General features: G+C 37.0%; 1 protein-coding gene across 1 annotated transcript; it reads left to right on the top strand.

Moving 5' to 3' along the window:
* The first annotated feature begins 25848 nt into the window (after positions 1–25848).
* LOC135195048 (uncharacterized) lies at positions 25849–45235 on the top strand. The gene is made up of 3 exons (XM_064221381.1): positions 25849–26037; positions 27088–27271; positions 43715–45235. The coding sequence occupies exon 3, from the start codon at positions 43978–43980 to the stop codon at positions 45127–45129; it is 1152 nt and encodes a 383-aa protein (XP_064077451.1). The 5' UTR covers positions 25849–26037; positions 27088–27271; positions 43715–43977; the 3' UTR covers positions 45130–45235.
* Positions 45236–72089: the final 26854 nt, after the last annotated feature.

Here is a 72089-nt window from a genome sequence, read left to right as displayed (position 1 = left end):
AGTGCTGCTAATAAAGCAATACCAAGGTCAAAATCTCATCCAACAAAATACAAATTCCTGTGGTGGTCTGAAAAAAACTAACAGGATTAATAAAAATAAAACACCAAATTGGAAGAGGGTTAGATGATTTGAATAGAAAGTTCAGTAGAATAAATAAAACATTACCAATATTACAAGCACGCGTTAAAAAAAGATGACTATATCATTACTAGAAGTAAAAGGAAGTAATTCAAGAAAGAAAAATTTTATGGAAGAAATAAGTAACAGATCTCTTTAATAATAATCTCTCACACAAGATATAGGAAAAATTCAGGAAAACAAATGGTACCCATGTTAAACCTCCTAGACATGCCATATTGAAAGATGGGAACAGAATACTTGACCCACAAGAAATAAGTAATATAATATGAGAAAAGTTGGCAAATGTAAAGTAGTAATCAAAATTTAGATGAATCCTTCACACAGAAAAATAGTTATCAATAATAACAATACATTTTTAAAAACAATATAAGATATAAATTTTTTGTATAAAATCTAATATGGAAGAGTTGGAATATCTCTGTTGAGCAGCAAAAAATCTGTTCCAGACGATGACAATATTTGTTTTGAGATCACCAGCCACTTAACACCTCTGGCAAAGTCATACCTATTACAATTTAAAAATCATTTATGGCTTCAAAACTTATTTCCTGATAAATGGCGTGAAGCTATAATAATTCCTTTCCCCAATCCTGGCAAGGATCCAACTAATCTAAATAATTACTGACCAATTTCTCTTACAAGTTGCTTATGCACATTACTAAAGAAATTATACATGCTTGACTAACATGACACATTCAAGGAAATAGAACTTTGACTCCAACTCAATTTGTCACTATGTAACAGATCTACTTGTAGATTCTCTCTGTAGCTTAGATGACAATATACGTAGAGGATTTGAACGAAAAACAAATAACTGTATTTGCCTTTTTTGACACTGAAAAGGCATACGATAATCCATGGAGGTATGTTGTTACAAACTTGACAAAATAACATCAGTGGACATTTACCTATGTTCGTCCAAAACGTATTGACAAATTGCAGTTTTCAAGTTAGAATTAAAGATGTTAATTATGTATTGTTCAGGACATTTCTACTTGAAATTGGTGTCCCACAAGGAGGCGTCCTTAGTGGCACCCTGTTTACTTTAGCAGTTAAGATATTAGTAAAAGTCTACCTATTGGAATTAAAAGTAATATTTATATGGATGATTTTACCATATATTATTCAGCATCTTGCAATAAACACGCAGAGAGTATCGTAATATATTATATATTTATCTTTAAGTTAAGACTCAAGCAATCGTGTTTTATAAAAATAAAAAGTGGAAGAAAGGTGAAAAAGTAGATTTATAAATCAGAAATCATAATATACCAACTGGCCAGACTGTAATATTTTTAGGATTAGTACTTCCCGTTGACCGAGTGCATTTCGCGCTCGGCTACCATTACGGTGGTCAGAAGTTCGATTCTCGGCTCGGCCAACGCGGAACCAGAGGAATTTATATCTGGTGATAGAAATTCATTCCTCGATACAATGTGGTTCGGATTCCACAATAAGCTGTAGGTCCCGTTACTAAGTAACCAATTGGTTCCTAGTCAAGTAGAAATATATCTAATCCTTCGGGCCAGCCCTAGGAGAGCTGTTAATCAGCTCAGTGGTCTGGTGGGCTGCTTCCTTCTAAAATAAACTGATGGGTTAAAAGAGTGCCCAATCCTTAATCTCGTTATGATAACTTCTGTTCGTCTGTCAAGCTGGAATGACGAAGGACACTGCAATATATTTTTCCTAACATTTCTATACTTATCATTATTGGCAAGAAGAGGAGAAGTCCACCTTTCTTGCCATTTACTTAATACATAAGACCTAAGAGGACCTTTTAGGTCTGTATAAGGTACTTTTCTTAAAGTCGTTTCTGGTAAAGCACTAGCAGCTTTCGCTTCCCTATCTGCAGTTCTGGCCGCTCTTATTGCAGTAACGATCCTTTTCCAATAAATGAGGTCATCGACGCCCCGAACATAGATAGGTTATTGCAATTGCAGCTTCGAATAGTCAACTTGAGTATTACTAAGAGCTTAGTCCCGTCCTCTGAAAAAGTTGCTATCATTAAACCATCTCTTAAAGGATCCCTTGATCATCAAGAATTGAAAGCTTACAGACCAATTTCTAACTTGTCTTTTTTGTCAAAAATGATCGAGACTTCCGTTTTAGATCAACTCAGTCAGCACTTGAAAGTAATTGGAGCTATTCCTGAAGATCAGTCGGCTTATCGGAAATTCCATTCTACTGAAACAGCTCTTTGTGCCGTAATTAATGATTTGTTAGGTTTCTCTGATGACGGTAAATGTAGCTTGCTTATTCTCCTAGAATCTTAGCGCTGCCTTTCGATACAGTGGTTCATGAAGTGTTAATAGAGGATATGACTGCTATTGGGATCGATGGGGATGCTCTTAAATGGTTTAATAACTATTTATCGAATAGATCTTTCAAGGTGAAGGTTAAAGATAGATATTCTGAAAGTAGAAAGCTCACCACGGGTGTTCCACAAGGAAACGTACTTGGCCCGGTTCTTTTTAGTATTTATACAATCGAGTTGTCTTGGATATTTAAATTACATGGCGTTCAATGTAAATGTTTTGCTGATGACACCCAGTTATATTTAATAGTGGATGACATTATTGAAGATCAGACTGTTATTGATAGACTTATGGCAGATGTTTCGAAATGGATGCAAAAGAAAAAGCCTGAAACTAAAATGAAAATAAAATTGAATGTATTCTAATTGGCACTAAATATAACTTAAGGTTTGATAACGTTAATAGCATCTCCATCAATAAGGAAAATATTTTGTTAACTGATAGAGTCAGAGATCTCGGGGTAGTAGTTGATGGTTCTTTGACATTTGATGAACATATTAACAATGTGGTTAGGACCGCAAATTATCATCTGAGGAATATCGCATCCATTAGAAAATATCTTAACGAAGATGCCACTAAGCTGCTAATTAATAGTTTGGTAGTTAGTAGAGTAGACTATTGTAACTCGTTGTATTACAATTTACCTAATTATCGTCTTAAGAAACTTCAAATGATTTTGAATAGAGCTGCTAGACTAATTGTTGGTATATCCCCGCGAGAACATATTACTCCAACCTTAATTAAATTACACTGGTTACCAGTCAAAGCAAGGATTATTTTTAAACTATGCGTCTTAACATATCAAGCTATTAACACGGGAGAGCCATTGAATCTTAAAGGTTGCCTGAAAAGATACGTAATAGGGCCTGGTGTTCATACACGCCTTTCCCGTGATGATTTCAGACTTGATGAGCCTCGTGCAACGACCACTCTTGGTACGAGAACTTTTAAGCACTGCGCTCCTAGATTGTATAATCAACTTCCGGCATCAGTTAAGTGTTATGAAAATATCTTTCAGTTCAAAAAGCTATTGAAAACCCATTTATTTTCACTCAGCTATAATACTGAGACAAATGCAATTAACCCTCTTTACATTACATAGACTTTTAAATTTTTAACTATAATATAAGTGATTTGGAAATCCCGTCTGAACGCTTAATAGCGAAAGCAAGGATACTTGATAAACCGTCAGACATAGACACAGACATAGACATAGTCTCGTTTCCGTAAATTCCCACGTGAGAAGGCACCCAACAGAAAGAGACTGACTTACGCAGACACTATATACGAAAAAGCGACTCCTGAACTTTTTGTATTAACGGATGAAAGCTATTAAATTTTTTAATACATTTTTTAATAGCTTCTAAAGTGCTTTCAGAATCCGAGTATACGACAAAATTAGTGTCACTACTTTGAAGAACTAAATCTAGGGCAGAGACTACGGCTGTTAATTCGGTAGTAAATATTGATGCAAAGTCAGGTAATTTAGCTGTATATGCTGTATCACCAAGGATAACAGCACACCCAAGGCCATTATCTGACTTTGATCCATCTGTATAAATCTTCACATAATTGGCATGGGTAACGTCGTGCTATAAGAATTTTCCCTTAATCACTTCTTCAAACAGTCCTTTTTCTTAAACGATAACTTGCACACTAATATAAGCCATGGAGGATTCACAGGATGTTTTACTTCAAGGACTTTCTGGGATTTGAGATGGTTATCCCTAACATCAATCGTTCAGTCGAATTAGGAATGGTTTAAAAGCTCATGTACCAGAGAAATTCTGCGAGTCTGTTTCCTTGAGTTCTTGAAAGGAGGGATTTTTGGGAGCACTTTTCATTCTAGCCACGTATCACAACCCTAGCTCTTGCCTTCTTAGATCAAGGAGAGGATAATCTGTGTCGACATATATTGCTTTCAACAGGAGAAGTTCTAAAAGCCCCTGAGCATATTCTCAACCCCGTGTTTTGTATAACATCCAATTCCTTTAGCCTGGTTTTACAAGCTGAGGAATAGATCTGACAGCCATGGTCTAGCTTGGAGAGACACACAGAGTCATGTAGCCTCAACAGGGATTTCTTATCAGCCCCCCAACTATATCCAGAAACAACCTTTAAAATATTCAAAGATTTTTTAACATTAATCTTTAGGGCATTTATGTGGCTGGCCCATGTTAATTTGTGGTCAATATTCATCCCCAGAAATTCTACTTCATTTTCATAAGAAATGATATATCCTTTTAAACTATGTGTGGACACTTCTTCCACTCTCGGCATCTGGTAAATCTTACTGCAACTGTTTTGGAAGAGGAGAATTTAAAACCAATCTCATCAGCCCATTAGTAATTGCATTAATAGACCCTTCCAGATATTTACATACTGACAATGAATCATATCCTGTGCATTATATTGTAAGGTCATCGACAAAAAGTGAGCATTTGACAGGAGGCAAAATTTTTTCAACCATACTATTTATTGCCACTGAAAAGAGTGTTACACTTAAAACGCTTCCTTGAGGAACTCCTTCCTCCTGCACAAAAGGTTGGGAGAACGAGTTTCACACTTTTACGTTCAAAAATCTATCCGCTAAAAAGGAATATATAAATCTGATTATTCTTCCACATATTGCCATTGTGCAACTGTTTCATGATACCAATTATCCAGGCTGTGTCATACACTTTTTCGAGGTCAAAAAATACTCCGATGGTCTGACATAGTTTGGCGAATCCTTGCTGGATTTGGTTGGTCAGCCTCAGCAAGGGATCAAGGGTGGAGCGGTTTTTCCTGAAACCAAATTGAAATGATGATATTAATCCTTTAGTTTCTAAGTGCCAAACTAGTCTAGTATTTATCATTTCCTCCATCAGCTTACACACACAGCTGGTAGGAGCTATTGGTCTATAGCTGGTGGCTAGGGAAGCATTTTTATTAGGATTTTTAATTGGAACAACTATCCTATTGGATATTTTCCAGTCATTGAGTAAAATTCCAGTTCCCATATTTTGTTAATAATCTTGAGTAAATATTTTTTGGCATCGTCTGAGAGGTGTTTAAGCATTTCATATATGATTGTAGCATCACCTGGAGTTGTGGATTCACTAGAGGAGAGCGCCTCCCGTAATTCTCTCAAGGAAAACTTGTAGTTGTATGGTTCAGATTTTCCTGAATCAAATTTCAGAATCATTTCAGAATTCCTAATTTTTTGAAATTCTCGAGAATAATAGTTGGCGCTGGAAACTTTAGAAAAGTGTTTTCCCAGCTCATTGGTAAATTCTGTGGGCTCTGTGATCTGAGTCATTTATTTTTAATGAGGGTAATGGTGACGAACAAATTTCCCACCCAGTTTCCTTATTTTGCATCACACTACTTTCAGTGGAGTCTTATAAAAGCGCCGTTGATTGGCTAAAGAACGTTTGTAGATTAATTTAGACTGAGGATATATTTATTATTAAAGTAGTTTAGCCAGACCACTGAGCTGACTTTCATCTCTCATTGGGCTGGCCCGAAGGATTAAATTAAATTTTTAAAAAATCATGTCTAGGCCAGAGGCAAAGCTCTGGAACTGAATTGTTTATTCGGTGTGATGACAAATGAGTGAAAATTAAACTAAAAACCGCACAAAGGCACACACACACACTGGAACACATGCACTCTATAAATACATTAACTCACTTATCTATACTTTCATAAAAAAATAAAATCAGAATAAGTTAAGTAACATTTAAAACTTTTGTTTTTAAAATTCATTACATAGTCTAATAATTTTTGTATTTTTAAATTTTACTTAGGTTTACATTTTATCAACTAAATTACACTTGTTGAAGAACATAAAAATAGGCATGACCAAAAATGCAGAGGATTCTGACAGGATTTCTTTCATAGATCTGTTTCCAAGTGTCGACAGTCGTTGCTGGTTGTACTTTGGGCATTCGCATAACACGTCTGACAGTTATAACCACCTTGCGCTCTACGCACTCAGGAGCTGAGCCACGTGGGCTGCTGATTAAGTGTCCATGTGTCAGATGGGTATGGCCTATACAGAGACGTGTCAGAATTACTTGTGCATGTCTCTCTCTCTAATGTAATGAACTCCACTTTCCAACATCAGGTTTTATTTGTTTTAATTTATTATTTTCTGATTCTTCATTCCAAATATGTTGCCATTTCTTTATAATACCCATCTTTATGTATATTACATAATCACTCATAGGGAAATTCACACTTGATCTTGTCATTTGATTTGCTTCGTTGGCTGCTTTGTCAGCCTCTTCATTTCCTTTGATCCCTACATGGGCAGGGATCCAACACATTTCTACATTTTTCCCATACTATCTAATTTATGAAGTAATAATTTGAATTTGTGTACAATATTATTTTTTGGTTTTATAACTCTGGATGGCTTCTATGGCACTTCTCGACACTAAAAATCACAAAATGCTGTGAATACTGAAGCTGTATTAGGTCGAGAGAATTGATATGATTTGTCCTGGGACACTGCATCATATCCCACTCCATGTTCTGATTTAGATCCATCTGTGTAAATTGCATAATATGGACCTTTTTCGGCTCATATGCTCTATTGTATGCTGTCTATGGTGTGATAGCGTGTATATATATATATATATATATATATATATATATATATATATATATATATATATCTATATATAATATATATTTTAATCGTGTGGAAGTTTTCATTTTATTCATTGTCCAAGGCGGAGGTAATTTTACTATTGGAGGAATTCGTATATTCATATTTATTGTCTCAAAGAATCTTTTAGCTCTAATTGGAAAAGGGGGTGGATGATTGATTAACTGGGCAACAATTTTTTACTTTTTTAATGTTGTCTAGATTTCTACAAATGATTTAGGGTATTTTTGCACGGCTGAATCAGGAAATGGCATCCGTTTCTCTCCATCAGGTCAGGTTTTTGTGCTAAGTTGATTTGAAAAAAATCAGATCTTGTGACAAAATCGATTACAATTTTGTGGCATTATCAGCTGATTTTTGTCAACACATATCATCCTAAATATGTTTTTAAGAGAAAAAATGTTTTTCCAACAACATATATTGATTACCTGATAGAAACATCGATTACTGCAAACTGAATGGTGGGCATTGATAAAGGTAAGTACACGTAAATTGCATGTTGCTTCACCATTTTTCAAACTTCAGGGCTTGAACTTCCGTTTCTTCGAACTCCTAGAATGCTCAGTGGCAGGGAGGTCTCTCTTCAGAGTCCAACAGTAGTCAGCCATCATGACTGCGTCCCAGCGACCCTGATACCTGGTCTCCATCTCTTTCATGTCCTGATGGAATCTCTTCCCCTGTCTGTTCGTCACTCATTGAACCCAGGTTCTCAGGAAACCGGTCCATATGTGAAAATAGGTAGTGCATCTTGACGCTCATGTTGCAGCCCAGGTTTCCGAAAGCAGTCAGCATGTTGTTGACAAGTTCTGTGTAGTTTCTGGCCTTATTGTTGCCAAGAAAGTTCTTCACTACCAAAACAAATGCCTTCCACGCTTCCAGTTCCACTTCGTTCATGAGTTTTCGAACTCTGGATCTCTGATGAGCTGACGGATCTGAGGACCGTCAAAGATGCCAGCTTTCAACTTCTCCATGGTCAATCCTGGAAAAGCCTGGCACAAGTAAGTGAAGCAGTCACCATCCTTGTCCAGAGCCTTGGTGAACTGCTTGATTAAGCCGAGCTTGATGTGCAGCGGTGGGAAGAGTATTCTGTCTCTGTCCACCAAAGGGTCGTTGATGACGTTCCTTTCTTTGCAAGGCACCAATTCCTCCCGCACAGGCCAGACCTTCTTTGTGTAATGCTGAGCACGGTCCCTACTATCCCACATGCACAGAAAACATGGTACTTAGTGAACCAGACTGTTGTCCCAACAAAAAGTTCACCATCTTCAGGTCAACACAAATAAACCACTTATGCTGACCATAACCAATTTTCTCCAGCACATACTTCACCGCTTCATACTGCTCCTTAAGTGTAGTCGAGTGAGAGGCAAACTGGTTGCCGTTGTGTAGCAGAACACATTTCAGTGATCGCTTGCTGCTGTCAATGAACAGTCTCCAATCTTTGGGTTCGCACTGTGGCACTCCAAGCTTGAGCAGAAGCTGCGCAATATCTGCACAGTACACTAAGTCCTTCTCTTCAGAGAAAAAACGGAGGTACTCTTGATGCCTGTTGCGGAAGAAGCTGATGTAAGCACTGTCAGAGAGGAGTTTTTTTTCCTTCAGTCTGGATGCCAAAAGTTCGGCAGAGTCCTTTGACAAGCTGAGGTCGCGCTTCTTCTTCTTCTTCATGTCCTTCAATACTGGAGGCATTTTCGTCACTAATGTCAAGAAGTTTTCCGAAGATAGGCACTGGAATTTCGTCACAATGAGCTACAGGACGACATGCTGATTGAAGATCAGGATACTTGAGGCTGCCCCGGTTCTTTCTGTTGATCCCAGTCACATCAACAGCGCAGAAGTAGCATTCAGTGACATGGTTTGTCGGCTCCCTCCAAACCATGGGAATTCCAAAGTTCAGACTCCTCTTGCCATTGGTCCACCCACGTAGAGTCTCGGTGCATGCCTTGCACACCATGTGTGGCGCCCAAGCTTTATCCTGGTCACCAAGTTTAATACCAAAATAAGCATGGTAAGCACGCCTTATGAAACTTGTGACTGGCTTCCTAATAGGAGCAATGGTGTATTCTCCACATATGTAGCAGAACCACGTCGGGCTTATATCTGCACGATCTTCTGGCCGAAGCCATCTCATTCACCTGCAAAACAAAAAATATGTACAAATTAGTCATAAGTTGGCGCATGTAGGTATTGTACATTCTTCAGAGTTCGTTATTTCAAGAAATACAACTTTTTTGTATCATTATCACAAAATTACAACCAGCGGCTTCACGTTTAGTTGCCACTTCCACTGTACACAACCACCGCAGCCCACCGCGTTCCGTGTTTGGCGCCACCAGCACGACAACCCCAACATTCCACAACACACATGAAGCGAAAACACCCGAACATGCGCTGGTGGAACTACCTATACACTCCAAACGTGTGGGGCGGCTGCCCCATTAAGTTAGTTTTGATCCACCAACTTTATGCTTTGCCGCACCAATTTTTTGAAGATTTCGAGGTTTTTATGACTTTTCGACATAATCACCCAGAACTATCGGACCTGAATACTTCTTGTCATTAAAATAATAATTTCCAATAAAAAAAATATTCGACATGGCATTTTACCCCAACCAACTTCTTCTAAAATGCTCCAAACAAGCGTACCTACATGCGAACAAAAACGTAAAAATACGACATGTGGCCACAGCTCAAAAACTTGACCTGATTGAGCAAAACCAATGTGAGTTTTGGATTCAGTGCATCGGATTCGTCCTAAATCAGCTGAAAAAACGCAGACAACAAATGTGTTGTTGACCAGTATTATAAATATATCTCTGAGTTCAAATAATTTTTTTGTTGGAGAATCGCTTGTCCTAATTCTCAGAGCATTCTTCATTATTACAAGCTCTCTATGGAGAGAGGGAGGTAGGTCACCACACTCAACCTGTAAAGAAGAGGTCGGTAATGATTTAAGGGCTTCTGAACATATTCTAAGGCCCTCATTATGAAATGGGTCCAACGTTTTCAGTGCTGCGTCCGATGCCGAGCCATACATTTTGCTACCGTAATCAATGATAAATAGGACTGTTGCTCTATACAGTAATGTAAGGGTTTGTCTATCAGCTCCCCAAGTAGTGTTTGATAATTTTCTAATTAGATCTAATGCTCCTTTACATTTGATTTCCAGTATGTTATGTGGGGTTTCCAGTTTAAGTGAGTATCAAACACTAAACCTAAAAAGTTTGTAGTTTGTGTAATTGTTATATGTACTATGATTTCTGATTTTTAAATCTATTACTTCACCTTTCATCCACCTTTTATATTTTATAAAACACGACAGCTTGAGTCTTAAGTATGGATAACTTAAATCCTACAGATGATATCCATTCATTTATTATTATTATACTTTTATTAATGATCCGTTCTACATGTTTAATACGAGAGGCTGAATATGGCAAAATCATTATTAATTCCAGTAGATATATTTTTATTAATATCATTAATTGTTAGGGTAAACAGTGTGCCACTAAGGACACTTCCCTGTGGAACACCATTTTCAAGTGGAAATGTTCTGGACAATGCATCATCAATTCTCACTTGAAAACTACGATTTGTTAAAAAGTTTTGGATGAACCTAGGTAAATGTCCACGGATGTTGTTATTTTGTAAAGTTTTTAATATAGGGTACCTACATGTAGTGTCATAAGCCTTTTCAGTGTCAACAAAGACTGCTACAGTTCTTTGTTTTAACTCAAATCCTCTACGTATATGGTCTTCGAGGTTAGAGAGAGAATCTAACATAGATCTGCTGCACGGTGACCCGAATTGAGTGGGTGTCAAGATTTTATTTTCTCGAATGTGTCATGTTAATCGAGCATTTACCATTTTTTCTAGTAATTTGCATAAGCAACTTGTTGCAGAAATTGATCTGTAGTTATTTGCATTACTTGGATCTTTTCCAGGTTTGGGGATAGGAATTATTATTGCTTTACGCCATCCATCAGGAAATAAATTTCTAAGCCATAAATGATTATAAAATTGCATCAAGTATGTCTTCGCCAGAGGTGCTAAGTGGCAGATCATCTCAAAAAAAATATTATTACCTCCAGGAGCAGATTTATTGCTGTTCGTGAGACCATATTCCAACTCTTCCATACTAAATTTTCTATTATAATATATGTCTTCTATTGTTTCAAAATTTATTATTATTAGTTCTATATTATTTTTCTTTGCGCGGAAGTGGTCATCTAAATTTCTATCACTACTTACAATAGCTAAGTTTTCTCCTATTATATTACTTATTCCTTTTGGATAGAGTTTCTTTTTCCGTCTTTTAACCCTTAAACGCCTATTGGACATATTAAACGTCGACTAAAATTGTCTGTTGGGTGCCGAATTGACGTTGTCACCCATCTGCCAGATTGGCATCTTAATTTTGTATAGTTATGATTTTCATTTTTGTGGAAATGTACAGTTCATTCCGGTACCTGTTTTTAAGATCCCTAGTTATATTTTTAGTTATCCCGTTTTCAGAGTGCTTTTGGTTTTCCCCGCCTTCTTTTAGTTTTCTTCGGACCACCTATTTCCTGCATAGTTAGTCTCACCTGGTCCTCTACTGTGATAAGTGTCCTATTGGAGTAGCTGTCTTCTTCTTCAGTTTTTTTAATGTATTAATGTTCTTGTATATAAATCTTGTGTGAACCTTAGTGAAACTGATAACGTAACTTATATTCAAAATTTAGTATATTAAGATTTATTGATTTTGGTATTTGCGCGGTGCAGGATTGTTTTTGTGTTTTTTGTTTTATGCGTTATGAAAGGGATTAACGTAATTATGTAAACTGTTTCAATATTAAATATTAAAGTGTTAATTTTTGTTCTGTTTTGAAATAAAACCTTTCCTTACTTATTTTATGTGACCTATGGAAGAACTTTTTTATTCTCTGAACCTTGGCCATAAAGCCGTCACAACGTATGAAACGTCGACGCAAAAAAGTTTTTTTTTTTTAAATTCGCGGAAAAATAGTTATATATGCCTACTTGGCGAAAACTTTTGAATCACGCACCTTGAGGGATGCTGGGAGTCCAAGGATCAAACTGTTGTTTTGTTTACAATAGTTACCCAGGCGCGCAAGCGCAAATTTCTTTCTTCTCGCACTAAAAAGCATTAGCGACACATCTCGGAAATTATTTCGTCACTTTGACATAATTTTCGCACCAATTTATATTAGCCGTTACATAGAGTTTTATACATGAAAATGTGTGCAATTTCATGTAGAATACAACAAAAAACAACCCACAAAAAACAACCCATGGTTGTAGCTTTTATCAGTTTTGAAATATTTTCATATAAATAACAATAAGTGCCAAAATTTTCAATCTTTGGTCAACTTTGACTACTAAAATGGTAAAAAAAACGCAAATGTAAGCTAAAACTATTACATTCTAGTAATATTAAATCATTTAAATTCATTTACAACAAATTGGAAGTCTCTAACACAATATTTCGATTAATGGTGAATTTATGAAAAAAACGTTTTCCTTACGTCTGCGCGGTAACTCTTCCGAAAAAATCAGAAATTTTTTCATCCGATTGTCGTAATGTTTGCATCGTTTTATATTAGCCGTTACATAAAGTTTTATATATGTAAATGCGCGCAATTTCATGTAGAATACAACTGAAAAAAACCATGGTTATAGCTTTTATCAGTTTTGAAATATTTTCATATAAATAACGATAAGTGCCAAAATATCAACCTTTGGTCAACTTTGACTCGACCGAAATGGTAAAAAAAACGCAATTGTAAGCTAAAACTCTTATATTTTAGTAATATTCAATCATTTACCTTTATTTTGCAACAAATTGGAAGTCTCTAGCACAATATTTCGATTTATGGTGAAATTAAAAAAAAAAACTTTTTCATTATGTCTGTGTGGTAACTCCTCCAAAAAAATCAGAAATTTTTTGCCCGATTGTCATAATGTTTGCACAGTTTTATATTAGCCGTTACATAAGGATTTATATATGAAACTGTGCGCAATTTCATGTAGAATACAACAAAAAACAACCCGTGTTTGAAGCTGTTATCAGTTTTGAAATATTTTCATATAAATAACGATAAGTGCCAAAATTTCAACCTTTGGTCGACTTTGACTCGACCAAAATGGTACAAAAACGCAAATGTAAGCTAAAGCTATTACATTTTAGTAATATTCAATCATTTAAATTTATTTGGCAACAAATTGGAAGTCTCTAGCACAATATTTCGATTTATGGTGAATTTATGAAAAAAACTTTTTCCTTACTTCCGCGCAGTAACTCTTCAGATAAAATCAGAAATCTATTCGTCCGATTGTCGTAATGTTTGCACCGTTTTATATTAGCCGTTACATAAAGTGTTAAATATGAAAATGTGTGCAATTTCATGTAAAATACAACAAAAGACAGCCCATGGTTGTATCTTTAATCAGTTTTGAGATACTTTCATATAAATAATGATAGAAAAAATTCGACCTTTGGTCAAATTTAACTCGACCGAAATGGTCGAAAACTACAATTGTAAGCTACAACATTTACATTTTAGTAATATTCAATCAATTACCTTCATTTTGCAACAAACGGGAAGTCTCTAGTACAATATTTCGATTTATGGTGAATTTTTGAAAACAACTTTTTTTTACGTCGGCGCGTTACGAATTCATGCATCATATTGTGATAATATTTTCTGTGTTGCTTTGATTGTTTTACAATTTGTTATATACCAAAATCATCACAATTTAGTGTAAAATAAAAAAAAAATAATTAACTCATTAGCTTTAACCGTTTTGCTCACAGCGTGATTTGTATACAATTATATATGAAAAATTTTTTTCGCAGCCATATATTCCAATATTTACATATGGTAATATTTTTTTTATTTCTGATAGTTGCATACTAGACTTCAGGCAATGACAAAAAAGGAGCCAAAAATGAACTCTTAATCTTGAAAATTAAGCGTGCTGGGATTTTTTGAAAAAACCTTTTTTCCGCATCGGCGCTCACTCGCGAACGCCGCCGGCATACGGGAGACACTTTTGGAAATACCGGCTCGGCATTCAAGGGTTAATATGGCATGTCTGGGTGATTTCACATGGGTACCATTAACTTTCCTGAATTTTGTATGTAATACATGCATTCCTTGGATCTTGCATGATGATTCTGCTTACAGTTTACACACTTAGGTTCACTGCACTTCCATTTGGTGGTGTGTTCTGTAGATCCACAGTAAGCGCACACCGGTTCATTCCTACAATTTCTTTTGTGTCCATACTCACTGCAATTTTGACACTGCTGTGGCTTTGGAATATAGGGTCTTAACTCTCTATTTTGGCCTAAAAGTTTATTTTTTGAGGTACATCTGAACCCTCAAATTCTATTTTTGCTATTTTTAGTATTTGTTTATTGACTCTTTTACATATCACAACATATACCTCGCAATCCTCAACCTTGGGGTATCTCTTTTTGAGAGAGTCTAAAAGCATATTCTTATTTATTGGCTCGTCGTTATTGTCAGGAAGTACAATGGTACCCTGGATGCTGCTCATGTTATCATGTTTTCTACTTTGACAATAATGTTATCTATTGTTTTTAAAGACAAATAGTCTTTATACTGACTTTTTATTGTGGCTTCTATAAGCCAAGTATTCGCTTTTATTTTTCTGAACAACATTTCTGCCGTTGGATGACTATTTAATAAACAATTTTCCAATTTCAAAGCTGAAATATTTTATTCAGCTTCGATAGTTAGAAACCTTAACCAACTTCCACTCCCAAAGAGGGAGTCAAAGTGAGTCAAAGTTGGGTCATGACAGTACTTAGGTTTCCTTGGTTTGGTATATAGTATTAAAGTTTAATACCAACCTGGTCTTTGTGACTTGAGCTTTCTTTAGAATGGGCCAAATCCGTGCCAGAAGTCACGAGGATATTTGTTAAATTTTCCATGTAATAAAAGTGTAAATTTCGTCCAGGATGAAGTCTCTCTCACCAGGGAGGCCCTACTGGGGGAGGAGCAATACTGTTACACAGTGGTAACTGCCCTGGGATCTTCACCTGGATATAAACCACACCCACAGCGCCTTAAAGGTAGTCCGTCGAGATCGAACCCAACACTGTGGGCATGGCTTGACATAAATATTTCCCCTTGCTCAACCACGTCAGGTACTCTAGTTTTACGGGTGGAGTGGCATGCCGTCCAACTCCACCCTCCATGAAGTTAAAAGAGCAGTAAGTTCAATAGTCCAAAACCATGCAAAGGTCGTCAAAGAAAGAAGAATAAGGAAGGGGGAAAATTTATAAAAGGAGGAGTAAAGGAGTTAAAAATCCCAATGTTCAGTTGGATCCACAGCAGAGAGCATAGGCATAAAGGGGCATACTCTCTCGCAGTGGATCCTTAAGCCCCCCACCTCGTCAAGGAGTTGGGATCAGGGGGTTAGACTGAGGATAGCCACTAGTTTTGTGACATCTGTAGCACTTCCTAGTCACTTTCCTCAGAATACCACAAGTCTTATTCCACCAGGAAACGTCTCAAATTCCCTATCTAGATTGACACCCTTATTAAATTTATCCCAGTCTACATCCTCTACCTTCCACTATGGTAGAACTTCAGATGGACCATTCACAGCATATTTCAAATGGATCAGGTAATGATCACTACCATTTACATTTTCGTTAACAGACCAACTAAAATCAAGATGGATACTTGTTGAAGAGATACTAAGGTCCAGTGCAGAGAAATGATGACCATGAATGGTGTGGAAAGTCACTGACCCATTGTTATATAGGTAACATCATTCTTATCAATAAGGTCTTCAATTAATTTCCCTTTTCTGTCTAGTCACCAACTTCTGGATAATGAAGAAATCTCTTCAATCTTGGGATATATTGCTTAATCTTAAAACGTAGCTAGGCTGCTTTTATTATATTAGGCAATCGAGTAGAATTGTGGGATTGATACTCCATTTTTATCTTCTTCATTCTTTCAATTCTTATCACATCTTGATCTTTTAATTCTTCTATGCGCTTTTCTCCAAGTATGTCATCAGTTGGGTGCATATATCATTCTCTTGTAGTAATTCTAAAAATCTTGTACTGCACACTGCACATTCTACTTTAACTCCCCTGAGATGTGATAATGCTTTCAATTTTTCACTTTCTTTTGCTAAGGCCGATTCCACCATCAGCTTTCCTTGACCTTCTGATGATATATTAGGCTCTCGGCCACAACAATTCACAATATCTCTATATACATAAAAAATATTGTAACTCAATTCTTCGAGATAAAAGTTCAAATATTTAACACAAGAGGTTTCAAATATTCCTGATCCTATTTCATATATCATATTCTGCTCAATTTCCTTTTACTCTGTACTGGAGCACAGGGTCTCAGTGTAATTACACTGGAAGGTTTATTTGATTTTTCAAGACAAAGGTTGTCTGTGGAGGTTCCAGCAGTCATCAACACTGCTGAGTCTGGCCAGGATACTTGAATCTCTATTTGTACTTGTCATAAAGATTGAAGTAATAGAAAAAATAAACCTGAAGACCTTAAACAGACATAATCAGCCTTTAATGAAGTTTATCCTTCCACTAATGGCACAAGTTAGAACCGACTCCCATAGGGGATGGCGCAACATGATTAGAGAGGCCCAAGGGTAAGCCAAACCTGCTTGATATGACTGAGAGTATTATAAGAATACAATCATCCCCACCCTAATCACATAAAGGGCAAACCCTAATTACATTATGGGCAAACCGGATAGAATGCCAAGAGTCATATCCCAGAAACAGACTCTCCTGGAATCTGTGGCCCAGCCCTGCAAAAAAGTTCTGTCCTTGAGCGATCAATCTTATATCTCTAAGGTCCGAATATTATCAGGTAGTTGATGGTCCTAAGACAAATCCCACTATTTAGCTTCAGATATAAACCCAGTCCCAGTTATGATGTCGTTTCTTTTCCTATTTATCAGGTACAATAAATTTTAGCAAAGGTGGAAAATTCCACAAAAATTAATCCAAATAATAAATATACAGGGTGTCCATAAAGCCTGGGTACATAGTAAAAATAAATACTTCTTAAAACAAAATAATTTTATTAAATTTTTATGTTGATAAATAATATTTTCAACATGATTTCCATAATTTTCAATGCATAATTTAATGCATTTTACAAAATTCATGTGAACTCGATGGAATAGATCCGCATTGCCGTTGATTTCAGCACACTGACTGGTAATGCGTTCCCTTTAATGGTTTAAATCTGTAATCTTCATCGAGTACACTTTCTCTTTTAGCATGCCCCAGAAAAAGAAGTCAAGGGGAGAAAGGTCTGGTGAACGAGGGGACCACTCCATTTTCATTCTGAGGAGGAAAAATAAAAATAAATGGTAAATTCCCATATGTACCCAGACTATATGGACACCCTGTTTAATGATGTATGGGACTCTAGGACTCAAACCCAGGACAAATCTTGGAGTTCAAAAGTCCCTTTACCACATCAAGGTGGTCCAAAGTTGAGGGGGTGATGACCAGAAAGTGCCAGAAGACTTTTGAACTTGACTGTACATACTAAACTCTCCCAAATGTAATCTGGTCTGCAGACCATTTACGTTCCATTGTATAACATAATTATTGCAAAGTTACATTAGTGTGTGTGTGTTAGTTCCCTTTAGTGGATTATTAATTTGCATTTTTCCTAAAAATTTCATTTACTCCATTTATTGGTTTTTCTTTATAAGACATTAGATGACCAATGCACATACAGCCCTCTTCACGAGTGTCTAAAGTAGTAGTTTCTATATTTCTGTAGTTCATAAGATTCCGTACAGTGCTTGTTAAACTGTCTTTTGTTATTCTTCTGTCTTTGTTGCACAATTCAATAAAACATTCATTACATCCACATGTTTTTTGTGTCGTTCTTTTTTCATGGAGTGATCTCTTCTCCCTTCACATAATCATTTTTGTCAATGGTTTGTTCCACTACCATTTCTTTGATGTTCTGGGTATTTGCTTCTTCCAGTTTTATTATTATTTTTGGAGACAAATTATATTTTTATTATTGTTAGGTTTGTGTTCTTTCTAATGATACTTGGCTTTTTGTTTTTGGGTGGAGTTCTCTCTAAAGGCCTATTTTTATCTTTAGCTTCCAATTCACTACAATTCCCTTCTAATATTTCTGTTACATGTAGTACGATCTTCTTGAGGTTCCATTTGCTCCAATATCTCAAATGGATTTGAACAAATATCCATATTACAATTTATATACTTTTTTGTTTCTTTGCTAATTTAGATTTTCCTTGTTTTGTTACTCATATATATTCATTTTTGTTTCATTGTTTATTACAGTGGAAAAGGTATGTTTTCTAGCGGGATCGTGGATTCCTCTACTTTCAATTCTAATTTGGCCTCTTTTATGGGCATTCTTGTTCTCTCCTGCCGTCATACATTCCTTAGACCTTGAATGGTGATTCTGCCCACAGTTCACGCACTTAAGCTCACCGCACATCCACTGTGCCACTGGTAAATTCTATGGAGTTGGATTTATGTACCATAGGAGTTTTAGCTAAAGAACCTTATTATTGGTGCAAGTTAGGTTTACGATTGTGATTGTTATAAATAGAATTAAGGGTTATTTTTCTCATCTTTCCCTTCTACTGTAGCATGTTTGTGTTGTTTTTCGCCACTATGAGTTAGTGTTTGTTTTTTCTCCCTCTGTGACTTTTCCTCCTCCGGTTGGTATAAGTACAGGGTGTTTCGAAATTAGAGCCCCCACCTCTACAGCATAAACTAAAAGTGATATGGACAAAAACAAAAGTAATTCAGAACAGGTCTTTATTTAAGTTTCTCTCTGAGTATTTAATATTTTGTGTGACTCCATCTGCCCGTACCACAGCCTGCATTCTTCAGGAGTATGATTTCAGCAAATCGCAAAAAAGCTGAGACTCAAACTCCATTTCCCTGGGCACTTCGGTAACCTCTTTTCGCAGGTCGTCGAGGTTTGGTATACCATCATAGTTCACTGTGCGCACTTCAACACAATCTTTTAAGATACTACCAATGTTTTCACACACATTAAGGTCAGGGGAGCTACCTGTAAATTTACTTGATGAGAAGAAATCAATACCACTATTTCTGAAGAGCCTTGAAACATGCAAAAATGTGACTTCTTTAACAGATAACACATTTTCAGGATCTTTGAGGAAAGGAAATACTCCACCAGTAAGCACAGTTTCTCTGAAGCATTCGCCATTCCATGACTATTCTTTTTCTTTGATGATCCACATTAACCGTTTGGCTGTGAAACAGAGAAAAATTCCCAAACCTTCAGGAAATTTTACAACTTGGCGATAGTGCACGTCATCGCTGATATCATCCAACTTTGCAGCCCAAATGATGTCATTTTTATGATTTGGCTTCCTGACTGTGTAAATGAAGAAATAATCGGATGTGGCAACATGGAGAAAGTCAGCTTCATCCCATGAACTATAAAACCATGTACGGACTTCTCTTTGTTGCTGAGTCATGTTGGGCTTGCTGATAACATGAAATGGCTTGATACTAGATTTTTTCAACTCACAATATACAACACTATAACTTCTCTTCTTTCCCGTTTTTGTTTCTGGTTCAAGTGCCAATTTATGTAAAGACTTTCTTGGTCTACCCACTGCCTCAGCTATGATGTCTTTTTGACTCCTGAAAAAGGACTTCAGCCTTCCAAAATTCTCACTCTTTTCACAATGACAGTCATATGGATTTCTGTTCCAGTTTCTTTTTAACAAAGGATTCATCTCTTTTAATGTATTTAGCTATCCAGGAACATGGAATGAAGGATGCACCAGCATCCCTGGCCTCTCTGAAAGTTATATCCCGGATTTGGTCAATCCATCTAATTTCCTCCGAGTTGTTAGCCATAGCTAACGACTCAGTCTCAAAATACAGGAAATGTAAAATGAAAAATAGCTTAATAGAAACTTAAGATAATGTACTTGGAGATATTCTATAACAGAAAACTTCGTAACTTTCCATTTGTTTCTGTGGAGGGGGGGGGGGGGGGGGGGGGGTGGGGGGGGGGGGGGGGGGGCGCTCTAATTTTGAAAAACCCAGTACATGTTAGTGTAGACAAATGGGGAATGCTTGTGTTTTGTTGTTGCAACTGAATGTTGTTTCTAGCCCCACCTATTATTTACAGGTACCTTTAACTCACTAATAAATATTCTTATTTTTGTGAGTTTTAGTCTTTTCTTATTCCTCTTTGAGTGTACTGTGTTTGGCTGAGGAAACTGTTTCTTTGTAATAGGCCTTAGAAGAGTTTGTTTAAGACAAGAGTAAATCTTTGTTGGTGTTTTTTTTACAAGAATTCTGGATATTCATACAACCTGGATCTGGCATATAAACATTAATTTTGTTTTCACACGGGATACCCTATGCCTGGTCTAAGACTCTGACGAAAATCATTTATAGAAAGCTTAATAAGCATAATATTTCTGGTAATACATAGCTAGCATGAGGCCACCATAACACATTTTAAGTCTGAATAGTTGTATCCTACTGACCTAAAATGAGCAGACACAAAAACAAAACATTGAGTAAGAGTTCAAAGTAAAAACAAATTCATGATATTTTTACTAGCAAGCTCATCTCATCTAAAAAGAGATATCTTAAATTATTTTACTCAGTACCCAACTAAGATAAATTTCATTTTCATTTAAATACAATTTATTACTACCTGTTGTCAATAAATGCACTAAAAGTCATAAAAAAAATAAAAAAAAATCCATAGCACGAGTAGAGATTTCCGGTATACATGAATATTTACATTTTTTTAAAAATCACACACACAAAAAAAAAAATTACAGGCATATTTTTTAACCGATCAAAAGAATTATAAACATCATTGGAACGATATAAAATTCATGCCTATCCATGTCATATATTTAGCAAAAGTATGCAATAAAAGTCAAAGCAAAAATTTCAATAGGTGTGAGTAGACGACTGCCATAATGAAACATTTAATACGTTCGTTTTATTAAAACTTCATGAAAACTTAAAACTTAGATATCAATCACTTATTTTTTGCATTCTATGAACCTAACACAAATTGCCTTTCCAAGTAAATATAAAACACTGTAAATATAAAACACTAAGTAAAATTTGTGCTAGCCATTCCTTAACAAAGTGCCAGTCAAAGAATTGTGAAAATTAAACTCTAATTCGAGCACAAACCTCGGTATTTAAGAACAACAGCATACGTATATTCAAATAAAAAAATATATTAAAAAGAAACTAGCATATAACTATTACAGTATATATGTGTTACAGAATGTAAAAAAAAGACAAAAAATATCTTCTCGTGACCCCAGCTACAGTCTCAAAGCTCTCTGAGGTTGAGAAGAATTTTATGCTAAAAGCCGTCAAAAGCCAACAGAGGGTTAACAGCACCATACTAGAGGAGGCAGGTTAACCTCCCTGACAGACAAATTCTGGTCATCACATTATACGTCTCAAGGTAAGGACCATACTGCTTACATTGGCAGGTATGCTTTCTTCTCAGCTGAATAAGGGACCCAGTTTTATCCACTCTAAGTAAGAGAGGAGGGGTTTTCTGAGACTTGCAATTTATATTTTTATATTTTGTGTTGTGCCAGTAGGATGGAGTGTTCTTGTAAAAACCTCTCTTTGTAGGCAGTGGTCATATGGTACCACAATATCTCCGTCATCACCATCATTATTATTATTTGCCTAATTGTTGTACTATACTTAAATCCAGCCACCTGGGGGGAGCAAGCCAGCCTCAATGGGTGCCGGTCCCAAGCCCAGATAAATAGGGAGGGTTGGTGTCAGGAAGGGCATCCGACTGTAAAAACCCACGCCAGAACCAATGAAATGAGTCGTGATATTGGTGAGAATAGTGCTAGGGCGTACTCCGTAAACGACACACTGACACATCGTCCTAACTCTGTGACAAGGCGAGGGCTACTGCATCATGAGCGGTTGCAGCTAAAGAAGCAAGCTCTAAATGCGATCAGAATAGGCCAGCTCAATATTGGGTCTATGACAGGAAGAGGAAGAGAGTTGGCAGAGTTGATGAGGATAAAGAGAGCGGATATTTTGTGTGTGCAGGAAACTCGATGGAAGGGTAATTAAGCCAAAGAACTGGGGGATGGCTACAAGCTAATCTATAGTGCAGCAAATGAGCAGGGTAGGATTGGCGTTGGTGTAGGGCTGTCGGGGAAGATGAAGAATGCAGCGACAGGAGTGAGTAGAAAGAGACCGCATTATGAGAGTGAAGATATGTTATGGAGGGGAAACAATGAACATCATTAGTGCTTATGCTCCACAAGTGGGCTGTACAGAGGAAGAAAAGAGCAGTTTTTGGAATGAAATGAATGAGGTAACCCAAGAACTGCAAGAGCAGGAGAGGATTGTAGTGGAGGCAAACTTTAATGGACATATTAGAAATGAAAATGATGTAATTGAATGTGTGCATGGAGGACATGGGATCGGGGAGAGAAACCAAGAAGGAGAGAGTATAGTAGACTTTGCCATGTTTTTTAATATGGCAATGGTGAACACGTTCTTCAAAAAGAAGAGGGAGCACTTGATAACATACAGGAGTGGCAGTAGATGCACACAAATAGATTACCTCCTTTATAATAGATCAAGACTGGTGGAAGTTAGGAATTGTAAAGTTATCCCAGGTGACCACGTGGTCCCCCAACATAGGCCCCTTTGTATGGATTTGATGATGAAATGAGAAAAGAAAACGAAAACGAATGGGGTAAAGAAAATCAAGTGGTATAAATTGTTAGGGAGAGAGTTTAGGAGAAGAGTGCTGTGAGAGGTTGATCTGGGAATTGAAGATGTGGGAGAATCGTGGAGACATAATGTATTAGAAGACATGGAAAGGAGATACTAGGGGAAACATCTGGAATAGTATGGGAGGAAAAGGAGAGCTGGTGGTGGGGGGAGGAGGTGGGGGAAGTGGTGAAGGGTAAAAGGGAGGCAAAGAAGAGATTTGAAGAGTCACAGCTGGAGGAGGACAGAGAAAGATTAAGAGAAAGAAACAAAGAAGTAAAAAGGGTGGTAGCTCAAGCTAAGGCAAGGGCATATGAAGAGGTTCATAATGAACTGGAAACCAAGTAAGGGTTGAGTAAGATGCTCAAACTGTCAAAAGTAAGAACTAAAAGAACGAAGGACATCACCCATATTAAGCAAATGAAAGATAGTAATGGTACTGTCATAAAAAAGGAAGAAGACATCCTGAAAAGATGGAAAGAGTAATTCGAGCAACTGCTAAATGAAGAAAATGAATGACTTGTAAGAGAGGAGGGACAAATAAACATGGGAATGGTAATGGGGATCTCTAGGGATGAAGTGATAGGAGTCTTAAAAAGAATGAGGAATGGGAAGGCAATAGGATCTGACTAAATACCAGTCGAAGTTTGGAAAGCCTTAGGAGAGGAAGGGGTAGACATCTTGTATGATCTGATGGTAAAAATATTTTGAACAAGAAAAGATACCAGAAGAATGGCAGGAAAGCATACTGATACCTATATTTAAAGGTAAAGGGGATGTCCAGGTATGCAGTAATTATAGAGGTATCAAACTAATAATAGATGTCAGGCTGAGAGAGGAAGTGAGAATAGGGAAGGAACAGTTAGGATTTATGGAGGAAAGCGGCACAACGGATGGAATATTTTACATAAGGCAGCTGATGAAGAAATTAAGAGAAAAACATCGTAACCTGCATCTGGTATTCAAAGACCTTGAAAAGGCCTATGACAGAGTGCAAAGGCAAGAAATATGGAGATGTTTGAGGGAGAAGATGGTGCCAGAAAAGTACATCAATTATTCAAGAGATGTACAGGAATGTGTATACTAGAGTGAGAAGCAGTGTTGGAGAGACAGGAGTTGGATTACATCAGGGGTCAGCACTTAGCCCATTCACCTTCAACATCGTGATGGATGTAATGACCAAGGATGTTAGAGAAGCAGTTCCATGGTGCATATTATATGTGTTGTGTTCAGAGGAGAGGGAGGAGTTGGAGGGGAGGTTGGAGAGGTGGAGAGTAGCACTTGAGGAGAGAGGAATGAGAATATGCAGATCAAAAGCCGAGAGTATGTGTGTTCCAGTATTACTGAGGATGGTGGAAATAGCATATGATTGGGTGGAAGCATGGACCAAGAGGTGAGACATCGAATTCAGGCAGGATGGAATAACTGGAGGTCTGCATCAGGGGTCCTCTGTGACAAGAAGGTTCCTCTGAAATTGAAGGGAAAGTTTCATAGGACAGTGGTCAGACGAGCAATGTTATATGGAACAGAAACGGCAAGTATGAGGAAAACAGAGAGGAAGACGGACGTAGCAGAAATGAGAATGTTGAGATATGTCGGGAGTAACAAGGGAAGATAGGATTAGAAATGAGTATATAAAAGGATCGACAAAGGCAGTTGAAATATCAAAGAAAATACAGGAGGGAAGGCTTCAATGGTATGGACACCTGTTATGAAGAGAGGAACATCATGTTGGAAGACATACGATGGAAATGGAAGTGCGGGGTAGAAGGAAGAAGGGAAGACCAAGAAAGAGATGGCTTGATTGTGTAGGGGAAAGATAAGGAAAGGCTTTAACGAGAACAATGCACGGGACAGACGACTCATTCACAACAGCGACCCCATATAAAAATGGGCTAAAGCTGGGAAGAGCAAATTGTTCATCGTCCAGCTGAGATCCCAAGGACAAACTTGAGTAACAAACAAACTTACCAAAGTGAAGATAAACCAGGTCTCACCAGTCTTTAGGGTGGTGCCATGAAGTTGTAATACCAAGATAATCATGGCCTCTGTCTCAACATAAAACTGCTCGCGACTCTGGCACTAAAGTAATCGATTATAATGTAATCCTCGTAGGACTTTGTATCCTTGAAGCAACCTACATGAAAGAAAAATAACACACCAACACTTAAAACTTCCAATAATAATTTTTCATATTACTTATGCTGAAACATCTCCAAGAACAAACTCACACCAACTGACATCACGACAAAGCTGCCTTTACCTTGCCCTCTGATTGTTCATTGCTAATGCAATTCCCAAAACTATTCCAACCCAACCATCAATGTCACAACTTGACTCAATATTTCTACTAATTGCAATGTGTGGAACCAGTATGGTCTCGCATAACCAAATCTATCTCCATCTTTCTCCTGAACAATAAAAATGTGTCGGACTTAGAACCTTCTCTCGCTATCTCTCTATCTATAAACTTCATACGACAAAAAATCCCGTATGTGTTGCATGATTCAACTTTCCCTTCTCTCTCTCTCTCTCTCTCTCTCTCTCTCTCTCTCTCTCTCTCCTATCAAGCGATATCTGTCATCGAATGTTACTTCAGTTGTGACAACATGACAAGCAGTTCAAATCTATATCGAGATAAGAGACCGAATGTTCACCACAATGCCCATAAGAAAATACTAACTCAACTCGTCGTTACTCATCGTTACTCAACAATATTTCATGCAATTTACAAACCTTTCACACTGACCGCATCTTTAGCAAGTATGCACGAAGGAGACATCATGCAAAATAAGTGGTCACCCTGGTGCATAATAATAATACCCTTATGCTTCTAAAGGACAGAACAGAGATGTAACCAAAAGTGACTACTTGGCAACCTTATCCCACCCCCCCTTCCCCAGGGTGACATCAAGCCACGACTACTTGGCAACTCTTAGGCCGCCGGGTGACAGAGTGCCATTCTGTCAGTGGCTCCATTAAGGCTTTCGGCTTCAGCCTCAATAGCAAAGCTGTTACTCTCACTAGTGAATCGCTCAACTGTAAAGAGTATATAGACTTTATTACCAATCTAGTGTATTTTGTGTTTGCGCCAGACGATTCGACCTTCTCAGGTAAATCCATCAAGAAAATGTGATTGAATATACTTTAATCCGTTTTCCATTCTTTTGTAGGTCTTAGATTAAGCTGGCCTTAAACCAGCTTGGGAAAATCTGAATTGCATCTAATTGCATTCGGATAAAATGGGATTACTTCACGAAATGTTAATGAAAAAGATCTAAATACAACATGAAATGATATAACCAAGAAATTCTCGTGTCAACATTTCTTATCTAGTAATCTGGATAAAATTTGATAAATCTATATGCACCAGATTCTTATCTTACTAGCTTTGAGCCAAATGTGACAACCAAAAATCATTAGACATAAAATTCTTTTCAATCTGTTTTATTAATTAATAAAATGTGTCCATCCCAAATAAAGCCCACTTATATCAGAAACTCGATCAATTAAGTTAGGCTTTGGTGTTTACATAATTATATCAGCAGAGAATGTTAGAAGAAAATTGAAGGAAAAAAGTCTATGAGTTTGAGGTATTAGGAGTTTCCGGCAGCCAATTAATCTAAAACGACCAAACCTAATTCGGAGGCTGCATTACTCGTACCAAGAAATGTTCTCACGGTGTACAGAGCTGCAGTGAAATTCGCCGAAGATTAACTCATCAAAGTGACTATTATTTAACTTGGGTTTGTGTTAATGTTAACTATAACAACTGATCCTACGACGAGAGGTACGGCTTACTCGAGTGCATGTAAAGATCGTCTGACAAATTAACCGCACAGTAACCGCCAATTCTCTTCGGTAATGTCTTTGCATTAGAAAATTGCACGCAACCGCGAAAGAGAAGAATAATTATAATCATTTCGGAATTTAGCATTATTTATTAGTGAATACGCAGATAAAATGAAACAGGCAATTTCAATAAACAATGCTGATTTTAATTTCGCAGCAGTCACGACCTGCTTATATAAACTGAAAACAATCACTGCATAGTAAGAAACAACCCCCTTTCCATATTCACCAATGCATCAGTCATTTCTGCAGTCAAAATTTCATCTACCAGCTAACTGGAGGTTATTATTATTCTTTTTCTCACTTTGCAGGAGGCGCTTGCAGCTAAGGAAGACACCAAGGGAACGATAGCACTAAAACAAAACAAAATCACTGACGTAAAATAAGGACAAAAACAAAAGTAGCAATATTACTCATTTAGAAGAAGATATCATCACCAAGCCATTAAGACCGATTGTATCCAAGAGATCGTCGCTGCTCTTCTTTGTCTAAAAGGTAAGTTTTGTTGCTATTGGTATTGTACTCATAAGGATCGAAGACCACGCACCTGCACAGCAAACGAAGGAAGGTTCCATAGAACAGAATGCCCATGTATGAAAATTAAAAGTGGAAAGAAGAAAGTTGTGGAAATAACAATAAATAACAATGCCGCGTTTGAACTTGCATTCAAGGTACAATATGGCTGTTAGTCTTTCTTAAGAGGCTACCCATCAGAAAACTAGCCACTGCCTACCGTATTGATCTAATAAATTAAAGCGCAATACATTAACAATAAGATGCTATCAGTTCTAAATTATTTCTTAAAGGAAAAACGAAAACTTTCTTGTTTCCGTTCCTCTCCTAGAGTTGTAAAGATTTACGTACTTACTACACTACACTCCCGTCAGGGCTGTGCTGTTCACAGACAGACAACTCCCGTGCAATAATTGCTCGTTTCTTCCTACTTCTAAAAACAAACCCACGATTCCTTCCCTCTTTCCGTATTCCGAAAGACACCTTCATTTTAATCCAATTTGTCTATTCCAATTTCTTAGGACATTTCGGAAGAGAAAAAGAATATTAATGCTTCCTAAGACACGGCCTCCCAGTTCAAAGCAAACAGCAAAGTATTAGGTTACCTCTTTGCATGTTTATTCTGCATAAATTTGTAATCCTTCGAGGATTACACTGTTAACGGACTGTTTCTCTAAATTTACTAAAAAAAACTTTATAAGTGAAATTCCTTTCATGCTACGGCTTCGGACAGTTTATTTATAAACCTTTCCTCCTCTAGGATGCAGGTCTATCGCTTTCTTAGTGATTGATTCCCTACTCACAAAAGTCCTTTTCCTCATATTGTTTCCCTGTCTGGCAAATACATAGATCTTTTGGCAATTTCTATATGGAATATTATATGGGGCTTTATATATATATATATATATATATATATATATATATATTATATATATATATATATATATGTATATATATTTATTTTATACTAGCTGAACAACCCTGTGCTGCCTGAGAAAACTCGGAATAGTTACTGATAAACTCTCTCTCCTCAAAAACCCCATCTCTCTGTCTGTCTGTCTGTCTGTCTGTCTCTCTCTCGCTCTCTCTCTCTCTCTCTCCTGTTAAGATAAGTGCTTCAGTTACATTGGCCAAGCATTTTTAACATTTCATATTTCACCACTTCTCACCCATATTCCTATTGGGGCTGAACTTGGACTTGAAGGGCACCATGAGTGTCTCTTCCATCCCAGCAATCTCAAAAACTATGGATTAGATGCTAATAAACATCATTACGCAAGCCTGGGACCCCATACCTGATGCTGTTAAAGAAGTCCTTTCCTTTGTCTACGCTCCTATGAAACAATATCTCAGGGTGAAAAGGTGTTCTGCAATCCCTGTTGTGAGGTTAGCGTCCTTGCTGGCTCCTTGAAGTAGTAGGGTAACGTTAAGGTGTATATACATCCCCTGTATGTTTAACCCTTGGAGTTTCCTTACAATTTTTTCCCTTAACTCTTATTTGGTCGTAGTCAAAAGTAAAACTCCGTTGCTGGAGCCTTTAGAGCCTAATTTAGATCATTGGCGACATTTTACCAGAATTTTCTCAACAAATATTAATGTTAAAGTGTTTTCATGAGAGAAAAACGAACCTAAAATGCTAGCACCATAATCCCATTAGAGCAAAAGGATGGAAGAGAAACTCCATAGCAAGGTAAGGGCATCTTTTTCAAGTTTAGGTATTTATTGTTAGGGAAAACCAATTGTGATTGCAACCTTTGTTTAGCTAGAAATAGGAAACTTAGAATTGCGTGCATGCCAAATTTAGCTACAAGAGAGAGAAGTTTTGATCACTAACCAATAGTATTCTGTGCTATGCATGAAGCAAGGTAGCTAAGAAAAAAGCTATAATTAACAAGGATCAGTGCCAGGTTCCTTCTGCAAAAGAAAGAAATCGCTAACGAAACTTGTGCCACAAGGAATTGCATTAGTTAGGTGTGACCACTCTGAGTTGTCTTACTGTAGCAAGCAAATAAGAAATCTTGCGCCGTCAATGTCCAGAGCAAGTCAAAGGCAGGCAACGACATGGAAGATAATCTGAGAAGGTAAATAGGCAGGAAATCCCCGATCACTTTCATCCATTCATTCATTCATTCATTCATGTATATTTTTTTCATAAGAAGAGTTGTTTAACACAACTGGGTAACTTCGAAAAGAAAAAATAATCTTGTGTAAGCCACTAAATAAGGGGAAATATTTTTTGTGTAAGCCACTAAATAAGGGGAAATATTTTTATTTTTATGGTAAAGTGCGTGAATTCATTTAAAGCAAACTAGCATTTTACCAAGTGAGGTTGAGGGAAAACGTACGCACGTACACACTCACAGAACAGCTGTGTTTTGGTCCGCCACCTCGCTGCTCGCTCACATGACTGATCGTCTGGCCACCCCACAACAAAGAAGCTAAAAACAGAAATGGAAGTGCGTCGGCCATCAATTGTATATTGTTACGGGACCCGCTAGGTAATTCATATAATGTTTATACTGGGAAACGAGTGAGAAAATAATCTCTGTAACGCCATATTTTCATATAACTCGCCTTTACAAAGTCCATTACAGTCTGTTGACTGGTTTAGTAAAATTTTTTAGTCTGACCGACTGCTTGATAATTTTTCCAGCTACACCCTATATTACAGTCTGCTGGACTGATTGATGTTTTAAATCCACCGCATCTAACATGCACTTCACATTACTAGGTGACAAGTTTATTTCTTTTATAGTCCATGAGGCTGGCATTATTTTTCCTCACCCTTGTGATGAATAAGTTTGCTGTATTTGTATATGTGCATCTCACTGCTGTCTGTTAATTGCCTATTACCCATTCAGTCTGTTTGACTGCTCTTACATTTGATCATCTGCAAGGCCATACTTTACACCCAAGTGACTCATAAATATGCCGCATTGTTATAAGAGCATTCCATTACAACCTGCTGGCTGCTGTTATATTTGGTTGCCTGCGAGGCCCAAGTTTTACACCTGCGTGGCAAGTAATTTTGATGTATTTGTATATGCGTGCCCATTACAGTCCATTGGCTGATTGTTCACGTGACCACTATTTTACGCCTTTGCAGAGAATATTTACAGTCCGTGACTGCTGTTCTGTGGAACCATTCATGCAGTATTCCTGCCCATATTATGTCCTTTGTGACAATCTAATTCTATTTGGGTAATCCATTCCAGATCATGTAAATCTGTGACTTTCAGCACGGGTCGGCTCAAATAATTCCGCCTCTTCACTTGCAGAGAATTATTGTTATTCTGTCCTAGGAATGCTATTTCCAGGGCTTAGTGCCTGTGTTACCCCTCAAGAGTTTCCTGTTCTTGCCCTCACGTCACCCATTCCTCCAAAATGGCGAACAATCCTGCATTAGAGGAAATTAAGGATTTTACTGAAGCAGGGAAGGCAGCGGGTCTAAAGGGCCAAGAATTAGCTACTTGGGTAGCCAAAGAGAGGGAAAAGGTCAGGCTAGAAAGAGAAAGAACTGAAAGGGGAGAAGGAAAGAGAAGAAAAGGAATGAGAAAGACTAAAAAGGAGAAAGAATAGAAAGGGAGAATGAACGAGAAGAAAAGGAGAAGGAAAGAATAGGGAGAAAGAAAGAGAATTCCAAGAGAGAAGGGAAGCAGCAGAAAAGGCTCACCAACTGGCTATGACCAACTCTTTTGTCCATGCCATAACACTCCACCCTCAGTAGCAAAGGCAACCTAATCCGACCGTGGAATGAATCCAAGCTGGAGACCTGGCTAAACCACGTTAGAAAGGGTCATAGAGAATTCCCAACCTCCTCCAGCCAAAATAGCCCTCATCTTGGGGAAATACTTGAAGACAAGGGAACTATCGCTTTTCAAGCCCTTCCCGCTCACGAGCAAGGAGATCTCGCTTGCATAAGGGAGGCCATTGCCAAAGCCTTCGAAATCACCCCCGACAGGTGGCAACAAAAATGGAGGAGCATGCTGAAGGAATCCGGGCAGACATGGTCGGAATGGGTGGCAAAGCAAACGCCCACCCTCCAGAGGTGGACAAGGGCATTCAACGCTGTTTCTGCAGACGAGATCCTCAAACTTTTCTAGTTGGAGGATTTCTTATCATATGCCCCACCTGAACTTGCCACTTACTTGGTAGACAAAAATCCAAGGATGATCACAGAGTGCTGTAAGTGGGCGGATGTTTGGGACACCCACCACCCACTACAAAGTTCCTTGAACAAGAAAATCCACCCTTTCGCTCACCCTCTGGTCAACTTCCAAATAACACAGCATCAAAATAATCAGCCACGTAAGCACGTGCATGGGCATTGTAATAAACCTGGACATTCTTCTGAGCAATGCATCACTAAACCATATCCTCCTCAGTCGACTCCCACTCCCCCACAGAATGGACATCACCAAAATAACAAGAGTAACGGCCATTGGCAGCAGAACAACCGACCAAAGTCTGACTATAGCAGGAGCTTTTGTGACTCATGCAAAGTACATGGGCGCACCTCTTCATGGGGTCATTGCCCCAAAAGGGTAGCTGCTCCTGCCATTGCCATAGTGGTGACAGACCCGTCAACTCTAAGCCCCCCAGCTCAGGGCCCCATATTTGTTGTACCTCCCAGAGGTCGCTATTCTGGACACCAGGTCCGAGCATTCAATGACTCTGGTGCACAGCTATCAATAATTATGGAAGATAACGTTCCTCCCAGAGTGAGGATTGAGAGGCATAATCTAATGGCTATTAAAATGTTACTTCCCACCATCTGGTTGAGGATCACACAGCCTCACCATTCAAAAATATGCAGAGGCTACATACATTTGCAGCTATTATGATGCCTTGTTAGGCCAAGAAATTATGCCACTTAATTTTGCACCATCCCAGGGTTCCTGCCCTTACCTCGCTTCAGACAACTTCCATAGTCCACCTGGAATGCCCTTGCACAGCTAGCACCACTTAAAGGCATCAGGCTGTGCCCTGCTCCGCCCCTTATGTGCATTGAGCCGAATTTGAATCCTCCTACTCTGCCAAGAACGGCCTTGGTGCCAGTACCACGGTAAGGCTTGAGTCTTCCTCTCTAAGCTCCCTGTAAAGTCTACTTCTCCGCCACAGCCGCCTCGACTCCGCTACTGACGCTGGAAGCTGTGGAAGGGCCAATTCAACCTGGAACTCACCAAGACATACCTGACCATAGCATAAGCTCCACCAGTGGAGCAGCCTTGCAAACCACTTCAGACCTGGTCACTCTAAATTGGGAGCCTGTAACCACCTCCTCCTCTTCCCCTTCGTTGGCAGTTAACCAGTCTGAGCACAAGGACTCTATCAACCCCTGGTTGGCCAAAGAACGTCAGGGACTGAGTCAAGCAGAGCTAGGCACGGGGCGACTGCCGTTGTTCCGACTGTCACAGCAGTCGAGGCTGATGCTGTTACGGCACCTTCTACGGACTTACCTCTTTTGAGTCTCCCCCAAGGAGTCGTCCAACCAACCTCAGAGAAGTTGAAGGAAGAGAAGTAGAGGACGCTGAGGATTCCAGCAGCCTTGGAGAAGCCCATAGGCTCTCTCCACACCAGTGCCCTGGCACAGTGCCATATTCCTTTTAGCAAATTCTAGCCCTTTTCCCTTCAGAGGAGAGTGCCCAATTCTGCTACTTCCGCTTCCTTCTTCTTCCTCTTTTGTGGCTGTTCTTATTTTGTACTTTACATACCCTCTTCTTTATAATTCATTCCTTCCTTCATTGTCCTCCTTAGGCACCTCCTTCTATTGTATGCTCTGCTTAGGCAGCATCCACTCACCAGTGGATCTGGCATTGAAAACTTAATACTTCATGTGAGAATTAATATGATGGTATCTATGAGCTTCTAGTGATACCCTTTAAGAAGTCTCCAACCCTCCAACACTAAGTGCAACCTCTGGCACCATATCCATTAAAAGGGGCACTAATACACACATATGACGAACCAGAAGGTTATAGTTAGCTCAGCCTAATAAGACGATATTATTAGAGCATTGCTTCATTTATTTCGTCTATGCTCCTACCAAGAAATATCTCAGGATGAAAAGGTGTTCTGCAGTCCCTGTTGTGAGGTGGACCTCCCCCTAACCTTAGGCTCTGGGCCCGTAGATGTGTACTGCAAATCAACAAACGTGTCCCTGAAAGTGTGTTCGTTGCTCTAAGCAACTGTTCCAGTATTTTACACCCATTCCTCCCCCTCAGGTGGATGGAACTTTGCTGAATGAGTCTGAAGCTTGAACTATTCTAGGTGTAACTTTTCACTCATATCTTACTTTTGAGAAACATCTGATGAAAGTTTCAGCAAGTAGCCACATGAAAGTTGGGTATTGTTCATGAGGTCTTACATATCTATGACAGTGATAAAATCAATGCGACATGTTGCAGGTCATTTGTGCTTCCTGTACTAGAATACTTTCTCCAGTGTGGATGTCTGCATAAGTTGTATTCTATTAGGGATCTTTCCTATTCACATTGATCCCTGATCCCCTTGTCCTACTGAGAACGACCAGATTCGCTGAACAGCAGCACCAATATGGAATAAATGTTTCTCGTAGTCGAACTTCTCAGCTCTAGACGTCCTTCTTCCTCACACCGTTGGACTGAGGAAGTTGTTCACTTGGAACTTCAAAAGTTCAAGCGAAGATGTAATGCATCACTCCCCTAATGCTATTCTTGCATTTTAATAAATGTTTGTCTATTCATTAATTTTTTCTTTTTAATAAGTGAGATTTCTTCTCCTGTATTTCATTTACCTTCTCTTACTTCCTGATGAGCACCATGTACTTTGAAAGCTTGAATTTGAAGTCAACGGGCCCTGTGGGCTTGTTCCATATTTACAGGGTTCATCTTGATAATAATAATAATAATAATAATAATAATAATAATAATAATAATAATAATAATAATAATAATAATAATAATAATAATAATAATAATAGTAATAATAATAATATGCGCATGACCAATTCTTCTAAATCAGAAGCTAACAGGTTTGGTAATTTCTTTGTACCATTCACTTCCGGATTGTAGAAATCACTACCTCGCTTACTACTTTCCAGATCTATAACTGAAGGGTGAAGGATCTCGATCCAGTCTTCAAAATATGAGGAAACATAATGCAATATTTCTAACATACATAGACCCTACAATTTGACATTTACCATATTGTTGTCTAAATTAGGTGTTCCATTATCTCAAAATTTCAATTTCAAACTACTAAGTAGGTCCCAGGGCCAGATATCAGAGAGATGCTGAGTGTACGTAGAGGGCTTCATGCAGCAAACTTCAGTATAAGTAGTAATGGGTTATCAGTACCTAGCAGACTGAGTAATGGTAACACAATTATCATACTCAATGGACTGAGTATGCCAGCAGCACTATACCATTTCTAACCATTGTCTGTGACCCAAAAGTTTTGCATACTTCTGAAATTCTTAAAGTTCGTTTGTTACACATACAGCATTTTCTTTTCATTCTTTTTATACTACTATATGATTTCATGTGAGAGTATGGTTTAAAAACTTATAGGTCACTTATAAGTGGCAGAACCAAGGGACAGGTCATTGTATTGTATTGTCATACAATGCCTCTCTCCACCTAAGCTGATGACTACATAGGTAGATCTATACCCCTCCTAATACACGGTTCTAACTTACATGAATGGTAAGTCGTTTTACCAATGAAACCTATCAATACATTCACTGGACATTGAGCTTATTGAGCTTGCAACCCAAAGAGTTTAAGTCAGCGACAGTCCTACTGAGTATCCACAAATATATATATATATATATATATATAATATTATATACTATATATATATATAGATATATATATATATAATATATATCTATATATATATCTATATCTTATATATATATATATATATATATATATATATAATATCCTATATATGATATATATATATATATATATATATATATATATATATATATATATATATATATATATATATATATATACTATATATAGATATATATATGATATATATATATATATGATATTATATATAGATATATATATATCTGATATAAGATATATATATATATCTATATATATATAGATATATATATATAATATATATATATATAATATAAATATATATATATATATATATATATGTATATATACATATATATATATATAGATATATATGATATAATATATATATATATATATATATATATTTATATATATATATATATATATATATATATAGATATATATCTATATATTATATATATATATATATATATATATATATATATATATATATATATATATCTATATATATATATATATATTATATATCTATATATATATATATATATATATATATATTATATATATATATATATATATATATAAAGGTTTTTGCCACGACCTTTTTTTGTACATAGCATCACGTTTTATATACTTCGTGATCAAGTTATTCATATATATATATATATATATATATATATATATATATATGTATGTATATATATATATATATATATATATATATATATATATATATATATAATATATATATACACACACACACATATATATATAAATATATATATATATATATATATATATATATATATATATATATATATATATATATATATATATGTATGTGTGTGTGTGTGTGTGCGTGTGTAAGTATGTATGTACATACGTACATATAAAAATTGTGAAATTTCATAAAGATTAGAATAAATAATTAATTGTCATACATACATGAAATACAACATACCTATTAAAGTATTAATCACAAATTGTGGGAAAATCATTCTTCTCAGTCCAAGGATGGGTAACCACTCATAAAAGGTAAATGTAGCTGGCATATACTCTCTCAAAGCAATCTATGAGGGCCTTGACAACTCATCCCAAATTCCATGTGTAAAAACTTGCAGCAGAGTTAGAAGTGGCTGGAAATGGATCAAAATGAGCCCAACAGATTGGTTGAAAATTAGGTTGGAAAAAGAAGCACTTTGACGGAATAACTTCCTTGCTGAATGTGCTATAATATATCAACTCTTTTCATCTTAGTAAGAGCCAACCACAACTTTAGTTTGTCTGTTACTCGCAAGCTGATACATCTGTCCCCTCTAGACAGGTAAAAGTTCAACGACGATAACATTATAGAATTATTAAAAACATCCTATGCCCATAACATTATACAATTATTAAAAATATGTAAGTTTTTAAATACGGTCAAAGAAAAGGACATAAGAAATAAACATAAAGCTAATGGATGAAAATTCTGAAACCAGAACACTCTAAAACACAAAATGTCCAACATTTTAGCTATTAACATTGCTCTGAGTGTACAGTTGTTGCAAGCATAACATCTTTCTTCAACATCCAGATTCCCTGACGTACCATCTGCTATAAAAGCACTCACTCCATTGGCTCTCAAGCCCCACTGTGACTCTTTTCCATTTACTCCTGATACCTCATTCAACATCAAGTGCACATAAACTCTTCATTAGGTTTTCTTTCCAACATTGACAGCTGTTTCACCTGTAACAGACAATTTTCCCAATATTAACTACAATGCTTATATAACGGCATTGGAACTGTGCAACAAAATCTAAATAAAGAACATAACTAAAAATGAATGAGAAAATACGACTGGAAACAGATCTGAGTGATATGCCACGATGCTTTATAATACCATCTCCTTTGGCTTCACTGAAAGTCCTGTAGGGCTGTGGTAGATCTCCCTTCAGCTGAGACAACAGTCTAAGGACAACTGATTATCAAACACAGGTTGGTACAGCGTGATGCCCACTGCTTCAATGAGCAATAGCCATACATAGTTATCCTCTTGGGGGGTAACATCGCTGTCTCTGATAAGGTCCTCTAAAGGAGACTTTCAGTATAATGATATTAATAATAACAATAATAAATTTCATTTCAGCTCAAGGCCATGTACATGGAATATGAATATACAATGTACAACATACACATTCTAGATACATGAAATAACAAAATTAATCGGCAATATCCACACACTTGCTGTAGTAGTATAAAAGATAGTACATACATCGTGTGCCTCTTGTTTCTAAAACTGAGCGGTTTGCAACTCTGCCAGAAATTTAATCTTGTAAGCCCTACTGTTCCTAGATTCATTGGGATCAAAGAGATGATGATATTATTCACCTATCAAGTATGAGCGACTGAAGATTTTCAGCAATACTCTCTCATTTGAGCGCTTTTGGTGTTATTCTATATGTAGTGATTTCCCAGACAGCAATATTTCCTGCCTGTTGTCTGTCTAATAGCCTTCTTTGGCGTAGAAAGTTAAATTCTTGGTATTTCTAGTGAGGTGATGTGTCTTCATCATGCACTCCATGATGCATAAACAGCTTTCTTAGTCGTACAGTGGGAGATGGCCTTCCACAACTTAGGTGCCGACAACTAACCTCTTGTATGAACTTGGCAACCCTCCCCTTGTGTTAAGGCACAGTAACAACCATAAGGGCAAGACCCTTGCTACAAACAAGGATATGTAACACCATTTTCTTGAAGATCTTGACCTATCAGGAATACTGAAGTTATTCATCAGAACAACTATTGGTAGCAGGTGATTGCTGAAGCAAAGATAAATATTCAGGTGCCTTTCAGGTGAAGGAGTCTGCTGCAGGATTTCAGAACCCTAATTGGGGTCAAAGGAACTGGTCTTGTAACTTCGTTATTATTCACATTTCTTTGGAAACTTATCCATGACCAAAACAGCTGCCAATATAAGGATGAATAAATGGAGCTTCACTGCAATAATCTTTGTCATTTACTGCAAAAATCTTTCTCCCTAAACCTAAGACAAAGGTAATTACAAAATGGTTGTCAAAAATAGATACGACTTAATTACTCTTTACTGAGCATTGCCCATGAGAAAGAGTAAGTCCCATTTGCATATATGTACATGGAACAAAGCATCCAGGTATACAGTAAATCTCTCTCTCTCTCTCTCTCTCTCTCTTCTCTCTCTCTCTCTCTCTATATATATATATATATATATATATATATATATATATATATATATATATATATATATATATAATATATATATATATATAATATATATATATATATATTATATATATATATAACATACATATATATGTGTGTGGGTGTTGTAGGAAGCCCACTAAAATTTGGAAATGATTAGTTTTTATTTAAGCTTTCCAATTATTTGGTTTCACTATGTAGACGATATTTTTGATTTGATTTCAGAATTTATTAATACTGAAGATTTATTTACTCAGCTGAATAATTTACACCAGTGCATCAAATTTAAAGTAGAAAATGGGAATAATAACAGTTTACCTTTCTTAGACGCTTTATTTTGTCGTTCAGAAGAAAATATGATTAAATATGCAGTTTATAGAACACTGACCCATGCAGCCATTCTTTTTCTTTCCATTCAAATGATGTGAAAATAGGTGTTATTTCTAATATATTCTTGAGAGCGTACAATTTTTTGTGATATTGAATTTTTAGACTGAAATGAATCATATAAAAAAATGTTTTCACTGCACTTGGTTACAATACAAATACTATTCAAAGGACACATTTTAAGGTACGTAGTATATATTATATGGCAAGGGAGAAAAGGAGCTTCCTAGGTAATAATAACGCGTTTTAGTCTTACCACAAACCAAAGAAAACTGAACTTTTAAAGGAATATTTTAAATTTTGCAGCATTGTTCCTGTGTATAAGAATACAAACACTATTCAAAAGTGCCTAACAAATAATATTAAGAATGTAGACAAAAAACAAGGATGAATTTACGAAATTCCCTGCCAAGTGTGTAATAACATATATAGGTAAAACGATTGCTTTTGACAGAAGGCAAAGACAACATCGGGACCCATTAAGGAAAGGCGATGAAAACAATGACCTCTTTCGACACAGACAAAGTACAAATCATATTGTTAACCTGCACAAAATGAAAAACATAAAATATGTTAATAACACTGACAAAGAAAACATTTAGAATCTATTTTAATCCATAATGTTGAAACTGTGAATATATATGAGAGTAATTTCACACTGGACCTTTTCTGTAATGCAATTATGACGAAGCATGCAGTTAGTGTAACTATAAGTTTTAAACAAGATTGGCAAACCACCGTAGGGCAGTTATATTGATATAACTGTATACTTATATGTTATTACTTTTACCTCGACCATTAGTTTCAGTTTTTTTTTACTTTTATTTCTCTTTCTGAAAGAGGGAGAGAATGTACTCTCCAAAAGCTTAAATAAAAACTAATCTTTTCCAAATTTCAGTGGGCTACATACAACACAATATATATATATATATATATATATATATATATATATATATATACATATATATATATATATATATATATATATATATATATATATACATATATATATATATATATATATATATATATACATATATATATATATATATATATAGACATTATATATATATATATATATATATATATATATATATATATATATATATCTATATATACATATATATATAATATTTTACTTCAGGTGAAAAAACAGTGAATGAGCAAATATTTAGCACTTGCGTCCCCTCCAAGAGGAAATCACAGAGCCCCAGCCAGCCTTTACCGCCGTCCTTGAACCCAAATCGTACTTCCCATGGGATACGAAGACTGCTGCGTCATGGCATTCATGGAATGTAATTATCATTCTAACGTCCAACGTCGGTTTACCACAGTCACGTTTCTCCACACTCATGAGTCGGGCTATTCTGAATAAGTTGAAGAGTGAGGTGTGGGGATGGATTCAATGAAGCTGGGGCCAAAGGGTCACTGTAAAGCTTTAACTTTTCAAGTGCAAGCGGGTTGCTGTGTAAGCATCGCTACAGAAGTCACCCAATCAATCGGACATGAAAATGTCAAGAATTAACACAATGAGGCGGACATCAAGAGTAAGGGTGTGTCTACACGGTCGAACAATGTCCGACGGACAAACACTGTCACCATATAGTCGAAGCAGGATGACGTCATAAGCGCTGAAACGATAGAAGTAGATCTGGCAACAAACAGTGATACCAGATGAGGTTGTATACCACTGTTTTTACTCTGCTCACAAGGCAAAGACCGGCAGGCAATTGTTAACTGGTAACAATGTTTGTCCGTCGGACATTGTTCGACCGTGTGGACGCACCTTAACAGCGCCTCAGATCCAAGGCACATGACGATAAGGAACCACCTGGATGGAATAAATGAAAAAGACACCGAGAAATGCGTGGCCACACTCGGTTTAACCAGAAACTTTCAATCTTAATCTGTATTTCACAAATCTCTTAACTCAACTTTTTCTATTACTATTTTTATATTAGGCAGTTGGTTTTTTTAGAAGGCAAAGAAGAACTTTTTTTTTTTTAATGGTGGTGAGTAACTTTATAAACGTCTAGATGGATTTCGAAAGTAATGAATAGCAACCATATAAAACCAAGTTGATTCAAGCACTTAAGAAACAGACGAACAAATACAATTTTATGTTCTAGAAACGAAGTTCCATCCACGACTGTGCAATAAAAAAGATGACCATGACAACAAGTGTTGTCCCATGTTCCTCTCTTGTTACAAGATAGTTTTTAGGAGTAGAGAATACACATGAACACACACACACACACTCACTCATATAGTATATATATATTGAGCTACAAATGTCGTTTGATACCCAATTCACTCTACCTTGACAATATCACCAAACCGTTTATCATTAAAATTCCCCTTCTGTGGTAATGCGGAGGTAGAGCGATTTGGATATTAAACGACATTTGTAGCTCAATGTTTGTGAATGTATTATGTATTATATATATATATATATATATATATATATATATATATATATATATATATATATCTATATATATATATATATATATATATATATATATATATATATATATATATATATATATATGTGTGTGTGTGTGTGTGTGGTGTGTGTGTATTTATATACACATATACATATATACAAATGTCTATATAATGTGTGAGTTTACGTGAGGCTATAAATACGTAAAAATACCTATTCTAAAATCTTTAAAACTATAGATGCAATAAAAAGATCATAGACTAGGGTTCATTCATTAGAAATTCCTTGTTACCAAGTGACAGTATCACATAACCCAAGTACCGGTACACTTTTTTTCTGTTCTCCCTCCCTTCCGTTACGGCTGATAACGCTGTTGTGATACTGTGTTGTATGTAACGACGCACTACAGTAAAGGTCCAGAATCAAGGCTATAATCAGCAAGTCATGGCTCTCAGTGACAATGGTCTGATCACTATTGGAAGAAATCTAACACGACGCAGTCTCGGTTAGATTACAAATCCTGTCCTTTAGCGCAGCAACAACGATAAACAGTTGACTCTGACCACTCGCTTTTCAAGAAAGAACCAAATGTCTGTGTACGTTCGGGTCCTTGCGAGGGCTGACTCATTTCTTAATGTAATACCCTTTGAGTGGAAGTTGTTCCCGTGTCGTACTGAATTGGATACTAAGAAATATTGATGTTAATATCTGTGGTTATAAAAATCACGTGCATATATATATATATATATATATATATATATATATATATATATATATATATATATATGATGTATATATATATATATATATATATATATATATATAGTATATAATCTAAATATCTATATATATGCATACACATATATATATGCTATAGTCTAGATTATGTAAAATTATATAGGTTATATTATGGTATAGTATATTAACTATATATATATATATATATGTTATAGATATATCTATATATCTATATATTAATACATATATATATATATTCTATCTATCTATATATAGTTATAGATATATATGTATACATTATATTATTTAATATTATTACCTGTATGCATATATATGTATATATATATATAATTTATTAATAAATAAATATATTATAGTATTAATTAATTAATAAATGTAAATTGAAATTTATGATCTATTAGTCTTATTAAATACTCTTAGATATAATGTATCTATATTTAATCTATATAATAATTAGATATAACTATATATTTATCTATCTAATATCTATAATATAGTTATATATGTCACAAACCAGGATAAAACTGCTTCCTCATGAACATTTACTCCGTGACCCATTCCTGATTCTACTTATAACATCTGTTACAAGTTTCGCATTACTACTTTTTTAACAAGACAAAATCTTCAATTTAATCATACAAAATACATGGAGAGAGAGAGAGAGAGAGAGAGAGAGAGAGAGAGAGAGAGCGAGAGAGAGAAGAGAGAGAGAGAGAGAGAGACGAGAGAACGAGACCGAGAGAGAGAGAGAGAGAGAGAGTACCGTTTTCTAAATACAACATCCATAGAAATTAGCATATAAAACGGCCAAAGTTGGAATTGTCCCAGAAATATTATGAAGACAAATACTTGCTAAAAACTTACTATACTCCGTAAGCGCAAAACAGTAAAAAAATGAAGTTGACGACTTATTACAGCTTAGGCAATCAACAACTTACCCCCGTCATCAAACAAGTGAAGTGTTCTGTTTATATTTTACTGCAAACATACACATGAAAACATACACTCAAAGGACATACTTGGAAAATACGAGAGAATGAAAAGGAGCCACTAGTGATAACAACTAAACTGATATAATATTTATTGAAGAAAACAGAAGCTAAAATGAGTTCCAAAACTTGACAGCAACAATCTACCTTACTGATCCAAAATGGTTGCTTTCAAAACCATAGCCCTAGCTAACAAGTTTGAAACACTAATTGCCATGTCTTGACAACCTACTGGCCGACAGCTCATCCAATTTTAAATATAATATGAAAAGAACAGGAAACAGATGTCATTGTTATTTAAAGGACCATCGTTTTCATTCTTTAAAACTAAAAGCGTCTCTGACTGACGGCATTTGTCTATACTACCTGTATAGTTGTCAATACTACCTGTATCGTTGGACAGCTGTATCATTAAGCGAGTAATTTAACACACACGATATCAATTGGATTAGTATAGTAAACAGATGACACAAACAATAAAACAGCAAGAACATCTATAATGATGATTAAACGTATTATGTTCAATTAGAGTATTTCACACTGTCTATGGCAATACAACATGTCGGGCATCTCATGTTATATAGGTAAATACCACTTAGTTATATATTTATATTATATAACCGTTCCTTTTTTAAATGTACAATTATATCAGCCATTCAAACGACTAAAAAGTTTCTGACAGACTATTTTAACTAAACAACATAGTGAAACGTTTTGGTCTTTAGTGATATATCACAATATAGTTTACAAAATCAACTACTTAACTGAGTAAATATTTCATGTATTCTTCTTTCGACAGATAATGGTACAGCAAGATGAGCCAATGATTGAGAGACCTCAACAGTATAACCTGTACTGGGAAAATTTCGGCTGCAGATGATCATCAACACATCATAGTACAGCCTTCAGGAAAAGTATAAAACTCATGTGTCATAAATTATTACTGAACTGGAATCCATGTCATAAGCATTGTCCATAGATGTAACATTCTCAGCCATAGCTACGTTAAAAACAAAAAATATCATAAAACCCAGCAATCAATGAAAGAGTAACGAAGAATAAATGGCGCTCCACCAATTCAAAATCAAGCATTATGCCACAAGTGGCAGACACGAAAATCCAGTAAATGATTCTCTAGAAAACGATAATACCCATACTAGTAGTACCAAACAGGGAGATAACAATACACCAATACTCAGAATTCAAAGAAGGTCAAGCGACCCGATTTTGCTCTACAAACCATCCGAAGTTATGGTTTGTCCTGTCCAACCTTATAAGGACGAAGAAGAAGAAGAAGGAGAAGAAGATCTATTCAGGGCATGCCATAACGATCTCATCCGAGATATGAAGTCCAATTATGATGCAAGTCAAAGCCATTCCAGTAATGCAATTGTTGCTGAACAATACTATGAGGTGAAGCAAAAGTATCCAAAGAAAAGAACTGAATTGCCATTGCAAGAGGTCCATGCTGACTCCATAGTCAGACCAACTCACCATTCCCACAGAGCAGAGAGAGGACCTTTGAGGGAAAATGAGCACAAAGAAATGCTTCCTTGTCACAGTCCACATAATGTTCATTCTTATCAAAATTCAGACATCCATTTCTATCCAAATCATGAGAGCCCAAGTCCTTCATGGAATGAAACGAGCCCTTTCGCATGCTACAGCAGCCAAGAACCCCTGGAAGTAGAGAAACTACAGTACTTCTATCACCAAATGGCAACTCACATGCAGCCACCCATCATCTGCCCGGTCACTGGTCACCACTTCCCAGTCCACCTCCTCAAGACTCTAAAAGGAGTTCACCATTCTAGTAACTCAATTGGAGAGTTCCTTCCACAGGCGAGTGCATTCGTCCACTCGCCCAATTACGAGTTCGAAAACGCAAAGAGGATGCTGGTGGAAGGAGTGAAGCTGGTCTGCGACGGCGCCCGCGAAACGATGGATAAGATGGAATTCAAGAATAAGACGAGAATGAGTTACAACGGTGGAATACCTGGTGTGGAGTGCATCCCTTCACTTGACGGCTCTTATCAAGATATCTGTGGAAAACTGAATTACATACAGTCTGCGTTTCTGCAGTTAGCGGAATGCAACGACCCAGAGATGCTAAACGAGGCGCGGCGAATCATTCCAATCGATCTACTTCATCGCCTTCTGCAGCAGTTGCAGGAACATTCTCTGGAGGGTCAGGAACCACAAGGAATTACGTAATTTATAACGCAATGTACTTAATAAGGAACTGACTAAGCGAGAGTTGCGATCAATCTTGAATCAACTTAATATAAAGAGCTAATAAATCTAATCTTGAAGAAGATTATGTACTTTGTTTCACTGCATCCTTCAACAAGTCAATTAAAGTAAAGTATGTTCTACAGCATTTTTCGTACCCTGCTGACTTCTCACCTCTCGTTATGATCATCTGCCATTTGTTGCAAATGCCTGTAACCTTTTATCCTTGTCAATCACAAACTTGCAAAACTGTTCAGGTAAACACTAAGAATTGTTTCACTTGACGCTTAATTTACAAAGCTGAATATACCAGAGAGAGAGAGAGAGAGAGAGAGAGAGAGAGAGAGAGAGCTAATAAAAGTAGCGTGACAAAGCAAAATTGCATGAGAAAAATGCACTACAGTATAGTTATTGTCACAATGAAACCACTGTGCAACATTGAGTTCGGCTGAAAACAGTAACAATATATAAAAGTTTGAGATCATTATCAGGTCCAGTTCTGCACAGAATAATCATATTAACTACACCGTCATTATTAATTCCACAAAAAGATTCTCTTAGAGCTCAATCAAAGGGCTGGTCCTTAAATGACAGATTTAAATTAGAGAAGCTGGACAGCTAAGGAGAAAGGCGCCAAAAAGAATGGATAAAATGGAGGGATCTGGAGGAGGAGATGGGGCTGTGGCAGTCATACTTCAGCGTCCATGGAAAGAGGAGGATGAAATCAGAGAGCAGAATGCTGCATCACTGTAACCCACTGCCACTCACACTAGACTCCTAATGTCTTTTTCAATTTTTCAAAGAATGAGTTTTAGTACGAGATCACTAGACCAAGCCAGTTCCCCAGCGAACAGTCTAAAGAGACTATAAGCCAACAGCGTCAAGCATTCATAGGTAGTTACCCATCCAAACACTGATCAAACTCTTACACTGGAAGCGTTTACTGGTAGAAAGAACAGCGGCAAAGCATAAGTTCTGTTATTATATATAAAAAAAAAGGCCACGACGAGTAAATCCCCCTGATCTGAAACTTGACCTGAGGAATAGCAGGAGAAATAAGCATGGTTAGTTAGCTGACTGTTCTTCTCTGCTTTTCTTCCTTGCTTCTCTAGGAGGTTAGTTCTGTCTTCCATCAGGGTTAATTCACCCTGATGGAAGACAGAACTAACCTCCTAGAGAAGCAAGGAAGAAAAGCAGAGGAAACCAGTCAGCTAACTGACCAACTCATAAATTTACTGATCTGCGCTGACAAAATGAAAGTTGCTGTACCCTGACGAGCGTTATGCGTATACCTATGACTTAGGTTACAAAAGAAGGAATACATATTCTAAAAGTTAATTTGCAATGTATTTAAAATCGCTACATAGAGATTTGAGAGCTGCAATTTACCGTGTCGACAGTCCGTTTGATATGGCTTTGTAGCCAACCTCTAACATAAGACTGCTAATATTTGTTGCAAGTTTCAGCACACCACCATTCCTCATTTTACGAGACTGGAATGTTAGTAATAAGGCGCACAGGTCCTTGCCTCGGGCTTCAGAAATTTCTTAAACAAAATCTAAAGAAATAAAAATATAGAGAGATAGCATATTAACCGTGGCTTCAGAAATTTCCAAAACAAAATAAAAAAGAAATAAAGATAGGAAGATAGCATACTAACCGTGGCTTCAGAAATTTCTAAAAAAAATAAAAAAGAAATAAAGATAGAAAGACAGCATATTAATCGTGGCTTCAGAAATGTCTAAAACAAAATCTAAAAAAATTAAAAGATAAAAAGATAGCACATGAAAAAGTTAAACAGAGTAAATTTGATATTTAACAATGTACGAAGCTTTCATGTTTTCGAAAACATTATTTTTGGGTGAAATATGGTGATTATGAGCAAGTGAATGTTAAAACAGAGAGAGAGAGAGAGAGAGAGAGAGAGAGAGAGAGAGAGAGAGGAGAGCAGAGAGAGATTCTTATCATGTCTACGATAAATGTTGAAATACTCAGCGAGTGAGATAAAGAATGAGCGAGCCTCGCATAAGTACTTAATTGACCTTCAAGTAATCGTGACACACGCACAGGCAATGTAAAGATTACACTTAGCTTCGTGATACTTCAAATTTGGGGGGAGGACCATGACTTGCATACCGGGCACAGTAACGAAAGGGCGGATTCACTGATCAATGAACTCGCCAGTATGCCGTTTATCATTAAATCATTATATTATATATATATATATATATATATATGTATATATATATATTTATATATATATATATATATATATATATATATATATATATATGTGTGTGTGTGTGTGTGTGTGTGTGTGTGTGTGAAATTAAAATATACACACGCACAAAATGATATTCTGGTTGACACTACTTAAACCCTGATTACTGGTACATGTGAAAATAGATAGGCAACTATGAATTACTGCTAATAAGCAAGTGTGGAATAATGCCTACGACAAGATTTTAAAATGGTGATTAACTTTCTTGTCCTATGATGGTAGTAGGGTTTACGACGTCTTTCTGCTTTGGTTTTAATTACTTCGCACCTCGCTTGAGCCTCCTTTCAAGTATCAGGAACGTCAGTCTCGAGCTTCGAAATCTGCTTCAGGATCCACCAAGGACTTGAATACTATTGCAGCATTTTCAGAAAGAACTTGTGGGCATGAATGTCTTATGATAATTCTAGATTTAAGAGATTCTGACACTGTAGCTGCATCTCTGTTTCTTACGGGTATTTTTTCAACATATCGTTTTAGATAGCCTAAGAAGACTAATATTTACCTATTTACTCTGATAGTACTGGGAAATGGACCTGAAAAGTCCATAGTTACTACTTGGAATGGATTTAATTCTGATGGATATTTTTCGAGTGGAGCTTTAAAATTTACGATACCCTCATGTTAATTACAAACTTTAAAGTTTTGTACAAAGTTCTTGGCCTCTTCACTACAGTATGCCCAAAAATAATTTCTGGTTATGATTCTTGTTGTCTTTTTAATTCCTGGATGTCCTGCTAACTTATATGAGTGTGATAGTTCTAAAACTTCTCTGGTTTGTGTTTTTGGGATATATAGTTGAGAACAACCATTTTTCTCTGTCGGCCTTTTATACAACAATCCATTTATTAATTAAAAATCAGGTTTTAAGGATTCATCTAGTAATAGCTGTCCTAATATTTGTCTGATTTCTGCGTGTCTCTTTCTTACTGTATTGTTTACTCTTTCTAAATCTAAATCTACTACTTGACAACTAAAACAAAAGGTATTAGTTGTAATGCATTATTCTGTTTCTCCTTGAGATCTGGATAGTGCATCTGCGAAGGTGTTAAATTTTACTGGAATATATCTGAATTCTGGGGCAAATTCTAATACACTAATGACCATCTATTGTATTTCATGCTATTGACGAAGGCTCTCTTTTTGAATAAGTCACAAATGGGTTTGTGATCAGTAAGCACATTAACTATATGACCCAGCAGTAAATGTCTAAACTTTTTTAAACCCAAACATAAAGCTAGACACACTCTTTCAGTGGTAATATAATGTCTTTCTGCTTTGTTTAAAACTACTGCCCTCATCCTAGTTTTGGCCTTTTGTAACAATACAGCTCCTAGCTCTGTACTTGAGGCATCACAAGCCAAATAAAACTCTTTGATAAAATCTGGGTAGACTAAAACAGGGTTACTGGCCATTTTGCTCTTTAGTGTTTGAAAGGCTGTTTCTTGTTCAACCTTCCATTCATATTTAACATCCTTTTTGGTTAATTCTGTCAAAGGTTTGACTATAGTAGCAAAATCCTTTTCTAAAAGGCCCGTAATAACCTACCATACCTAGGAACCTTCTTAATGCTTTCAAGTTAGTGGTAGCTGGATAATCAACTATTGTCTTTCTTTTACTGGCATGCATGCACAGTCCGTCTTCACTAATTACAGGACCCAAGTATTCTAATGATTTCATCAGGAATTGACATTTCTTCAATTTTATTTTTAGTCCTGCAATTCTTAATCTCTCTAGGACCATTCCTAATGTTCTGAGGTGGCCTTCTAAGTCTTTGCTAAAAAATATATAGTCGTCCACAAATGTTAATGAGGCTGATGTGAATCTAAATGGCATTACTTTAAACTGTAAATGTTCTTTGTGTGTGCTGAAGACTGTGAATGGTTTTGATTCTTCATTGAGAAGTACTTGCCAATATCTACTAAGCAAATCTAAGGATAAAAATATTTTGGCCCCTCCCAATTGAGCTAACATATCTTGAATTACCGGCATCGGCATTCGATCTGGAACTGTGTTCGAGTTTAACTTTCTGTAGTCTATTTCAAGTCTCCAACTGCCATCCTTCTTTGGAACAAGTAACAATGGAGAATTATATGGAGATTTAGAAGGAATTACTACTCCATCTCTTTTCATTTCCTCTATCAAATTGTAACTATCGGTCTCTGGCTTATTGGTAATTTGTAATTAGGAATAAAAAATGGCTTGGCTCCATCACCTAACAAAACTCTACGTTGTAGAACATTTGGTCTTCCTAATTTATCTCCTACAGCTATGACATATCTGTATTTCTCTAGCACCTGAATTAACTTGTTTCTATTTTCCGGAAAATCTGAATTATTCACTTCCTGATTTATTTTAGTTTTGGTCATTTATAGAGGAAAAAACTTTTTCTTCTTATACTGTAACATTTCCTAGCAATTTTTTACAAATTACTACAGGCTTTTATCCCACCATGGAACCGCAGGTCTGCATGGCTTCCCTTTGGACTTACCTTCTTGAAATTCAACCCAATCTGCTTCCTTTTCCTTCTGTTTAACAGTTCATCTACAGACCAGTTAAAATCCAGGCAGAGAGAAGATACTTAATTCTAGAGAAGATGAACGATCTATATAGATATTATGATATGTCACAGTACCATCATTAAAAAGTGTAAGATCATTATTATTGACAAGGTCCTCTATGATCCTACCTTTTGTGTCTAAATAATTACCACCCCAAAGTGGATTGGGAGAATTAAAATCACCAAGTGGTAAAAAAGGAGGAAGTTAATTAATTAAACCCTGATTGTTCCCAAGAGCGAACCAACATCTCGGGGGAAGGTAGAGAGAGCAGCATATTGTTTCACGGTCAAATGTAGCCTGGATAGCAATTGCTTGAAGCTGCGTGCTCAGGGGAACAATAAAATGAAGCAATATTTTAGCAATAATTATTGCAAAACTTCCATGGGCAAGGTTCCCATCAGTGGGGCTCATCTTCTAGATCTCACATTTTAGACCTGGATTGTATACTGCATCCCCTAATTCAGTTTCTTGGAAACATACAACACCTGGATTATGCTCATGCAGTAATCCTTTTAGAATTTCTGAACGAATTGAACTTTTAGTGCTAAGATCTACCAAGGACAATCCCACTTTAATTTACCATATTTCTGTGATTTATTTTCCTTATGGGTCTTTACAGGAGTTTGTTTGATGTATGGGGCTCATGAATAGCTCCATTATATTTTTTTTTTTGCTTTCTGATATGGAGCAGAGTGGAGTTTTACTACAATGTTCTTAATGTCCAAGGATCTTGATTCCTTGGTTGTTTCTGAGGCAGAAGCCCCCTTATTATTGGCCTCATTGTTGTTACACTTTTATTGGGTTTTGAAATCTCCGTACTTTGAGCAGGTGGAGGAAAGGATGAAGGAGTTCTTACTCTCTTTGGACCTTTAGTTTGTTCTTGTTCCATTTATTTGGGAGGGGTTTCTTGTTGCAGAGATGGGAGAGACAGAGGGAAGGTCTCATCAACTGGAAATTACTCTACGGTGTAAGTAGGCACATCTTCCTTAGAGAGGGGTGCTTCAACTCTAGCAGGCTGAGCACCTAGACCAAATGAATGGGTCTTAGTCTCAGGAGTTCTTACTTTTACAGCAGGTAAAGGTGCTATATTGTTGGCTTGAGTTTTTATAAGGGATAGAGAATTCAAAGCCATAGCATACTATGTCTTTGTCTAACCAATTAATTCTTCAACATAAAATATGCTTATATGTTCAGCATTATCTTTACATACTACATCTGTCGCTTCACACTTATGTTGGCTGCAATCTTTTTTGGACGGGGCATGATCCCCTTCACAATTTATACATTTTGGTTGTTTCAAACATGGACCATGTTCAGGGGCTGGCCAATTATTACAAATTTTACTGCTTTTACAGAATCTGGATGGATGACCGACCTGAAAATAGTTATAGCACTGCAGGGGTTTTGATAAAAATGGTTGACCTTTGACCCTTTCATTACCAAAATTGACATAAGATGGCAATCAGTCCTCAAAAGTTACAATGACCATACGTAATTGCATCTGGAAGTTTTCTTATTGTCCATACAGAGGTTGGACTAATTTCTAATATTTCACTTTCTGTCAATAAACAAAGGTCCCTGCCAAATGTAGTCTAATTTCTTTTATCATGTCATCTTTCTCGAACTTCTTCAATGTCAGTATATATGACTGGGTCTTTGATTTGATTGACTGATTGACTAGTTCTTGCTGGCATCGCAACGACGAGGTTATTGACACCGTATTTTACAGAATAGTAAAATCTTAAGGAAAAAGGTAATAAGAAGAAGAATTATTACTATGAATTGAGAGAGAGAGAGAGAGAGAGAGAGAGAGAGAGAGAGTATGTATATACACACTCACTTGTATATATATATATATATATATATATATATATATATATATATATATATATATATATATATATATATATATATACACGCATATACATACAAACTCAAACATCATGACCAAGTTAACCTAAATTATGTCAAGAACACCTGCTTCTTGAAGTAAATTAAAAGGCTATCTTCACTAAAATCTCTTCCTAAAATTGCACCCAGTTTAAAATCCGTTCTTCCAACTGCTTTAAAATGACGGTTCCTTACTGACATTGAGCTGTGACATTCTACTATCAAACGTTTTACTGTTAGGGGAACAAGACAATCCTCACAAAATGGTTGAGGGTCATTGTTCATTAAAAAAAACATGTGTATTCTGTGTGTGGCTGATCCGAAACCTACATAGGGCAGTCTCTTTCCGATGGTCTTCAAACATATACAGCCAGTAGTTGTTACATCAGTAAGTTCTTTCATTTTATTATAGCTCTCTATTGTCCAATAAAATTGCCAAACTAATTCTACTGTCTTTCTAATTTCAGGAATGTAGTCTGAGCAATGAATTGCTATACTTCTTGGATTTTTCTATGTACCTGACTTAGCTAGTTCAACAGCTCGCTCATTTCCAAAAATGTCAACGTGTGAAGGAACCCAGCAGAATTTGACTACCTTCTGTTTCTGTTTTAATAAAGTTAAGTATATCTTAGTTTTACTAGACCACTGAGCTGATTAACAGCTCTCCTAGATTCAATTTCTTTTGTCTTCCTCCATTTCCTTTTACTGCATCAGCAAATAACTGTTGGGTGTTGAATTTCTGCGAGGTCTTTTGTCTTGACTCTTTAAAGGTAATATATGCTCTTGAATCTTTTTCAATGACATACTTGATAATATCATTATTTATGTGTAGCATTATGGTCTCGCCCACAATTAGGGTAGCATGGAGTAAGTTCACAGTTTCCATGCTCTTTTCTCCCACAGTTGAAGCATATAGCTGGTTCATTTTTTTATTTTTTCCTACATGTTATAATCAGAAGACCAAAATTCTACAGTGGAAACACCTTCTGGGAGTGGGAATATACTGTCTAACTGTCAGGTGAAGCCATACAGCTTTCATAAATTTAGGGAGTCTCAAACAATCAAAGGTGATTATTAAAGAAGGTGTTGGACGTAATATTTCCAATACTTTTTTCTTGATTCATCTCACATCAACCACCTTCTGATTAGCAAATTCTTTTCGGAGAGTGCCCTTAAGTTCTATACACTACTCCTTTAGATTGGTTCATTGTTTTGTGAGGAGTGCATTTTGCTGTGCTTCCTTCTACAGCATTAACAGATATTAATTTTCTACTTTCATCTGGTGATGAAACTTATAAGCAAGCTTCCTTCACCTTGAGAGACTGTCTTTGGTTCTCCGCCAATGCATTTCACAATATCTCTATGGACATCAAATATACTCAGTTCATTTTGTTGTTGTAGAGGCCAAAAGAAAGATATTTATTATTAGTGTCAGGTTCCTGAGATTCAAGTAAAATTCCAATATCAGAATTAACATTCCTATTTCTATTATTAAATCTCTTATTCTTTCCTCTGTTCTGAAGTACATAAGGGCTCGTAGTAAAAATCAAAGAATGTTTGTTGTTTTTATTGAAGGAGGTTGGGGATGGCAAAGGGAGGTTTTTATCCAAGCCTAAGGTTGTCAACGCTGCCAAAGAGCCAGGGGGGTCCAGGGGACAGTATACTAGAAAGCTAGTCATGGGAATTTGAAAAAAAAACGAAAAAAAAGGGGAAAACATACACACACACACACACAACTATTGCTTGGGAAGACTAAGAAGGTATCGTGGACTAGACAGGTTTTGACAGTCTCCACCAATGGCACACATAGAAGTTGCTTCCCCACAGTCTGCCCCATACCCTACCCTTCCGGAATAGCACCAATATGCTTGCAGTGGCCCAGGTATAAGCCAATCTGCCTGCTGGGAGTTCTGCCCCCACTAATGGGGACTGACTCCCCACTCCAAACATATTGACAAGTTTCCGGGTCCCATTCCAAAAGCCAGCCAGCCCTGGATTCCGATGGGCTGATCCCTGGAGATGCTTCTGCCCTCAAGATAGCAATGGGAAAATCCCATCACCATCTCTTAGGTCAAAGCCTAACTGGGTGGTGACTCACCACCACAACTCCCACAATTAGCTTTGAATACAAACCCCCTCCAAACCAAAACTCCTTCCCAGACACACCCAAGCAATAAATTTGGCGGAAGTAGAAATGTCCGCGCCAGTTAATGCCAAAAGTTTTGTAGGCGTTCCATCAGGATCTGGCCTTCACAAGCATGAAGGCAGGATCCCTTACCACCTCGCCACGTGAAGAAACCTACTCGAAAGGGGGTATTTGATTCGGCGTGAAGAAGGACACTTCTTTTGCCAAAGCTTTGAGATGTTACCCATATCAATATCCTCAACCTTTTTTTGGATGTATCTGCTAAATTTGTAGTAACTGTAATTTTCCTCCCTATCAGATACTACCAACCACATCGGAGGTTTGGGAGTTCTTTCAAGAGTGGCATTGTCCTCCAAATTTGTCTGAGCCACTTGTACCCATTGAGAAAGTTTATAAACATCCAGTCGATTTACAAATTTTGATAATATTAATATTGTTTCTGGCTTTAAGTGCAGCTTCATGTTTCTAAAAGTTACCCATTCTTCACATTTTCCTTCACTTTCATCAAAGTTCATTCTTAACTCTATTATTTTACCGTAACTAGCAAACAGAAAAGAGAAAGTTTCATAGTCACATTCCAAGGGAATGTTCTCTGCATGTAATACTTTCAAATTGTCCACTGTGTTCCCACACTGGTAAGTTTTCAATTTGTGATGACTACCCTGAGAAGTAATGCCACCACTGGAGCATTCCACATCCATAGTCAGGGTCATGTCAAGAGTTGTCATTTGTCTTGAGGCCTTGTCAGAGGTTGTCATCTGTGCCAAATTATCATCAATGGGCCCAAGGGTGCTAGAATTGTTATAGTCACTAGTCATGAAGGATCGGATAAAAAAAAAAACTGAAAACCTTAATAACATCAGCCTTTCGTGGAGTTTATTCTTCCGCCAATGGCACAAGTAGGAACCAACTGCCAAATGTCTGCATCCCTACCCTATCCCACAGTGGAGGGCACAACTTGATTAAAGTTGTCCAAGTGTAAGCCAAACCCACTTGTTAGGACTGAGAGTATTACAAAAATACAATCATCCCCACCCTAATCATGTTATGGTCAAACTTGAAAGAATGCTGAGAGTCCTATTCCCAGAACCCGACTCCCTGGAATCCGTGGTGCAGCCTTGAAGAAGAGTTTCGCCCTTGAGCTATCAATCTGATATCTCTTAGGTCCGAACATTGTTGGGTAATTGCTGCCTGACACCAGAGGACCCACCCAACTGAATCCCCTTCATACCTAGTTTCCTGAATTCCCAGCCTGAATCATCCTCTTTTGCCTGCACACACTCGCTACATGACCTCCCATTCCACATTCAACACAATTGGCATGCGGTTCCTTACACATACTAGCATAATGCCCATTCTCTCCACAATTGCCACAAACCTCGTTCACACGGGTACCCCGGCATCCACTCACAATATGCCCTACCTGCCCAAACACTTAATATCCCTATCTTTCTTACATTCACTCACTATATGACCCACCTGCCCACACCCGAAACAAACTTCCAACGCCCACCGGCACTCATTCTTCTTGTGTCCTTGCTTTCCACATCTATAACACTGCTGTTCTAGTTCACAACTAAAGGAGCCTACTCTTCCAATGCTTGCACTCCGATCTCTCTTAGGGTTAATTACACTTACGTTACTTGCTCTAACGCTCCTATCAACCACTCACTCTGCCATTAGCCTCGGCCCTTCTAAAACTGCCTCCCTATAGCTCTTAAACTCTGGTATACCCTCAGCTACTTCAGTCCTAACACTAACACTTCTATTCTCTTTCATACAGCTATCTAGTTCATAATTCTCTACTATTTCTAAAATGTCATTCCACGTTAACCTTTCATTCATCCATCTCATTTTCTCCTTACGTTTCAGATTTATAAACTCAACCGCAGTCGCTAACACTAACTCCTTACATTAATTTATTCCCTCGTCTACAAACTTTTTCCTAGCTAACGTTTCCAACCTGCACACATACAATGGCTCACCAACATTCATTCTTGCCTCTTCAAAATCATGCTTTCTCCTACATCTAATGCTCCTCTTCATCCTCTTTGCCCGTTCCACAATCCTAGCTTTCACACTCTCATATGGCACATTCCCTACACTCATCATTACCCCATACATACTCAATAAAAATCCCGTCAAAAAGCTACCTAACTCTCTTGCCCAAACTCTCTTATTATCCCCATACTCTCTAAAAAAGTTCCCAACATCCCTACTACCATATTCCTCATTCTTCTCACATCTGGGTAACTCTCTCATATGAATAGATGAGAATAGAGTTGAGAGTATGGTGCAGGATGAGAGTGATTTAGATAGTGGTAAGTGGGAATTGGTAGGTAGGGGTAAGAAAGGTATGACTAAATGTATGGATGTGAGTATGGAAGTAGATTCGTTGTATTCGGAAGAGGGTAAGAAAGGTCAGAGTGGAAGTAGCGAAAGTGAGAGTGAGAGTGAGCAGGAAGTGCGAAAGGCTACACAGCCTTTCGCACTTCCTGCTCACTCTCACTCTCACTTTCGCTCTACTTCCACTCTGACCTTTCTTACCCTCTTCCGAATACAACGAATCTACTTCCATACTCACATCCATACATTTAGTCATACCTTTCTTACCCCTACCTACCAATTCCCACTTACCACTATCTAAATCACTCTCATCCTGCACCATACTCTCAACTCTATTCTCATCTTCATTCATTCTCTTCTTATCTTGCACACAATCCTTACTAATCTTCATCCCTTTAGCCCTTTCTTTACTCTCAACTCCCTTCTCAACCTTCTGCTCTGATCTATCCCTATTCTGTACCTTCTCTTTCTTCTCCTCATTTACCAAAACCATATCACTTTCATTCTTAATCACTCCTGGCCCGTCACAAGACCCAGGAGACCTACCTCCAACAGTTCTCTCTCCAAAAAACCCTTTCATCATTGAGGCGTCCAGCGCTAAAACCCACACTCGCCACATTTAAAAAAATGGAGAAAAAGGCCTTAGAATGTGTAAATATAAAAAGACAAAATTATTTTATTTTTCATATTTTCTTCAGGTTTGAATTTTTGGAATGTTTAGGACCCCAAAAGTATAATGTTATATATGAACAATAAATTAGATTGTGCACAATTTGATTGACTGATTGATTGTATGATTGATTTTACAATTGATGAGCAAAATTAATGCTGAAATTTACTAAAGTACAGATCATATAATGCAAAATTGAACCATATTTTCATCATCAAAATATACACTCACTTACACCATTCGAAAAAGGAAAGAACGGGGATTCCAGATGTACAATAAAAGTCATTTCTCAAATTTGTGGCGAGTGTGGGTTTTAGCACTGGACGCCTCAAAATCTTCATTATCTCTTGCACATTACTCATCATCAACAACAACTTTTCATCCATCTTCTCAAATATCTGTTGCTTGGCCTCTTTCACTTCCTCTTTAATATCCTCTTCAACACTCCTCATCATTCCTCTAAACTCTTCTAACTCCCTCATATACTTCTTACACTCAAGCCTCAGCCTCTCATTCTCCATTTCCATTGTTTTCCCAACTTCCCTCGCCAACCCCAGGTCCTCCTTCTACCTCTCTACCTCACTCAATCCTTCCATCCTGACTTTTCCTACCACTCATACACACTAGACCAATCGTCCTGCAGCTGCCACACCAGCAGTCCCTGTTCGAGAGCCAAAAATTTCTGTGGCGGGATCACAAGCAAAGCAAAGAAAGCAAGCAATCTTCCCATAGTTTCTTTAGTTGTACTAGCTGACAAATTTTCCCACAGCCACACTTTCCCCTCTATGTTACTTTTTAAGTGCAGGACAGTTGGTTCAACAAAAACTACAAACAACAACTTCACACTCTCGTACTCACCATCAGTGACTGATTTCAGGGCTAGACGCTGTGCTGTTCGTTGGATATAGGCCAGTCGAGACACAAGTACCCCCGAGAATCACAACACAAATCAACCAACCGAGTACTACAACCATTCAACAACTCAACAACATAACAACTCACTGCACAGACGAACACCAACAACATCAAAACAACAACCTTACAAGTCCACATCCAACCGCAAACCAAGAAATCACGACAGCTCACCAACAACAACCTTCCAACTATACAAACACAACAACCTTCGTGTACCAGCACAACAACCTTCCAACACATGATACCAACAACAACTTAAATAATAACTCCAAGAAACCACAATACAACTGACCATCAATACTACCTTCCAAAAGACCGCTCCCAACTGACTCCTCACAACTCTCCGTAACAGACTGCTCCAACCGACAACAAAGAAGCTTACACCCACCATCAAACCACTCCTTATTATCCATCTACCAATTTGCATTATATGGTTCAAAATTATTTTCACTTAAATCAAGAGAAAACTGGGCATTTCTAATGTCTTGGAATTCTTGAGAATAGTTCTCACTACGCAATATTCTAGAGAAATGTTCTCCTAATTTTTCTGTAACCGTATCTGGTTGGGTAATTAGGTCACCCTTTATCTTAATGGTAGGCAGAGGCTCAGGGACAAACTTGCTATTTAGAGTTTTAAAAATCGTTTTGGATGGTGTTTTTGAGCTAATGACATTTATGTAGCGCATCCACGACTCTCTTTTTGCCCTTTTAAAATATTTATTTCACTTTGCCACAGCACATTGGTAAATACCTTTGGCTTGTGCGGTTCCACTCCTCTTATACTTTTTATAACATTTTCTGGTGATTTTTCTCATACTACCGCAGGTTTTGTTCCACCAAGGAACTGCTGGAATAAAGGCAATTGTACTGTTGACGGTAGTGTCATTAAAATAATTATATGCTTCAATGGATGGAAATTATTTTACATTCTTCTCCATGAATCTACTTTCCATATAGGAGGTGACTAAGATGGCTAATCCTTAACGATTTTATATGAATTAGGAAGTGGTCACTCCCATTTGGATATTCATTAACTGACCATTCATAATCAACATAAATACTAAATGAGTAAATGCTCAGATCAATAACAGAGTAGGTATTGGAGTAGATATCATAGTTATGTCATGGCTCCATTATTAAGTAGAGTGATATGACCATCCATAATACCCTCAAACATCCTATCCTTTGCATCTGCCATGTTCCAACCCCAAATGGGGTTGTGAGCATTAAAATCTCCAAGGAGGAGGAACGGAGTAGGAAGCTGATTGATCAGTAAATGAATATCATTAAAAGTGAAATCCAAATCAGGAGGAAGGTAGATGGAGCAGACTGTAATTTGCTCGTCTAAAATGAAAGATACTACTGCAGCTTGGAGATGAGCATTAATTGATAGCGTGGAGTGTTGCAACGACTTATGAGCAATACCTGCTGAACCTTCCTTACCTCTATCTCTTATCAATGGTGGTGAATTATATATGTTGTAACTTAATCCAGGACTATATTGTGTGCTTCCAAGCTACCTGGGAACACACAATGCCTGGATTATGGTCATGGAGCAGCACCGTCAGTTCCATTGTAGTATTGACGTGAAAACTATTTTTTTGGACTTGGTGGAAGGCCCTTTGGATGGAGCCTTTTCATTTACTCTCTTCTGTTTATGAGCATTATCAAGAGATGATTTGGAAAGTACTGGTCTTGACAGGTTTATCATCTGTTAATTTACTAATGCAATTTTGTTTCCTTTTCTTGTCAAATTGCTTGGATTCAAGCTGGGGTTCTTGCATCGAGCTTAGTACTTCAGATCTATTACTATGTGATGCAAGTTTAATGGTATTTGATGGAGGAGAGGATGAGGGAGAAAGTCTCATCTTTTTGTGCTTTTGCTCCTCACTCACTAATAAATCAGGCAAAGATGCAAACTGAGACAAATCCAAGGTAGTTAAGTTGAGTGCCATATTATCCTCCTTGCAGGCTTGTGCTCTAGCCTCAACTGACCGAGCACCTGACGCAGATAACTGGGCCACTACCACAGGGGTTGATGCACTTGCTACATTAAAGGGTGCTACCACTGGTATAGAGGATGCCGCTACTGCATCCCTAGTGGTAGATAGGGGTAGTGGCTGAAGAACTTGAGCACAGCTCCTAAGTTTTGTTTGTTTGTTTGTATGGTGTTTTTACATTGCATGGAACCAGTGGTTTTGCATGGAACCAGTGGGTATTCAGCAACGAGACCAATGGCTTTACGTGACTTCGGAACCACATTGAGAGTGAACTTCTATCACCAGAAATACACATCTTTCACACCCCAATGGAATGCCAGAGAATCGAACTCGCGGCTAACGAGGTGGCAGGCCTAGACCATATCGATCACACCACTGAGGCGCTCCCTAGGTTGTCCTAATTGTCTTTTTGTGAAACCCATACTTATATGCTCTGTAGACTTAATATGCTCTATAGACAGTTCACATTTTGTGTATTTCAAAATTTTTTTTATTGGATTTATGTTCCAATGGACAACTCATACATTTTGCTTTTCTATTACATTCATCATCATGATGGACACCAGAGCAATTTATACTAATCTTAGCATTTTCGCAGTTTTTTGATGAGCGGAAAAACTTCAACAATAATAGCACTGCACTGATCTTTGCTGGAAAGGTGTTAGATAGGATTCTTAAGAGACGTTTCCTATATACTGGATTATTTATGGCTAAAAGCATATACACAAAATATATACAAAGTTGAGTTGAAGGTAAACACTGAAGTGCTAAACTACATAATAATCTTCTTAAAAGTTTGAACAGTAGTTATATTTTAAATACATTTTTTGCCGGAAACATATATAACAAGTTTCCGTGCTTCTTTGTTTGTTTAGATTTAGAAAAAAATTAAATAAAAAGAAAAAAACATAAGCAGGAGAACCAAAATACAAATATAAATAAAAAAAACTGTCAAAATTATATGTCAACGGATTCATAAGATTACTAATATAAATTATACATCACATAAGTAAAAGATTTAGTTTTCGAAGTGCTTTCTAAAAGCTTTGACAAAATCTCGGTTTGTTGTGTCAACACATTTGTCAAATTAGACCCATAGCCAACATTTTCCACTGAGCCATTGACTCGAGAATCACCAACCTTTGTCTTGTGAATTGACTCCATATGCATAATGTAATCCAGTCTGGTTCCCATATTCACATCACACGCATCACAGTAAGTTTGAGATATTCTAGTATCCAATGTGAGCATCTTGAGCTTGAAACAGATCATATTTCTGAAGTGAACCATCAAAATCTTTGCTTCCTCATCCTTGAATGCACCTATATGACCAAACAGAAGGCCATTGCAAGTTTTACATTGCAAAAAATCAAATTCTCCTGTAAACTTGTTTATTTTTCCAAATTTCTCCAGCCTACTAATGTCACCAGAAAGATCACCATCGCTTTTATATCCGGAAGTGTCAAATGAAAACACTCATTTACGCAAAAACCACCACCAGGAGAGCAAAATAAACAAATTAAAAGTAAAGGACTGATTACATGAAAGACGAACAGCTTACAAGTATTTCGCCGTCAATACCATTTGGAAATCTTTCCGATTTTCCCCATATGTTGCCCTCAACTATCACATCCATGCAAAGACTGACATTACAATCAGTGTGTGTTTCTACATGAAAGCATTACTTCAGTAAGTTTCTTCCACTTTAAGCATTACTTCACGATGTGCTTCCAGTATAATTGCACAGTCTGAAGCTTTGGCAGGTAAGAGATTACAAATTCATCGTAACAAAGACCATGATACTACAGCTCACTACTCAAACCATCCATCACTTCCAATTCCTCCAGCAGCAAATTTCCAAGCAGCTCGACTTCGTGGCATCAAGTTTCATACCACAAAGGCCTAATGCCAGGAACATGCCGAAAGTAAAAGCATCTGCCCACATGACCTGGAAATTCCCCCATACCCCCAACAGTGAAGGGGAAAGTCTACTCCATCCTTATAATGATTTTGCGTTGGTGAAATCCACAGCAAACGACAAATCCAAGGTATAAACTTGTTTTGACTTTCGAATAATATTCAGATCGGACGCTCTGCTACCAAATGTTAGATAGGATTCTAACAGATGTTTCCTATATAGTGGTTTATTTATGACTAAAAGCATATACACAAAAGCTATACAAAGTTGAGTTGAAGGAAAACACCGTAAATGCTGAACTACATAAGTTTGTTAAAGGTTTGAACATCATGTCTTATTTTCAAATGTGACATGAGAAGGTGTTTCAGTCTACGAAGGTTAAAATGATCATGTTGGCAATAGCTGCATTTTTCACTCTCCAAACCGAAGTGGGGCTCATTTCTAGAATTTCTTCTTCTGTCATGTCAGGTCTTTATCAAATAGTACACCTGTTCCATAACTAAAGCTTAAGTGGGGTTTGATCTTTGTAATCATTTCATCACGTATAATGTCCAACCAGGTCAGCATATATGCTTGGGTTGTGGACTTGGCATGAATAAGAATGGCGTTCTTCCCAAAAGTATAAATATCACAGCTCTTTATTCCTCCACTTTTTTTTGAACAAACCTGCAAAATTTGTATTAGTAACAACTTCCCTCCATGGCTGAAGCTACCAGCCACATGGGAGGTTTAGGAGTTCTTTCTTCTCAAATCTGCTCTCTCTCTGGTTTATCTCCAGCCCATTTAGATGGCAAATAAACATTCAAGTCTTTGGGGACTGTCTGTTAAGGCTCCTCGTACTGTAGCTTGACTGATTTGTATGGCACTTGTCATACTAACCTTTCGAGCCTCATCATGGCTACTAAAGTTAACTTAAGTTTCCCATTTAGATTCACTACCAATAAAGTTCATCCGGATTTCTGCAACAGATCCAAATGATTTCAAAGCTGTCAAGGTCATTTCATAATCACAAGTGACTGGTAAGTCTTCGATATATAGTGTTCTCAAACTTTTCACACAACCTGGCTGTGTTGAGGAATTAACGTTAAATGAAAATTTCTTAAGCAAGATCTGTGTCCTTGATTGAAGTCATCATCAATGAAGCATGGCTAGAAGGTCCAGCAGGAGAGGGGTCAGGTTCATTATTAAAGCTTTTCATCAGTTTATTTTTGGAGAAGAGCACCATCATAGGGCCCAGGGGTGCTCAAATCCTTACAACTGCTAGACATAAACATGTGAGAGGGGAGAGACAAATAAATAAATAAACCTGAAAATCAAATGTCTGCATCCCTACCCTACCCCACAGGGGATGGCAAAACATGATTAGAGTGCCCAAGTGTAAGTCAAACCCGCTTGATAGGACTGCGGGTATTACAAGAATACAATTGTCCCCACCCTAATCACATTATGTACAAACCAGATAGAAAGTCAAGAGTCCTATAACAAGAACCAGAACCCCCTGGTAAAGGTGGTCCGGTCCTGCAGAACAGTTCCGCCTGAAAACTCTCAGGTCCAAACATTATTAGACAGTTGTTGGTCCTACCACAGTTCCCATTATTTAGCTTTGATATAAACTCATTCCCAGCTATGCTATCTTTCCCTATTTGCCAGGTCCAATATATTTTACAATTGGAAAATTCCACAATATTACTCCAAATAAATACATAATAATATAAGAGATGCTTGGACTCAAAACTGGGAACTAATTCCTGGGGTTCAAGACCCCCTCACCACATGAAGGTGGTCCCACATCGAGGGGTTTACAAATTCTTGATAAGTGGCCAAAACTGAAGCAGTTGAAATGTTGCATTGGTTTGGGGTGGAAGGGTCTTACTGTCACTCTTTCATTTTCAAATTTAAGATGGGATGGCACATTTGGGTCCTTAAATGTGAAAATGAACATGTTTGCGCTACATATTTTTACCTTCCATACTGATGGTAGGCTAAATTCTAGGATTCCATCCTCTGTAAATTCATACAGGTCTTTGTCAGAGACTACTCCCTCCATGACTGAAGTGATGTGGGGTCTGATCTCTTTCAACATTTCATTTCCATTAACATACATCAAAACCCAACATCAGTGCCTGGGTCTTTGATTTTGCATGAATAATTTTACCTTTGCCAAATCGAGGTATCTCACCACTCTTTATGATTCCTACCTTCTTCTGGATGCATCTACTGAATTTATAATAGTTATAATTTTCCTCTTCTGCTGTTGCTACCAGGCACATAGGAGGTTTGGGAGTCCTTGCTGAGATGTTCCTCTGTTGGTTCTGATGTCCATCTACAACCCATTCAGAAGGTAAATAGACCTATATTTCTAGAAGTTTTGCTAGTCAAGCTTCCTCCTATACCAGATTGGCAAATTTCTAGTGTCTCAATATTGCTGGTAGCTTTGAATGTATTTTCATGCTTTTTTAAAGTAGCTCAGGCTTCCAACTTAATCTCTATTTCAAGATAGTTTATTCTAATTTCCATTAAGGGCCCAAAGGTATTCAGTGCAGTAGAGATAGTTTAATAGTCATATTCAACTAGTTGAGCCTCAATATTCAATGCTCTCAAATCTTTCACATTCACTGATTTGATATTACCATGCTGCGTCAGTTTATTTTTGGAGAAGTCATTTGCATAATCTTTTGAAGAGCCAAGTGTAGAGAAGTTAGTTCATTCAGAATCCATTTTTCCTTTCGCTGTAGCCATACCCACAGAATTAGATGATTGGGAGCCTGTGAAAGAAGAAACTATGGCCTATCAATGCCTTGGAAGGAAACGGGAAAGTCCCCATAGGCCAGAAATTCCTAGACTATGGTCACTTACACATGCAGGCCCTCAGAACCAAGAAAAGGACTTTGACAACCTGGCATATTTTGCCCTTTTGATTTTTGTCCTATTCAGAATAGGGGGCAGCGTAGTCACACTGCATGTGTGCTGGAAGAAGAAGGAGAAGAAGAAGATGAAGAAGAAGAAAAAGACTTGGAAACCAGCTACTGTCCCTGCATTGTGCATTGCTTATCCACCAGCCATCAAGCTTTTAGTCCTCACAATGAGTAGGGACACCGCAGTATATCCCACCACTCAGCTAGTGTCAAATACAATGCAATGAAGAACCAACTTACTAGAACTTCCCTGAAAAACAAGAGAGAAAACTTGGAAGTGCAGATTGAGGTAGGCAATAAAAATGAATAGGGGTAGGTGGATCCTTTAATACAGTAGGGTGGGAGACCACCTATGTATAACCTACCCTAAATTACTGTGTTAATTAATAGGAACAGCTATCTTCATAAACACTACCATTCGCAGATAGGCAACAAAAGAAAGGGGAACTTGACAATTTATTGAAGGAGAATTGAGAGAGATACAGCTCCCAACGTTTAGTTGAACCCACAACGGACACTGGCACCATAGTGCATTCAACCGCGGCAGGGGGTCACCAAGCCTCCCACCTCGAAAGGAGTTGGGATCAGCAGGTTCCTTGTTTGGAGGACCGTTCTCTGGTGTGGTCTTCCAATACTGACTCTCATCTCAAAGTTTAAAAGTTATGTCATCAGTCAAGTCTATTTTGCCAACTCTTAATGTTGATTTGGGGGTTGGCGGGGGGGGGGCACCTAGCCATGTGCTTCCTCTAAGTTGAGATAAAAAAAATAACTTGAAGACCACACATTTAATGATGGGAACTTTCGAGAATTACCGAGGTTTGCATTTGCTAAGAGTGATCATGCTCTAGAGCAACACCTGAAAAATGCAAGCAAACATGCAACATACACAGGTAATAGAACACAGAACGATGTAATTCTGTGAATCAATGAGTAATTATCAGGATGACAAGATATTTTCTCTCATTGCCGACGAAAGTACCGACAATCAGAGAAAGGAACAAAGCTCTACTACTGTATAATATACAGATGATAATAATATACAAGAGAATTTCATTGGTTTGTATGAGATCAGGGACTTGACTGGGGGTGGTATTACTGAAACCCATTTAGAAAAATTAGCTGTCTACAAAACAGATTCTTTTTATATGATAGGCCAAGGATTCGATGGTGTAAGTGTACTGTTATTATTATTATTACTAAATTAGTTTAACCAGACACTGAGCTGACTGACTTTCTGCTCTCATACGGCTGGTCTGAAGCATTAAAATAAAATACCATGTCTAGGCCTGAGGTCAAGCACTGGGCAGATATAGACCGTTATTTACTTATTTTCATATTCTATTAATTAAATGATAGTTCCTAACGAACACCAAAATTGGAACGATTGAAAATGTAAAAGATTCAGCCCAAATTTCCTTCACTGATTTATGTTTAAAAGTTGACAGTCGCTGCTTGTCATACTTTGGACGCACACAGCACGTGTCTGACTATTATTATCCATGTGTCAGACGAGTACTATGGTCTATACGGAGACATGTCAGAATTACTTGAGCTTGTCTCTCTCTCTCTCTCTCTCTCTCTCTCTCTCGCTCTATCTCTCTCTCTCTCTCTCTCTCTCTCTCTCTCTGATATGATGAACTCCTTTTTCTAACATCAGGTTTTATTTGTTTTATTATTTTCAGGTTCTTCATTCCATATATATTGCCATTTACTTATGATACCCATCTTACATAATCAACAGAGGGATATTCACATCTGACCTTATCATACAGGTTGCTTCTTTGGCTGCTCTATCAGCCTCTTCATTTCCTTGGATTCCTACATGGGCTTAGATCCGACATATTTCTACATTTTTCCCATTATTATATAACTTATGAAGTAATAACTTAATTTGTTGTACAATATTATGTTTTAGATTGTAACTTTGAATGGTTTAAAGTGCTTCTGGAGTCGCTATATTGACAAATATTGTCACCTCCAGGAGCAGATTATTGCTATAGAACAGAGCATATTCCAACTCTCCTATATTAACTTTTCTTTTATAATATAAATCCTCTGGTGCTTCGAAATTTATTGTTAATAGTTCTATACTAGTTTTCTTTGTATGGAAGTCTTCATTTCACTACTTATGTTTGCTAAGTTTTCTCTTATTACATGGCTTAATTCTTTTCGATTAATTGTTCTCTTCCAATCTTTTAAAATGGCATGTCTGGGTGCTTTAACTTGGGTACTATTTATTTTCTGAATTTTTCCGATATCTTTTGAATTATATCCTTTTTAAATTTTGCAGATATTTTGTTGTATAGAGGTTTTAATGTATCAATTTATAGTAATAATAATAATAATAATAGTAATAATAATAATAATAATAATAATAATAATAATAATAATAATAATAATAATAATAATAATAATAATATCCTTTATTTCGGCTCTGGGCCATATACAATGAAAATACAAAATACACAGTAACATACACAATCTAGATATATGAGACAACATGATAAGAAAAATAAGTAATCGGCACTTATCCACAAAATGGCTGAGGTAGCATAAAAGATAGTAATCATAATACTGGTAATAACAGTAATAATATTGGTGAGAAAAAAAAATGCATTGAGAGTTATAACAGTTAGTGCACAGATTATATAACTTAAATTTCAACTAGAGACCTTAGGTGGTTACAGTAGTCAGGTCCATAGGGCTAAATACGAAAATTGAATGTAGAGAAAAAAAAACTTTAACTTGATGTAATCACAGTAATAATGAAAAAAAAAATATCAGCAATAAATATAATAATGACAAATTCTGCAGATGACATCTTGCCAATACAGAGATTACGTCCTTTAGGGGACAAAGGCCTCATCTTTCCCACAATTTAGATCTTCTTCTTGCTTCACTCCTTAGGATGCTTTGTATGAGCGAGTTGCCGCTGTTTCTCACTCGGGTTACCAGGCTGGACATTGTTCGCCTTACAATGATTTTTAAATTGTCCAGGTGGTTTTCTAAGAACATCTGTGTGGCGGAGTGGTAGCGTGGAGTGTTTGTGAGGCGTCTCAGAATGTCATTGTGCACAACAGTGATACGTCTCATGGTCTCTCGGGTATAGTTCGTCCAGAGGGAACACCCTTAGATACTGTAGCAGTACGAGATGAAGAGCAGCAGTTTCACGTCTCGGTGACAGAAGGCAAACCTACTTGCAATCATGTTGCCAGTTGCACATAGTTTACGACGCCTCTGTTCAATGTCTGCCGTATCTTTTAGGTCGTCGGTGATAATGTGACCCAAATACGGAAATTCGCGCACAAATTCCAGCTGATGGTTTCCGAGGAAAATTTGTGGTTCTGCAAAATGCTTAAGCGATCTCGGGAGCAGCGACATGCACTGGGTCTTGGTTTCGTTGTAGATGATATCAAATTCCTCTGCAGATTGGCGGCAAGTGTCGATGAGTCGTTGGAGACCTTGCACTGATGGGGAAATCAGAACCATATTGTCGGCGTAACAGAGGTTGTTTATAGTTGTTTCATTGACAGTGCATCCGATTGGGAGTGAGTTCAGTTTGACATTCAAGGCATCTGTGTACGTATTAAACAGGTATGGAGAGAGAATGCCCCCTTGCCGAAGCCCGTTTAGGGAGCCGAAGGTGTACGATAATACGTTACCCCATTTGACACAGAATTGCTGTGTGGAGAACCAGCAATGTAAAATGCCAATTAGATATAGGGGTGTGCCCCTTTTAAGCAGTTTCAGGAAGAGCTTCAAGTAGTTTACTCTGTCAAATGTTTTTCTCACATCTACAAAACATAGGAAAACAGGAGAGGCTGATGATAGGTAGTAGTTCAGCAATTCTTTCAGTATGTAGATGCAGGTGTCGGTTGAGTGGTTTGCTTTAAACCCGAACTGGTTGTCAGGGGTGTGTAGAAAGGGGAGAAGTCTCACAAGAAGAACCGACTCAAGTATCTTCGATGCGATCGTTGTGATTGCAATTGGCCGGTAGTTGCCAGGGTCAGATGCATCCTTTAGCTTGTTTTTGATTAATGGTATCAAGTGAACTAAGAGTAGGGAGTCTGGAAGAAACTGGTGAATTATGCACGCATTGAATAGGGCAGCTAGCAAAATGTAAATTATCGGATGGCAGAATCTGAAAGCTTCTGCGAGAAGACCATCACAGCCAGGCGATTTATTATTAGGTATGCTGTTTATGGCATCGCTGATGTTACCTGGCGTAATACGGTCTGCAAAATGAAATTGAATGTTGTCATTAAGGAGGTTATAATAGCAATTTTTTTAAAGTTCCTTCTAATATTGGTAACGTTTTATTTATTTTACTAATGCTTTCTATTCAAATGATCTAATTGCCTCCCTATTGAGAGTTTTATATTTATTAATTCTGTTAGCTTATCAAACCACCATGTGACTTTGTGCCTTGTTGGATAGGGTTTTGAGTTTGGTATTGCTTTATCACCAGCATCTTTAATGAAACCAACAATAATTTTGTTAGTTTCATTATGGTCTTTTAAATATTCAAATGGTGGGATATTTCTTGTGTGTATTTCATATCGCTCACAATCTGCTTTATAAATATTATAACAAAGAGCATGTTCTGCAAGATTATTTTGTAGTAACAAAACTAAGACTGGGAAATGGTCACTGGTATGCAAGTCATCAACAGTATTCCAATCTAATCTGTCAACTATACTTGTTTTACATAGAGTTGAGTCCACTGCTCTATTTGGGTTTGTACAGTTACAGTCCCATATCGACTTGTGAGCTTTAGCATCACTTACTATTAATGTAGATTCCTTGGCATCGTCTAGTAAATCTGTCATAATTTTCATTAGGTTGGTTGTATAAATTACAAATTAAATAAATATTTCTGCAAGTCAGTAAAGTTTAAAGGTACTCTGTCATAACATACTCTGCCACGTACATATATAGCAGTACCTAAATTTACTTCTTCGTCTCTAGATGTAGATGCCATGGTATCTACCTATTGTTGATATTGTTTCACTGACATATTGTAAACAATTTCATTGGTTCATAATTGTTGTATTTTACCCAAATGTAATCTGGTCTGCATACCATTTACGTTTCATTGTATAATGTAACGTGCATACATGAGAGTAGAGTTGAAGCTCTCAGCATTAATAAATCACAAAATATAAATGCAAATTTTCCCTTACTTCCCATAAGAATCTAGAACACCCACATCAACTCGCAAAAGCCGTCTCTTCCCTTTTCCTTGGTAATTAACAATTGGACACGGCGCTTATCCTACTTCTCTCCTCCCATCAAAAAACTCCACCTCTCCTACAGCTAAATGACCCTATCCTATTTTTCCACACCTGATACTGTCGTCAAATTCCATATCCCAGACAAAAGAAACCAACCCAAAAAGAAGCCGGTGCCAAGATGCGAAAACAAGAGACAAAAGGGAAAAAGAGGAAGAGAGCAGAGAAGTCTCTCTCGGATCGTCATTCACCTAGCAGACGTAGTTCTGAACTGACGGTTCACTGAGACCACCTTATCACTATCTGGGGGTCGAGACGATTTTTCCCCCTAAGGTACGTTTGGATTTGAAATTTGCTCGATGCACCATTCTTTTACTTCCGTAATTACTGTCTGCTCTCACATATATAACTCAAATCCCCCCTCGCATCTCCTTCAGAGAAGAAGAGAAGTGAGGAAATACTTGTGACTTGTAACTAGAAGTGTTCATTTATATTGCTAACTCATAACAGTGGTAAGTGACTTACATTCTCTGTCTTACGCAAAATCCCGATTATATTAATCGTGTTTTTCGATCGAAAATTACAGTGCATCCTTAATTTGCAGAATTAGGCGACGCAAGAAGTTGTGTACCACCTCTCACGCGTTCCAGGTGCCAGAGTGTCAATCACCTATCCCGAATCCCAAAGTATCAAGAATGAAGAGCTGCTGATAACATTTTTTTTTTATGATTTGCCATAACTGCACAAGAGCCTCATTTCTGTAGATACCGGGTTCTTCATAAAAGGGATTTATATTTTACTGGGGTTTCACAGTGGCACTAATTGCTTTGTAAATTAACGTAACCTCAGTGCCACGGAGCTAGTGCCTTTAGCTCCTGTATAATTACTTCTGATCTACATAATAATAATCTTAGCTAAGTGTAACTTTGCATTTTTCCCTAAATCCACCAGTTTTAATTCTTGTCAGATGTCAGTTAATTTTAGAGTAAATGTTAAACTTCACACAGCCACACATGTAACATAATAATATAATTATTGAAAATATTTCGTGAGTGCCCAAACTAGTAGCTTCTCTATTTCTGCATTTGATAAAATTCGTATGGTGTTGGTTAAACTGCTTTTGTTATGCTTATGACTCTGTTTTTATTGCAGAATTAAATGAAACATTCGTTATATCCACATGTTTTTATGTGTCGTTCTTTTTTCATTTACTCTTGCTGAACCAATTATTGGTGATGGAGTAATCTCTTCTCCCGTCACATAATCATTTTTGTCTATATATTGTTCTTCTACTATTTCTTTGGTGTTCTGGGTATTTGCTTCCATTGGTTTTATTATCATTTTAGGAGACAAAGGTATATTCTTATAATTTTTTATTTGTGTGCTTTCTTCGGGTCTTATGTCTTTGGTTTAACAGATATCTGTCTAATAATTTATTGGCTTTTTGATTTTGGGTGGAGTTCTCTCTCTCTGAAGGGGTCATTTTTTTTATCTTTAGCTTCTAGTTCACTATAACTTTCTTCTAATGTTTCAGTGGTATATGTATCTTCATCTTGTGCTTCTATTTCTCCTAATATCTCAAATGAATTTGAACAAATATTTGTACAAATTTCTTTGGTTTTCGCTATATTAATTTCAATATAGTTATTTTTCCTCGAGATTTATCTATTAGGGTTTTGTTACTCTTATCCATTTCCATTTTTGTTTCATTGTTTGATCTTATTATACTGAAAAACGTTCGTTTCCTAGCAGGATCATACATTCCTCTGACTTTTAATTCTAATTTAGCTTTTTATATGCATTCCAGTTTGTTCTCTCCTGAGGTAATTTTAATTCTGTGTTGTACATATAATACATACACTCCTTAGATCTTTTATGGTGATTTTGCCCACAGGTCAAGCATTTTGGTTCACCACACCTCCACTGTTTGGTATGTGTTTGTTAGATCCCCAATACGCACATATAGATGTATTACGGCAATTTTTCCTTGTATGTCCATACTTACTACAGTTTTGGCACTGTAGTGGTTTTGGAACATACAGTCTCAGTTCTCTGCTTTGGCCCATGATTTT

This window comes from Macrobrachium nipponense, chromosome 15, assembly GCF_015104395.2.
Source record: "Macrobrachium nipponense isolate FS-2020 chromosome 15, ASM1510439v2, whole genome shotgun sequence".
Lineage (NCBI taxonomy): Eukaryota > Metazoa > Arthropoda > Malacostraca > Decapoda > Palaemonidae > Macrobrachium > Macrobrachium nipponense.
This window is presented reverse-complemented; position numbering and strand designations above follow the sequence as displayed.

Coding starts and splice junctions, on each gene's coding strand:
- LOC135195048 (XM_064221381.1), top strand. CDS start 43,978: ATGGCGCTCCACCAATTCAAAATCAAGCATTATGCCACAAGTGGCAGA.